Raw genomic sequence first — 68,735 nt, forward strand, 5'->3', positions numbered from 1 at the left:
GGAGCAAAAACGGCTTTGGTCTATGCTCTGGCCTCTGATTGGTCAGTGACGCGGATTGCGCAATATCCACAGAGGGGTCAATTTAGAGCTGTTGATTCTATCTTTGAATAACAAAATGTTCAAGGAAGAACGCAAAGTCCATTATCTTAAACTTATAAAGCATGCTTGGGTATTATATAATTCCACAAAGACATGCACTTAAGAATGCTCTTCACATCATTTTATGAATAAAGGGACACATTTTATTTCAATTTGCTTGACAGAGGGAATATTCCACTGATTTCCATATGATTGTTGGTTGGAACCCAGTCCGGATTAGTGGAATCACACAGCTGTGCTGGCTTGCCTAAAACAATTATCATAAAGAACAAAATGTTAATATATTTATTTTTTGTTTGGCCAACTTACTAAATATAACAGAACACATCATATTCAAATTTAAATAAGTTGCTGAAAAGATGCTGATGTTAAAACAAGTCCCCAGTCCAAAAATATTTCACAATTTAATTCATGTAATTCAGTACAGTATCAAACAAGAACAATATTATTCATAGCACACCAGAAAAAAAAACAGTTCAGAACAGTCTTGATTTAACATGATTATAAGTGGAATCATTTTTCCCCGTTTAGTATCAGTTTTAATGTTCACATGTTCCAAGTGCCAACACACCATGCAGCCATATACGACACACCATTGTCTGGCCTTGCAGATCTCGGTCACATGTTGACTTAAATTTGGCACTTCTTCTTATTTTCCTTTCGGCTTGTCCCGTTAGGGGTCGCCACAGCGTGTCATCTTTTTCCATCTTAGCCTATCTCCTGCATCTTCCTCTCTAACCCCAACTCCCCTCATGTCTTCCCTCACCACATCCATAAACCTTCTCTTTGGTCTTCCTCTCGCTCTTTTGCCTGGCAGCTCCATCCTCAGCACCCTACCACCAATATACTCACTCTCTCACCTCTGAACATGTCCAAACCATCGAGGTCTGCTCTCTCGAATCTTATCTCCAAAACATCCAACTTTGGCTGTCCCTCTAATGAGCTCATTTCTAATCCTATCCAACCTGTTCACTCTGAGCAAGAACCTCAACATCTTCATTTCTGCTACCTCCAGTTCTGCTTCCTGTTGTCTCTTCAGTGGCACCGTCTCTATTCCGTACATCATGGCTGGCCTCACCACTGTTTTGTAAACTTTGCCCTTCATCTGAGCAGAGACTCTTCTGTCACATAACACACCAGACACCTTCCGCCAGCTGTTCCAACCTGCTTGGACCAGTTTCTTCACTTCCTTACCACACTCACCATTGCTCTGGATTGTTGACCCTAAATATTTGAAGTTGTCCACCCTCGCTATCTCTTCTCCCTGTAGCCTCACTCTTCTCCCTCCACCTTTCTCATTCACGCACATTTATTCTGTTTTACTTCGGCTAATCTCCATTCCTCTCCTTTCCAGAGCATGTCTCCATCTTTCCAATTCTTCTGTCACACCTAAGGCACACCTCACCTTTGTTATGCTGCCATCATACATGTCCTGTACTATTTTAACATACTTCTCTGCCACACCAGACTTACGCATGCAGTACCACAGTTCCTCTCTTGGTACTCAAGCATAGGCTTTCTCTAGATCCACAAAGACATGATGTAGCTCCTTCTGACCTTTTCTGTACTTTTCCACTAGCATCCTCAAGGCAAATAATGCATCTGTGGTACTCTTTCTCGGCATGAAACCATACTGTTGCTCGCAGATACTCACTTCTGTCCTGAGTCTATCCTCCACTACTCTTTCCCATAACTTCATTGTGTGGCTCATCAACTTTATTCCGCTATAGTTCCCACAGCTCTGAACATCCCCTTTGTTCTTAAAAATGGGAACTAGAACACTTTTCCTCCATTCTTCAGGCATCTTTTCGCCCGCTAGTATTCTGTTAAATAAGTTGGTCAAAAACTCCACAGCCATCTCTCCAAATTGCTTCCATACCTCTACCGGTATGTCATCAGGACCAACTGCCTTTCCATTTTTCATCCTTTGTAGTGTCTTTCTGACTTCCCCCTTGGTAATCATTGCCACTTCCTGGTCCGTCACACTTGCCTCTTCAACTCTTCCTTCTCCTTCATTTTCTTCATTCATCAACTTCTCAAATTATTCTTTCCATCTATATAGCACACTACTGGCACCAGTCAACACATTTCCATCTCTGTCCTTAATCACCCTTACCTGCTGCACATCCTTCCCATCTCTATCCCTCTGTCTGGCCAACCTGTAGAGATCCTTTTCTCTTCTTTCGTGTCCAACCTGGTGTACACGTCTTCATATGCCTTCAGAGAGCATAGGTGAATGGTAAAGCGTGAAGTTTTTTCTAGCGTTAATGTTTCTGTTTGCTGTCAAAATTATGACATCGTTTAAAGCAAATGCAAATGTAGTGGACAAAAATACGTTTGACGCTTTAAGCATAGCAAACTTGGAGAAATTGGAGGACATGGGCGGCAAAGATCCATATGGATTTCATGCAAGCGACTGGAGTGACGATGTGGAAGGCTTCCCCGACGTTACATATCCGATATCGAACACATATACCCTTGATGAACTAAAGGCTTACAAGTCTCGACAAGCCTACAATGACTTTTTAAGTGGGTGGGTTCAAGATGTACGGCAACGGGTGATCGGTAATCAGTTTGTAATGGCAGCTCAAGCAAGACATTCTCAGAGGTCTACCGAGCCACTACTACATCCCTGGATCATATCCCAGGAAAGATGGCTGTGTTCTCTCCGGTCATTGTAGCTGTATGGCCGGTCTTAGAGAAGTGTGTTCACACGTGGCTGCCCTTTTTTTTTTTTTTTGCAGTCGAGGCTTCAGTAAAATTAGTGGATAAGACAGTTATAGAAGAAAGGTCTTGCTGGTTACCGCCCTGTGCAGTTAAAAATGAAAGTTTTTTTTTTTTTCTCTAAAAGAATTCTCTGTCATACCTTTGTGTGGAATACATAATTTATTCATTCCTTGTTGCCTCAAATATTTAATTGAAAACATTACGTGTTCCGAAATTATCCAAGCAAACTTTAAAGTGTTTCTTTGTTGGATGACAAAGAAATCCTGCTTGGTTGATCCTCGACAATCATAGGTTCCGCCTTTCTGTCGACAGTCGCTTAGTTTTACTTCCCTGATTGACAACAACCTTTGGAATATCAAAATACTACCTCTTTGTTTGCCCAGATTCAGCACGTTTAGTACAGCAACAAACTAAGCATGTGTGGCCCATATTATCGGACGAAAGGGGCTTGCTTGGTTTGTTGACATTGATGCAAACTTGTTTCAAACACTCAAAATGGCAGACAAGGGACTCCTGGGACTGTGGTGATGTCATCGGAAACCTATCCATAAAGTAATTTAGTGTAAGTAAGTTAGCACCCATTATTTTTCTCTTATTGGCATGTTGATTTGACCTGAGGAATACAGAGCAGTGAATTTAAACCTTTTTGAGTCAAGGCAGATATTTTACAACTGAAAAATCTCACGACATATCAACAAAAAAAGAATGTCATAAAAAAGATGCATTAACTGCTGTATTAATAAAAGTTTTGTTGAATACGCTTCTTCACTTCTACGGAGCTGATTGGAAAAACTGGAACACTGGATCAAAGCATGGACTCTGGTCTACGTCATTAGTTTCTGTGCTCTTGGCAAACTGTAACCCGATCTTCAAAGGGAACGAAAAGAAAGACAGCTGCAGTGGACATGCGCAGTGTTCACACAGTACAGTGAACATTGTTATCAGCGATGGCAAACTGTCTTTAAAGGTCAAGTGTCGTCAAACGGATGATTTTTGATATATTATTAATGAAAAACCCACAGCCAATATTGTCCCATGTGTTTTTTTCACCACAAAACATGATTTTGACGTGTACAGCTTTTTGTAACTCCCGCCATGAAAATCCTCTTGAGGGATTTGTTTTCGAGAAGAAGCAGGAAGTGACGTACAGGACAGAGGCGCCCCCGAGTGGACTCGTTTGTTTCCATTAGTTTTACCTCCGGGAAGGTAGCTCGTTGTTCCTTCGTATTAGCCAAAATGCCGGCTCATTGCATTGCTGGACATTGCTTGAACACTCGGGAGAATGGAATTACCCTTCATAAATTTGAAAGAGACCCTGTTCGTTGTGAAAAATGGATAGCACGGGTGCAGAGGACGAGAGCTTCGTGGGTTCCAAATAACAGGTAGGTGTGTATACAGCTCAAAAAAAAAAAATACTTTTGGGCAGACCACGTAATCGGTCTCTCTCATAACGTAACAAAAGATCCGCGTATGAAATGTGTCGATGTGCGCATCGCCCAGTCAACAATGTCTCGATAGTGTTCATCGTGTACTGCGGCGACTTTGAACATACCCCTAAAAGCAGCATAGCTCGGCTCCACTTCATCCTTATATGCCACCACGGGCGCTGCTGAGGCGGTCACAGCTTCTGCGAAGGCTGCGTGTCGGGCTTTGCGACAGGGGTGGCTCTGAAGAACCCAGCCGAGAATGCGTTACTCAGTCGCGTGCGCGCATAAAGCACCCCGGCTCGACTGTGAGCACCCCCCTAAAGCAGCACGTGCTCGGCTCTGTCACAAGCCACACCAGCCGGCTGCGATGAGCCGTGATGGCTCATCTCTGCCGCGGGAGTGGATCGGACGGGATGCGGTTTGGCCGTGATCAGATATCATCTGAATATGGCTCGAAATAATAATGTAATTGTGGGGTCCATTTAAAGGCAGACCCCGTGTGGTCGGTCATCAGATGTAAAAGGAAATTCAGGCAGAGACAATGTACAATTTCATACCGCTGCAGCGGGGAGAGGGGAGGGAGGAACACACTGGATGTGTGTTCTCGACTCCATTGTTTCTTCCTCTCTCTCTCCTACCCCCCAGCGCAGCCAACTTTTATTAGGTAGAAGAATGTGTCATAGGTGGGAGGGCATTAGACAGACAAAGAAAGAGATATGTAGACAGTGAATAATGAAGAATGTTTCTGAGAAATACACAAACTATGTATAGAACATTCTTAAGTAACTTCACATTTCCCCCCTGTTGTGGATTTCGAAGAACATCAATGAATACCAACCAAAGGTTTCTGGTAAACACATCATAATGAAAACACAACAATCGGTCCATCACCAGGATGGGGCGAAAAACCCTACCGCTATTTGTAGCGTATTTGTTGTAGGGAAAATTCCCCAACTCCCCCCTCGTATGAGGACGAGAACCTTCTTGGTCTGATGATAGACAAAACATGGAGTTAAAGAAAAGCCTCAGTGATCACATGAGAACATCATCATCATCAATATCATCATCATCGAGGTTTATCAGATTATAATGATACATTTGGGCGACAAAGAGCCTATTGACTGCTCTCTTGGACAATGGGACAATGCAAGTTGAACAGATAATGCAAAGAAGAACAAAAATGATTATAATGATCAAAAAAGGACCAATGATTTTCAATAGAACTTGGGACCATGTACCCGTGAACAACCAATCAAGCCAATTAGGTAGCTTCTCATGATCAGCTGCCATTGTGTCTTTCAGATTCTTCATGGTGTGGAGGACGTCTACAATGGTTTCATTATGATCAGGTATGTAAGTGCAACAGTGTTCTCCTATCATGGCACAGACACCACCCTGAGGAGCTAAGGCTAAGTCAACAGCCATGCGTGTTTGGAGAGCCATAAGGCGTGTGGCTGACAGGGTGTCGTAAAGATCAGTGACGACATCAAATGTGGCATTTACAAAGGTCTGAAATCTGTAATCAATGGTTTCAACACGTAAAGTGAGTAAACCTACTCCAAACTGTGGGAACATTGCCATGCCGACCCTGCTTCCTGTAGACCAATACTTATGCTCTTGTGGGACATTGCTGCCTCCCCAATCATCATGTGGCTCAAAGTCAACATATCTCTTAGTTCTGCGATGTAACGGGTGTGCTGTGACTATGTAGGTGTGATCTGAGACTGTTACTGGTGTGCAAACTGTGGTTGTATTTTCAGGTAACTTGGTGTATGCCTTCCAACCACACATCCACCACACTCCGTCCAGAGCTGTGTGATGTGCTGGTTGTGCATTATCTGTAACATTACAATGTTTGGTGTCGATGGGTGTGATATGTTTTCCACCTGAACTGGTGACATTGACACACATTGGGAAACAATATTTATCGTCTTCAATGTTGTTACAATGGTGAAGATGTGCTTTGTCAAGTGTGACTTTAAAACCCCGTAGCTGTTGCTTTGGTAACAACTAACAGTGGTTCGTGTGTCTGATTTACAGATGGTGTGAGTGTCTCCTGCAGTGCAGTGTTGGCTTCTTCGTAAGACAAGGATGTTGCATACAATGCTGGTTGGTTGGCTGCATGAGGTAAAAGGGAACAAACATAACATCCTGCTTTCCCTTGTGAATGGGCAGTGTGGTTAGCATACTGCCACCATGTGTTGGATGCCAGTGGATGTGAATATCCTTCGTCTTCTATCTGGTCATCCCAGTGTTTAAAAATGGATGGAATTTGATTATCATCTCGTGTTTGAACGATGTGTATTGGTAATGCTGCCACAGGGTTACCTCCAGTGGATGTGTTTACTTTCATTTGCAAATGTGTGGTGTTCTTTGTGAATTCCAACACTTCCTTTTGGTAGGCCTGGGCCAAGGATGTTAGCTTCCATTTAACTGTATGTCCTGTGACGTGAAACACCGAATTCCACCCCTCCCGATACCCATTATCAGTCCATCTCTCGGGTGGGGTGCCTGCATACCACTTGTAAATACCGTGACGCGTCCCTGGTACATATCTGTTGCCCCCCATGGCTTCACATTCTGCGCACAGTGATCTCAAACCCTTCAAAGGAATATCCAGAGTTGCTGTCCCTTTGGCTCGTGGGATGCATGCTGTGTATGCCTGGTCTTCCATTACTGGGCTGGGCCATGTTGGGCATTGGCGTCGTGACGTCTCTGGGCCCCAGATCTGTGTTTTAATGTTGGGTATAGTGTCAGTGTTTGTGAGGTGGACCATTCCTAGTCCAAGGACGATGGCAGCTCCATAGAGCCACAGCCAGGCCATGTTGGTAGGTGTGGTGCAAGAGTTCAACTGACCCTAAGAGTCCAGTTAACCCTATTTCAGTTCGGTGACCTTCTTGCAATGGCTCTGGTGAATCCAAGTGTCTCTTTCAGCAATCTTTATTGCAGTAGGGGTGGTGAGTAGGACTGTGAAGGGGCCGTCCCAATGTGGGCTCGACCAAGTTTTCCTTTTCACCACTTTCACCAGAACGAGGTCACCAGGGGTCACCGTCTCCTGCACAGAAGAACCAGACACAACAGGCAGATCATTTGTTCTCACAACTTCTTTTTCCCTAAACAGATTGCAGAGCCACTTGGTGAGTGGGTCTGCTTCTCCTACTGTGTCTGAGCATGGCTGGCCCTCCCAGAGTGGGAGGTGGAATGGTCTACCGTGTACTGCTTCAAATGGTGTGATGCCAGAGGAGGTGGGTGTGATTCTCATGTATGTTTTTACTAAGGCTAAACAATCTGGCCATGGTTTGCCTGTTTCTTCCATGGTCTTTTTTAATCTCAATTTTACTGTCGCATTAGTTCTTTCTACCAAACCTGCACTTTGTGGGTGATATGCACAGTGATGTTTTAGTACAATACCTAAGTGACTGGCCATGTGATCTACAACATCATTAACAAAATGCGTCCCATTGTCACTCCACAGGACCCTAGGGATTCCATGGTCTGGAATGATGTGTTTGCAGATGGCCTTTGCCACTGTGAGTGCATTTGCATGTTTGGCTGGAACAACTTCAACCCTTTTGGTAAGAGAATCAACTAATACTAAACAATACTGATACTGACCACTCTTGCTTAGCTCAATGAAGTCCATGTGAACTACTTCAAACGGATAACCCCCTACAGGGCACTTCCCTTTTTTTGGTCTGATATTTCCCTGAACATTATGACGACTGCACACTATACATGACCTACAAAAAGTTTTAAAATAGGTATGTAGTCCTAATGGTACTGTGAATGCCCTTTCCACCATGGCCATCATCCCCCCTGTTGACACGTGGGCTTTCCCATGTGTCAATACAGCTACTGCTTGAAACAAATTCCTAGGGATAATTGGTTTATTGTCTCTATGGTAGAGTCCATCTTGGCTTCTGGTGACATGGAGCTTTGTCCAGGAGTGTTTTTCTTTGTCAAGGGCATGTTCTTGCATGTCTTTTAATACTTCAGTTGGTATTGTGTTAGCTCGTTGATTATCAATGTCTTTCACATGAGGTAATTTCTTTTGTGTTCCACATGCTGCTTTCTTTGCTGCTTCATCTGCTTTTGCATTTCCTTGTGAAACAATGTCTTTGGCTTTGGTGTGTGCTTTACATTTGCACACAGCAAGTCGTCTTGGCAGTAGTACAGCTGCTAACAGTTCTGTGAGAAGGTCAGCGTGCTACACTTGTTTTCCTGATGATGTTTTCATGCCTCTTCTGGCCCACATTGCTGCAAAAATGTGTAGAGTCGAGTGGGCATATTGGCTGTCAGTGTAAATTGTTACTTCTTTGTCCTTGAACAATGTACAAGCTTCTGTGAGGGCGATGATTTCTGCTGCTTGGGCCGACAGGTTGCTAGGCAGCTTTTCTGCTTTCAGGGTCTTTGTCTGTGTCACTACTGCATAACCTGTGTTGTTATTGCCTTGTTGGTCTTTGCTTGACGAGCCATCAACAAATACTGTCTCTCCTTCTGTCAGTGGAGTGTCAAACAAGTCTTTCCTTGGTTTGCAGTCTTCGTCCAAGGCTTCCAGGCAACTGTGTTTTTCCCCATCTTCTTCCGTGGGAATGAGTGTTGCTGGATTCAAAGTGCTGCATCTTTTTATTGTCAGGTGAGGTTGTGATAATAACACTGCTGTTAAACCTAGATGTCTTGCAGGTGATTAAAAACGACATCTTCGTTTGGGTTAACAGGACATCCACTGAGTGTGTTACCAGGAGAGTTGTTGGATGGTACAACACTACTTCAGCTGATTGTTGGACTGCCATTGCTGCTGCACACACTGATTGGACACAGTGAGGTAATGCTTGTGCTACTGCATCCAGTTTCTTTGAGTAGTATGCTACTGGTCTTAGTTTTTGACCTTGTTGTTGTAGCAATACTGATGTCATGAAACCATTTTTACAATCAACTGTTTGAGTAAATGGTTTATGGTAGTTTGGCAGGCCTAGTGCTCCTGTTCCAGTGATGGCTTGTTTGATCATACAGAAGTTGTTTTCTGCTTCAGGTGTCCATGTAATGGGGTCTGACAGAGCAATGTCTTCAGTGCAGATCATGTCAACTAGGGGCTGAGTGACCTCTGCATAATTAATCACCCAGAGCCTGCAGAAGTTCACTAACCCCAAAAATGCCATCATTTGTCTCTTTGTTACAGGCTTTGGTGCATTCAAGATTGCTGTTTTCCTTTCAGAGGTGAGTTTTCTTCCGTCTCCAGAGACCAGATGTCCATGAAAAACAACTTCAGTTTGTGTCCATTGAAGTTTGTTCAATGATGCTTTGTTTCCTGTAGCAGCTAAGTGTTTGCAAAGACTAACAGCTTCTTGGTGATTTTCTTCTTTGGTCGGACTTGCAATCAGTATGTCATCTACATATACTAAAATTTGTGTAGATTCTTTGTGTTCATGTTGGCTAATGCAATTGTTTATTTCTTGTGAAAAAATGGTTGGGCTTTCTGCGTAGCCCTGTGGTAACCTTGTATATGTGTATTTTTTATTGTTAAATGTGAATCCAAACCAGTGTCTGGCTGACTCATGCAATGGAATAGAAAATAATGCATTACTCAAATCAATGACTGTGAAATATTGTTGTGATGCTTTTGAGTTCATTTAACAATGTATGTGGGTCAGGGACACATGGAGCTCTTTGTTTGACTGCCATGTTCACTGCTCTTAAGTAATGTATCATTCTCCATGATATTGTGTCTGCTTTTCTTACAGGGAAAATGGGTGTATTACACATAACTGTTGGCGCTTCAATCAAAATTCCTGCCTCTACCATGTTGGCTATGACTGGTGTAATGCCTTCTTTGGCGTCTGGCTTCAATGGATATTGGCGGAGTCTTGGTCTGTAATTTGTTTTGGCTTCAATGATGACTTCAGTTGCTGTGGTCATTAGGCCTACATCAGTCTTTGATGCTGACCACAGTCTGTCGGGGATTTCTGACAGTTCTTCTTTACTGATCAGAATCTTCTTCTCTCATTTTGTTAAGTGTTTGTTTGGAGTGAAGGTGGTTGTCCAGTTTAGGGGTAATCTGTAGATGTCTTCTCCTCTCAGATTGTTGATTCTGCAATTGTTTTCCATGCTTGGTTGTGCATGATGGTTGGAGTCTGTAGTGGATCTCCATCCCTCCGGGTGATTTCTTTCACTCCAACTGATGTCTCTTACCTTTTGGTTAAAATCTGACCACTTCATGTCTTGATTTTTCGCTAATGAGATGTGCATGGGTACTGTGGTTGGGTCATTGGGGCGTAGATTCATGATGGTGTCTGGTAAGATTACTGTCACAAACATCCAATCGTTTTCTTGTGACCAGTACACGTTTTTCACTCTGCCCTTACTTGGTTTCACTTTCCTCCACTCTTTTAGGAAATGTGTGTCTGCTGGGTGTTGGCAGAATTTAACTGTGGCATGGAGGTCGTATTCATTTTGAGGTTCCCATTCACTGGAGGCTAATAGTTCTTCTGGTAGGTTCTTTAAGGCTCTGACTATTGAACCTGGGCCATGGGAAGTGGGATCCAAGCTGTAGAATGTTCTCGGTTCTCCTGTTCCTTGAAGAACCAACATTGGCTTTAGATCATCTTTCTTTTGGACCACCATTTTGTGACCTTCTACCGTTAATGTGAAACCCATTTGTTTAATTAGGTCTCTTCCCAACAAATTTTCTGGGCAATTTGAGACGTAAACGAAGGTTACCTTTTTATGTTCTGTACCGTCTTCGTCATACACTGTGATTGGCTCAGTATATTTTATGCATGAGGGGGTTCCACCTACTCCTACAACTAACAGAGTTCTTTTTGACAATTTGATCCCAGGTGGCAGCACCTTGAGGACTGACGACTGCGCACCTGAGTCTACAATGAACGTCAATTGGGTCTTGGCTGGGCCTACATCTAACTTTCTCTTCGGGGGTGTGACTGATGAGGTGTTGCTAAATAAAACTGATAAGTCTAACACTTGTTGGGGAGGGGAGTCTGTGTCTTCTTCTTTTTGACTTTCAGGTTCCTCCTCAAACAATTGTTCTCCTAGTCAGTCTTCATATTGTTCTTCTTCAATAGGTTTTGGTTTCTTTTGTTTTGGTTTGGATCTGCATTCCCTGGCAAAATGTCCTTTCTTTCCACAGTTGTAGCAGGCGTCGTCGTAGGAGGCAGACCTTCCTCTGCCTCTTCCTTGGCCTCTCCCCTTGACTGGTCTGTCTTGATAGTACACTGGAGCTGATGCAGTCTGTGCTTGTTTTTTTTTTTCAGAGTTTCAGCATGGATGATCCAACCCATCAGATCGGTGACTGAGGCAGTTTTCCAGTTTGGGAAATGTTTTTTGGTGAAGTTTGCTGTCCCCTCCATTATGCCATCCATCAGGGTGGATCTCAGGAGGGTTTGGAAGGGGCTGTTAACATCCTGTGAGTCTTCAAATCCACTGGACAGTCTCATTGTATCAATCAGACGATCAAGGAATTGTTGGGCACTTTCAGTGGATTCTTGTTTGCACTGTCTCACTCTATCCAGGTCTGGTGGTTTCTTGTACATGTTGACTGCTCTTTGTAACATTGTGTCTAACTCTTGGAGGAGTTCAGCATTAGGGTTTTTAGGAATGCCGGGGGCTTGGTCTGGGTTGAAGGTGCCCTGGTATCTTCCCAGTCTGTGTCCAGATGTTATTTTCAAAACACTCAGCAGTTCACGGCCATTAAGATGATATGATCTTTGCACATCCATAATAGCATCAGCCCACTTTTGAGCATTCTCTTCTATGAGGGGGACACCAGCACACACTGCTTTTTTCTCTTCTTCGGTCCATGGCCTATACACTAAGATAGTAGGTTGATGTGGTTGGCCTGTGGTATCATCAATGTTTCCAAATGCTGGGTTAGCTACGGCTACCATGGGATACGTTGGTATAGGCTCCAGCTCAGGCAATGGAGGATATAGAGCTCCTTGGTATGCAACTACATCAGACTGAGGGCCTCGTTTGTTTTTCTTTGGTTTGTTGCCAGGGGGCGCTTTACTTTTCCCTCTAGTGGTGACTCCTTCAGTGGGTGGGCCTGTGCTCTGTTGGCCCGCCTCTTCTAGTGGGGCTTCAAACACCTCCTCTTCCTCCTCAGACGTGCGTGGAGCTGCTCTCTGCTCATTTCCTGGTGCTCTCTGTCTGACCCTGACTCCTGTTTCCTCTGTCTCAACGATTCTCATACGCAAAACTTCCTTTCTAAGCTTTTTCTGCTCTACTTCTCCTTGTCTTTTCTTTCCCTGAGCAATCCATGCATCAATGGCGCGGAGTTGGGCTTCAACTCCCACTGTTTCTTTCCCTTTACCGGCTTTTTCCTTTCTTTTCTTCACTAACTTTCTTTTCACTTCCTCCTTATTAGGGACATCGACCAAATCGGGAGAAAATTCAAATTTTCTCACCCAACCCATCACATACTTTACATATTCCTCGCTCACTGTTCCCATATACTTCACATCTTTATGTTCCAACAAAGCTTTTCTCTGGGTTTGCCCCATGTTTAATTCGGCAAACCAAACCAATTGGCCAACGCCCTAAACCATCAATCACAGCGCTGATCTGACACACACACATACACACACAGACGTACAGACGCGCACATGCGCACTCACGCACACGCACACACAGGCGTACAGACGGGCGCATGCGCACTCACGCACACGCACACACAGACGTACAGACGGGCGCATGCGCACTCACGCACACACAGTGCACTTTATTTTATTTATGTATAACAAAACTCCGATTTTACTTGTAATTACTCACAATGTGTTTTGTTCTGGCCAGACAATTCACGATGTTAATAAAAAATGATAGTACAAGTAATGATAACAAGAACTACCAAAGTCATGACTAAACACGCTTCCTTACAGCACTCAATCATTGTTTTATACGCTTTTAAAACTTTGTAGGTGGGGTTGGTCTTTCCTTTTGTGTCACTGTTACGTAGACACCGACGTTTAATTTCCACTACCCAGATACCCGATCCCGTTAAGTGCTATTACCACCTAACTAATGTTAGTCGTTATTTTACACTTAATTATAAACCAACTCTAATTCCTTTTTATGGTTTCTTGGGTTATGCGGATTTTAAAATTGCCAGCAGGGCTTTTTCAACGAGGGCCACTGCCCTTTCGCGCGCTTGCCAACTCCCACCTCCTTATTTTATAATTCAACCTAAAACTGTGCTTTTTTTTTTTTTTTTCCAATTTCAAAAACGTGTAGTAGATTGCACTACCTGATTATCTGATGCCGGCCTGGTTCGTGGGACCCAGTGTCTGGGCGCACTGCCGTGAAAGCTGGAGGAGGAGACCCGCTTCAAACAAAGGGAAGCGCTGTCGACAGATTCTTGGTGTCCTTCAATCCAGCGTCGGCAGATCGTCCAGATGTGGGTCCCGGGTTTCGGCACCAATTAATGTGGGGTCCATTTAAAGGCAGACCCCGTGTGGTCGGTCATCAGATGTAAAAGGAAATTCAGGCAGAGACAATGTACAATTTCATACCGCTGCAGCGGGGAGAGGGGAGGGAGGAACACACTGGATGTGTGTTCTCGACTCCATTGTTTCTTCCTCTCTCTCTCCTACCCCCCAGCGCAGCCAACTTTTATTAGGTAGAAGAATGTGTCATAGGTGGGAGGGCATTAGACAGACAAAGAAAGAGATATGTAGACAGTGAATAATGAAGAATGTTTCTGAGAAATACACAAACTATGTATAGAACATTCTTAAGTAACTTCACAGTAATATTGCCCTGAGGGCTCGAAACAATAGTGTAATATTGCCCCGGTAACTTCACTCGGTTGTGTGGTGTTGTCCTTTTCGAAAAGATCTTCAGTGTCAGAAGGGGCGTCGGAAAAATGCGAATATCTCTGTTGTTCGGCTTCCATAGTAGCAGGCACTGTGCGTTTTCAACGGCGTAAGTGATGATGAGATCATCCAAACAGCAAGTGGTACACCCATTAAACATCAGGACGACATTCTCAAATTGTGATGTGGTTTACTGCTCACAACAAGCGGTAGCAGTAACAAAATGCAAAGGTCACTCTCGAACTAATGATTTTGTATCGGCAGGAAGCGAATCAGCAGATCAAGCAGGAAAAAAGGGTACCGACCAACACTCCAACTAAATGTAAGTGAGTCTGAATGTGACAATCAACAGGAGGTGACAGTAGAGAGTGTTAAGTTGTGGCAGGAAAAGGCAAGTCCAGAAGAAAAGTGTGTGGAAGTCGAAAGGGTCTTTGGCGAAAAGAGGATAAATGCATTCCATCTCAGACACAATTGAAAGATCTAATTTCTGAAGCCAATGGAACATGCCATGTAGGTGTGGATGAAACACAGACGACTCCACTCCTGGTGGCATCCTTTCGCGAGACAAATTTTTAAAGGTGAACAATGCAGCGTTTGCAGTAGGTATAACAGTATAGTATGCCTCCAACAAAACCACCGCAGGGAGTGCACAATCCGGACGTGGACGCTCCTGGTCAGGTGATTTCAATGGATTTCACTGACATGATTGAAACAGTGTCAGGTTACCGGTATTTGCAAATCTGAAACAGCGAGCGTGGTGGTAAAACATTTGGTTATCATTACATTCCAATGCACGGGTTCCGTAGAAAAATTAGATCACACAATGGAACTCATTTAAAAAACAAACATCTCCAGGCTGTAGAAAAAATGTTGGGTTTGAAACATTTTCGCTCTGTGTATCATCCACAATCACAAGGTCAGGTTGAGCGCATGAACAGGAACATTAAGGAAAAGACAGCTAAGGTTTTAGCTTCATCCACACTCAATTGACCCCTCCGTGGATATTGCGCAATCCGCGTCACTGACCAATCAGAGGCCAGAGATCTGCATAGACCAAAGCCCGTTTTTGCTCCCGCCATTTTCTCAAACAACATTGCATGGTCCAGTATAGGGTTAGTTAGCGTTTTATCGCGTATTTGGGTTATTTAACAAAAAATATGGTTAAGAGGTGTAGTCACGAACTTTGTAATAGTGACGACAGGTATCCTGAAATGCTAGTTGGTGGAGTTCGATTCGTACCCTTTCCAAAACCGAAGACCCAGTACGAAAAATGCCTTCGATGGATCAAACTTTGTGGAAGACCGCATCATCAACTAAATCCATCTAATATCAACCGGAACACATACGTTTGCACGAAGGTATGCCCTATATTTGATTTTCAATACATGTCTCGTATAAATGAATTCAAAGTTCTTCACTAGCATAACACTGCTGCGTGTGAACGATTGACACACTTATTCTTTGTTGAGCGATATTTAGCGATGATCGGACTGCACAAACGTATTGATTTCTTGCTGGCTCGCAGCCAGAAGCTTAACCAGACTGTGTTTGCACGAAGATATGCCCTAAATTTGATTTTTAATACATGTCTCGTATAAATGAATGAGACGTTCATCGCTACCATAACACTGCTATGTGTGAACGATTGACACACTTATTCTTTGTTGAGCGATATTTAGCGATGATCGGACTGCACAAACGTATTGATTTGTTGCTGGCTCGCGGCCAGAAGCTTAACCAGACTGTGTTTGCACGAAGATATGCCCTAAATTTGATTTTTAATACACGTCTCGTATAAATGAATGAGACGTTCTCCGCTAGCATAACATTGCTACGTGTGAATGATTGAATGAAATCAGAAGCATGGCGTCTCTCTCAGTTAAGAATGTATTGTATTTAGAATCTATAATATATCGTTGATTTAAATGAAATCAGAAGCATGGAGTCTGTCTCAGTTCAGAATGTATTGTATTGTATTTGCCATTTTTACTGTTTGTCTTACGTCAGTGCACGTGGCGTGACGTCACTTCAGGAGGCGTGGTTAAGTGCCCTGTACGGAGGCGTCAATTGGTTGCAAGCTCTTCCATTGGCATTAATAAACATTGGAATGTCATTCAAGTCTTCTAAAGGTTGGACTCCATTCAAGTGTCATACTAACAGACCGTTTCCTGCACCCACAGCTCCACTGGCTGCGGGTGAAATTCCAGGCCCACCTGGGCTCAGACAACTAACAGTCAATTTCTCCCATTTGACAGAAAGACTACCAGACAGACCCCTCAAAATGAACATTTGCGAATCTGTGTGGTTAAAAGTGATTAAACGACAATGGTCTGAACCTCGGTGGACAGGTAACTCCTGCCATGAAAATCCTTTTGAGGGATTTTTTTTTGGAGAAGAAGCAGGAAGTGACGTACACGGCGGTACTGCCCTCAAGTGGACTCGTTTTACCCCAGGAAGGTAGCTCGTTGTTCCTTCGTGTTAGCCAAAATGCCGGCATATTGCATTGCTGGACATTGCTTGAACACTCGGAAGGATGGATTTACCGTTCATAAGTTTCCAAGAGACCTGGTTCGTTGTGAAAAATGGATTGCACAGGTGCAAAGGACGAGAGCTTTGTGGGTCCCAAACAACAGGTAGATGTGTCAATGTGCACGTTGGATGGCTGCACGTCGGCTCGCCGGCGAAGCCTGCCACCTTGAGCTCGCGGATGGCGGCAGCTATGAGCACCACTGCCGCCAATGGCGCACTCAGCTCCGTGCGACGACAACGCCGTAAAGTGGCCCGGCTCGGCAGTGTTGGTCATCACGGATAATGCCGTAAAGCGGCCTGGCTCAGCACCATGTTGAGCCACCTCAGCGCCTAAAATGAGCCACCCCGGCCGACAAGACCGAGTTGGCCTAACCGGCCCACAGCCTTGTCGACCAGGGTGGCTCATCACGGCGCTGGGCCGCAATGGCTCATCTCCACCGTGGAAGGGGATCGGACGGGGAGGCGGTTTGGCCGTGATCGCATGCCAACTAAATAGGGCTCGAAACAATAGGGTATTATTGCCCCGGTAACTTCACTCGGTTGTGAGATGTTTTCTACTTCGAAAAAAGCTTCTGTGTCAGAAGGGGCATGTTCGTCCCCCACAGTAGGGGCCACAGGGTGTTTTTAATAGCGAATGAATAACGTCATGGATAGAAGATGCAGCCAATATGGCGACCACTTGGATGTTGATTGGCAAGAGTGAGTTTGAACAGAAGTAAATATGTGCCACCAGGATATGAAAAATTCTACTGAATATTTAATGTTGTAAAATTCATTGATATTTCAAAGTGAATATTATCAATAGCAGTATTTCAGTTTTTCAACTTTTCAATGTTAACAAATTCGCCATGTAAAATATTTCAACCTTTCAAAATTCAAACAATCTCCTGAGATTCAGCTGGCTACAATTCGCTGTCTGAAATTCAACGTCTAAATTCAGTGTAAAGAAGGCAGGGTTACTTTAGGTCAGAACCCAACACCCAGCCAATTACGCTTTCTTAGTGACATAACATCACGTACATACAAATTCAAAATCATTAATACCAAACTGTGGTATTATAAATGGGTTGTTTGTATATAATAAAATTTAAATTGTCCCCTTGAAATTTAGTGGGAATAATAATGCCTCCAAGACAGGTGGATATCTGATAATGTGAACCATGTGATCCAATATGCTGGTTTTAGTATTTGCTAATCTAGAGAATTTGGTTTAATATGCACACACGCACTGCTTGTTTGCATTTGACACGCAAACATGGCTTGATAAGAAGCCAGAAATATTTCTATGATAAAAACATGACAACATAACTTCCTCTGTCATTCATGGTGTAGTGGTACATACACCTGACTTTGGTGCGGGCAGCGTGGGATCCTTCTCAGTGATGGTGTCGATATCAGCACTGTGACTGACTGGTGACCAATTCAGGGTATAGTCTGCCTTTTGCCCAAAACTAGCTTGGATAGGCTCCAGCTCTCTTATGATCCTTGTGAGAATAAGCAGCTTGGATATTGGATAGATGGCTTTTTTTATTAAGAGGGAAAATTATTTAATCCAAAACACTTTTAATTTATTCATGATTCAACAGTTACATTCTCATCAGAGACGTGGTGATAACACAGCAGTTATGTCACCAAGGAAAATGACCAAATGAATGGAAACTAATGTTCAACCAATGTTTGTAATCTAGTAATTCCCATGAAACACAGAAACAACTAAAAGCGGCCTTAGTTTCCATCATCACTCTCATGAAATCCCAAATTGTCTGGTGGGAAAAACTTCCCTCTAATCTTATAAACAGCACATGAATGAAGTGGGACACCCATATGTCAGCCGAGAAATCCATAGAACTGTCTCACAAATTGTATGCTCTGTACCGTTTCCATCTGAAAATAAGAAGTAATATGCAGTCACATATTATGTCCATTTTGGACAAAATCAACGTGCATTTCATCTAAGCTTTCTATCTTTCTTTAAGGAGCCAAACTAAACTTTATACAAATGTGATATAGGTATATTTTTCACTTTTCCATTGAAATAAAAAACACGTCTTACTTCATTGCCGATGTCATGTTGGTACTGTTGCCTGCAGGCACTGTAGACTGTCTCCAGGACATCCTCGTTTGAGCAAACAGCCTTGAAACATAGGTGGTGGGTGACACAGGTGGCTGTTGGATCCTTTTCGTTTTTGCAGCACACCTTTTCCTGTTCCTGATAGCACACACTGGGCCAATGTCAACATGGGCTGGCACATGTCACAAGAACACCTAAAAAAATTCCACAAGTCTTGAGACTGAATTGCTGGAATATAAAATGAATATTTAGCATTTAAAAATAAATCCCCATCCCATCACGAGAGTGCTGGAGCCTATCCCAGCTGTCAACGGGCAAGAAGGAGGGTACACCCTGAACTGGTTGCCAGCCAATCGCAGCTGCTGTCCGACACTGTCTGCTCCTGCTGGTTGTGATGCTGATGCCTTCTTCTTTCCTGTGGATCTCAGCACTTTCCTCGGGTGCAGTGGAGGCTGTGTTGGAGGCAACTCAAGGGGCAGACAGTCGGATGGCAGTAGTATGTTTCTGTGGACCACCCTTTCCCTCCCAACTCCATTTTCTGGGCCGATTCGGTAGACTGGTTTGTTTTCGCCTTTTCTGTCCTTCACTCTGAAGACTTGGTCCTCCCAGTAGGACTGGATCTTTCCTGTCCCTCCTCTCTGAGTGAGATTTCAGAGAACGACACAACCACCTTGTTGGAGGTCTTGGCCAAACACTTTCTTGTCATAGTTGGCTTTTCCACAGGCCGCTTCTTGATTTATATTTTTGGCAGAAATCTCGTAGGCCTCCTGCATTTTCTCTTTTCATTGAGTCACATAGTCATCGTAACTTCCATGAGCATTGTCTCGTTCAATGCTAAAGAGGAGCTCAATTGGCAGGCAAGGTGAACGTCCAAAGATGAGGTAATTAGGGGTGAAGCCCGGACTCTCGTTCTTTGTGCAGTTGTATGTGTGGACCACCTTGGACAGTGACTCCTTCCAATCCTTCATTTCCTCTGAGAGTCTGATTGAATTGCTCCACCTGTCCGTTTGCCTGAGGGTGATACGGTGTAATGTGCGAGGCTTGGATGCTTTCAGCCTTTCCATCAGTCTGTTTTTGAACTCTCCCCCCATGTCGTGGTGCAGCTTTCTGGGGGAACCAAACTTCAGAGCAAAATTATTAAAGAGTTTGTCAGCCACGGTCTTTGCTGATTTGTTGTTTGTGACGTAGGCCTGTGCAAACCTTGTAAAGTGATCCAAAACCACTAATATGTACTTGTACCCATGTTTGCACTTGTTCCGATGGAGAAAATCAATTGAGACTAGCTCGAATGGATAAGTGGTCAAGATTGGGGTCAGACGTGCACGGGTCTGCCTTCATGTTTTTCTTCTTCTTCACACACTCACAAACTTTTGTCACGAATTGCTCTACGTCCTGATGTATTTATGACCAGTAGAACCTCTCTCGAATCAGGTCAAGACTCCTTTCAACCCCCAAGTGACCCATATCTTTGTGCAGTTCTTTGAAGATCAAAGGTTGGTATGATTCGGGGACGACTAGCTGCTCTCGTCGAAAGGTCCTGCGGCACAGGATGCCGTCTTCGTCCTACGTCCTGATGTATTTATGACCGGTAGAACCACTCACAAATCACGTTAAGAGTCCTTTCAACCCCCAAGTGACCCATATCTTTGTGCAGTTCTTTGAAGATCAAAGGTTGGTAGGACTCGGGGATGACTAGCTGCTCTCGTCAAAAGGTCCTGCGGCACAGGATGCAGTCTTCATTCAAGCTGATTTTCAGCCACTGTTTTACCAGCGTTGCAACTGCTGGCTTTGCTTTTATTTCTGCCCTATTTGGTCTTTGTCTTTGGCTCTTGTACCAGATGACCCGTGCCAGTACTTCATCCTCTTCCTCATCACGGATCTGTGACAGAGTGAGAGGTTGACTGATACTGCTGTTTCTGTCTCTTACCAGGTTCAAAGCACAAGTCTTGATAAGTCCAACACCCTTGCACAGGTTTCCTTTTTCAACTTTCACATTCTCCATGAATGCATCGACAGTCTCCCTCTGTGAATTGGTAGTCGGCCCGCTCCACCACCCACCTGTGTCCGGCACCATTGAGTTTTGCAGTTGTACATACATACGTCAATGGGTTATTATCCGTATAAACCACAAACGACTGGGCATGGTACAAGTAGTTGCGGAAGCGTTCACAAATGGCCCACTTCAAAGCTTAAAACTCCAGCTTCCCTGACTGATATCTTTTTTCTGTCTGAGGCTGTGAGAGCCATGCGCAATGACTCTCATCTTACCCTGCTGTCATTGGTACAGCACTGCACCCAACACATCCTGTGAGGCATCACAGTGAAGTGGAAAAGGCTGGTCGAAGTCAGGATAACCCAGGATTAGGGGTTTGGTGAGGTCCTCAATCAGATGATTGAGCACTTCCTGGTGCTCTGTGGTCCACTGAATTGGTGTGCGAGAGGGTAAGTGACCTTTCTTTGTCTTTCGCTGTCATGACCCATCGATACGGAGGGAGGACCCAAATGCAGGACTCGGGAGACGCAGAGGTAATTCGGGAAAAAACGTTTATTGTTCCAAGGTTGGGGATCAGGCAGTCAGGTGCGTGCAGCAGCGGTAGTCAGGACGTCGGGCGGAGAGAGCAGGTCCGCGCACAGGCAGGAGTCGGTACGCGGGAGATCGATCAGAGAAGGCAGGAGTGTCAAAGGAATCAGGCTTACGGAGTCGGTCGGAGAACAGGCGGAGGTTGGTACACACGGGTTCATGATCTGAGATACGGGAGTGCAGGAACGGGGCATGAACCACAACGATCTGGCGCCGGACCAGTCGTCCCCAGGGTCCTATATACAGCGGGGCCAATCAGCCAGCACGAGGCGCAGGTGTGGGCCTCCGAATCAGCGCGGGAATCCGCAGAGCCAGGGCTGGACCAGCAGGACCATTCTCGGTTTCTTTTGATTCTCTGATGGTGGTGGTCTTGTTGTTCAGATTTGGGTGGGGCAAGAAGGTTTATACAATGACTTGTTTTTTTAGGCAGAGGAATGAAAGATCAGTAATAAGACAGGAAACCTAGCATCTGGCGCAGGTCACCTACCGTTGAAAACGTCCTCTCTTTCAGGGCCATAATCGGTGTAATCTCTGCTGGGTCCATTGTGTAGCCCTCCTCTGTTGCCATCTTGCCCAGGAACCTCACTTTTTGTTTGAAAAGTTCGCATTTCTTTGGTGTCAATTTCATACCTTGTCGCGCTTGAGAACCAGATGAACATGTTCCGGATGTTCATCGAAACTGCCACTGTGCACCAAATTATCATCAAGGTAAGGGAGGCAGACTCTGTCTCTCAGGCCAGTTAAACAGTCCTAGATATTTTTTTGGAACTTAGCGGGTGCAGAACTCAGACCGAATGGGATGCGAACTCACTCGTACAGTCCCCAGATGGACACACCTTCTCATTGTGGATTGAGCAGGTCTGGCGTGAACATCATGTTGAGCCCTTGTTTTTGTGCATTCCCATGTGCTCTGACAAAAATAGTGGACACTTGGTTCGCTGGTAAGGCAATTCTTTTTCCACAAGTGCAGACAACACCAGTGGCTGGACCTAAACCACGTTCCACTAGCTTGACCAGATTTAGGGCTGTCTTCACAGAGATGGAGAATGCATTACTTATTTTGTGCGCCAGTTGCTTTTGATCTCCCCTGGTCTTTGGTTCCTCTCCATTAATTTCAGCTTCAATGACATTATAGCTGATGATAGGGTCACTGGCAACTGTGGGTCACTGGATACCAGTATCGGGACTTGCATTTTGTTTTTGTCATTGACCAGATGGAAACTGACTTCAATCCAGCCACTGTAGGGTATTGGCGTATCATCCTCCAGCAGCTTTGCAATGGGCCTAATGACTGTGTGAGGCAAATATTGTTGGCGCCAGGAATCATTAATGATGCAGGACTGGGCACCAGTGTCCCACAGCACTTTAACTGGACGACTGTCCATATAATACCTAACAATGCAAATTTTCCCAACCAGCTGGGATTGATGCCTGGACGGTAGGCACTGGATTGAATTTACTCCTGCTGGTCTATTCTGGTGCATTGTCTCTGGCAGTGACAAACCAACAGGTCTTTGCTGATTTTGGGACTCCGTGTTCTGGACTACTGGTGGTCCCTCTTCAGCCGTCCTGGTCCATTTCTTCAATCACAGGACAAATGACCATCTTGCCCACATTTGATGCAGTGTGAGCAATTTTCACCTATTTCCTTATTTCTGCACTTTTGACAACCTTTCTGTCTCGCCAAAATATGTTACACTTTAAAGAATGGAGTCACAAATCTCTGTGCAGGATATTAAAGTTGTTTATTTTCTTTCTGTAAACAGCACAGAATACACATTTAGCTCACAGCACATAAATAGCATCCACTAACAGTTCCCACACGCGATACGTTTCAATGTACTGCAGCTTATTCTGCGAATCTGACTCACACAGGATGTAAGATAATTATATTGAACAAAACTCTTCTAAATAATATTTTAAATAAGGGAGTTCTATCCTAATTATGGTGTTCAAGAACATACAGAAATCAAATATGATAAGTTAAACATCTAAAATAATACAGCCGGATTAGACAGAAATCACTCACTCATGCCGAGCTCTCGCTCTTATTGTGAACAGACAAGAAGTTGCACACTCTCTTCCTGTTTCATAGTTCTTTTCAACGCGGACTTTATCATATTCAATTAACGTGTCAAAACTTGGAAACGCTACACAAGTTCAAGAGCAATGCACCTCAAACACAGCAAAGACCTCCCTCACTCCCGTGTATCTTACCTGGAAACAGCACAGAATACACATTTAGCTCACAGCACATAAATAGCATCCACTAACAGTTCCCACACGCAATACGTTTCAATGTACTGCAGCTTCTTCTGTGAATGAGCTAGGTGGCATTGGCCGGCGGCTGCAATACAGCACCCTCCGCTGGCGAATTGCTGTTACTATAAGAACAAACACACTTAAACGAAGCAAATGTGATACATGTCCAGTAGTTAAATTTGAGGGATCAAGTATTTTTAAAAAATGTGTGTGTTGTGTATTGGGTGGGCCAAAAATAATAATAAACTGTTCATGGTATTAATGTCCAAACACCATGTGCCACATCAGCACCGGGGCACCCCAAGGCTGTGTCCTCTCCCCTCTGATCTTCTCGCTCTACACAAACGACTGCACTTCGAGGCACCTGACTGTCAAACTCCTGGCGTTCGCAAATGACATGACAGTCATCGGCCTCTTCAAAGATGGCAACGAGTCTGCATATCGACAGAAGTGGCAAGACTGGAGCCTTGGTGTGGCCAATACAACCTGACATTGAACACTCTTAAGACTATAGAGATGATTGTAGACTTCAGGAGGCATCGTTCACCACATCTGCCCCTAATTCTTCCCAATTGTCTCGTGTCAACCGCCGAGACCTTCAAGTTCTTGGGAATTACAGTTTCACGGGACCTGAAGTGGGAGACGAACATCAACTCGGAAAAAAAAAGCCCAGCAAAGGATATACTTCTTGTGGGATCTGAGGAAGCAGGGCCTGTCATAAAAGCTGCTGAGATAGTTTTACACAGCGGTCATCCAATCAGTACTGAATACCTCCATCACAGTCTGGTTCTGGGCTGCCACAAAAAAGGACAAACTCTTACTGCAACAGACAATCAAAACCACTGAATGGATTGTCGGCACCACTTTACCCACTAAAGAGCTCGTGGACCTACATCATAAAGTCATGTGACTCGCCATATTGCCGGTCAAACAAAGCATTGTTGCCAGTTAATTTCGTAATGAAAATATGTCTTACAGCGTGACACCTAGAGTTTTGTCCGATACCGTTCAATATTTAGAAGGTGATAATAAACAAAGGTACATGGAAAAATTGGAGACACTTGGCATAGAGGACCCATATTTAATGCTGAAGTCGACGTTTTCGCCGATAAGAAATTGGACTGTTAATTCGCTTCTGCTTGTCTTAGACAACTGGATCTACACAGGTATCTGGTGAGTAAATCATTGAGATTTACACAGAAAAGTTCAAAAGCGTACAAATACATACAAATACTTCGTTGCTGGATCTGTTCTCAATCAGGAATGAATCCCACATCGTGATGGACTCACTCCGATTTTTTCAATACAAACACCAATATTTAGATGAATGAGCACTGGTTTTACACAAACTCGCATTCATTAACTATGATTAGGGAAAAAAAAATAGGAAAGGGAGTCGTCTCCTCCGTACACGGAAGGGTATTGTGCCCACACGTTAACCTCCGTAAACCTCTGTGACAGTTTTTTTTTAAATATGTATTGTTCTCAAATGAGTCACTTTGGTGTGATATATACTTCTTGATAATTTGAGATTGAGAAGAATAATTCCTACCTGAAATGAAATGATCGCTACACAGGCGTGTGTATTTGGTTGGGCACCATTAATTGCTGAAATCCATCAATCTTTTCTTGTCTTATTAACTGGTATTCCAAAGAATTATCTTTTTGAAGAATTGTCTCGTCTATTGTGACAACCAACAGCACAATAGGTCTCGGGCAATTTGAAAAATCTGCTCTGGTTCAATGGCTCCCAGAGTGCAGAGCAGCTAAGTTTGACCGGCAATATGGCACCGTGCAAACTGTGACTTTACGTGCACAAGCTCTATTGAAGACACAACTCAAACTAGGTCCAGAGCAGACAGGATCATTTTGAACCCTCCACATCCTGGCCACCTGCTCTTCCAGCTCCTTCCTTTTGGTAGGCGCTACTTATCAATGAAAGTAAAAAAAAAAAGCAAGGATTCAAACTGTTTTTTCCTTCCGGCAATTAAGCCTTTAAATTATTGATCAGCGAACTACTATTTTCTGCCCGTTGTTCAGACACACCCTCATATCCTGCTGGTGAATCAGTATTATATTCTGTAGAGTGTAGACTATCGCACAACTCGATCACTTTAAACTGCTCCCTTTGAACAATTGACCCCTCCGTACAGGGCACTTAACCACGGCTCCTGAAGTTACGTCACCCCACGTGTGCTAACCTCAGACAAACAATTAGTAAAAATGGCAGCGCAGGAAGAAAAGACTAGAGCGAAACTGTCCGATTTACCAGCTGATTTTTCACTCGCATTCTTAGCTAACAGTGAAATGTCGTTCAAAAGCAGACAGCAGGGATTCAAGTATTTCAGCGAGGGGTATTTCAATGGTATTTACATGCATATCGACGGAGAAACCATTGATATTAGCGCGAGATCTTTCCGGAGTCAGAGCAAGACCGAGAAGCCACATAATATAATATATTATAACCCAAAGACGAATTCGACATTGACAGTTTCCTATTTTCGTGTTACCTATCACACTTGTGTGCAGAATCTGTATATGTATCTGTATAGCCGTTTGTGAACCACCGTATGAAGGAAAAGAAGGCGAGGCTTAATTTATGAGTTGTTTCTCTTGTTTTCTTTGTGTAACGTCACGCGCTCCCCTCAATAATTATTCTTGAATTGGTGCCGAACCTACGTAAGTCCCGACCGAGTACGACAATCACTACTTCAATGTCCTCAAACATCCTTCCTTCAGTCTTGGTGTCTAGGTGCACGTCGAAGGGTTTTAGGACTGCTAGTGCGGTTTAGCTTAGCTCACCGCCAACAAAGAGACACATTTGTGGAGTCAGGTCCTCGCAAAGTATCACTCAACAGCGGGAAAACTAATGTACCATTCTCTGAAGTGGCAGTAATTCATCATATTTTTATGCATTGTAGCTGTCAGGTGGAATCCTGACCTTCAAAATTAAAACCTTTCAGGAAATAAAATAAGAAAATACAGCTTGCTTGAGTTTATAAACACCACTTTGTTCAAGTTGGTCATGTACAGTGAAGAAAATAAGTATTTGAACACCCTGCTATATTGCAAGTTCTACCACTTAGAAATCATGGAGGCATCTGAAATTTTCATCGTAGGTGCATGTCCACTGTGAGAGATAATCTAAAAAGAAAAATCCAGAAATCACAAAGTATGATTTTTTTAATGATTTATTTGTGTGATACAGCTGCAAATAAGTATTTTAACATCTGAGAAAACCAATGTTATTTGGTACAGTAGCCTTTGTTTGCAATTACAGAGGTCAAACCAAGAGTCAGTCACCTTGGAAATGTTGGTCCCAGTTCTTTTCAGGTCATTGACCAAGTCCTGTCGTGTAGTCCTGGGCTGTTTCCTCACCTTTCTAAGGATCATTGAGACCCCACGAGGTGATATCTTGCATGGAGCTCCACTCCGATTGAGATTGACCATCGTGTTTAGCTTTTTCCATTTTATGATGATTGCTCCAACAGTGGACCTTTTTTCACCAAGCTGCTTGGCAATTTTCCGTAGCCCTTTTCCAGCCATGTGGAGTTGTACAATTTTGTCTTTGGTGTCTTTGCACAGCTCTTTGGTCTTGGCCACGTTACAAGTTCGAGTGTTGCTGAATGTATGGGGTGGACAGGTGTCTTTATGCAGCTTACGACCTCACACAGGTGCATCTGATTCAGGATAATACATGGAGTGGAGGTAGACTTTTAAAGGCGGACTAACAGGTCTTTGAGGGTCAGAATTCTAGCGGATGGACAGGTGTTCAAATACTTATTTGCAGCTGTATTACACAAATAAATCATTAAAAATTCATACATTGTGATTTCTGGATTTTTCTTTGTAGATTATCTCTCTTACAGTGGACATGCACCTATAATGAAAATTTCAGACCCCTCCATGATTTCTAAGTCGGAGAACTTGCAATATAGCAGTGTGTTGAAATACTTATTTTCCTCACTTCATTTTGAACATTTGGGTAACCACACACACAGACACACACACGCACGCACACTCACGCACACATTTCACACCTCTGGAGTCCAGTTATTGAGTGAACCTGGAATTGGATGAACACGCAGAAGGACCCCAAAGAGCCTCCTTCCAACAGAGGCAACATAACATTAACCTTAAAACGGTTTGGGAGCATCATAACCCCCCTCCCCCCAAATTTTTTGGGCCTGCTTAGTGCCACTATAAAGTGTATGGAAATTCTTCAAAGCACCTTTTGCTTATATTATAGTTTTTTTTTTTTATGCTGAATTCAAATCTGAAATCCGTTATAAAGGAAATATTTGTCGTTTTTGATTATCAGCAAAAATTGACTGCACATTGCTGAATTTGCCGGAAATACCTGAGCACAGAGCGGAGAATCCCAACAAGGCACGTGACGGGATGAATTTCCCGGTTATTCGAGCGATGAACATGATTCTGAAGGGTCCCATGAGACGGTGAAAAATACGAGATTTATAAAGCCATTAAAGGTTATTAATTTGAGCCATTTAGACAGAACACACGTTCAAATGCAGACAAAATAGCTGTCGATGAAGGTGCTGAGCCAGCAGGTTAGTATTTAGTTAGGGTTCCTGTTTGTATACAATATTATCCTGTTTTTCTAGATTAGACTAGTTTCCTAGTCTAATGGTCAAACAATTTGCTGAAACAAAACATTTTTCACCAAGAACGACAAAATCCGCTTTCATTCAACCATGTCAACAGTGTTTGAAGTTTTCAGGAAATAAAAGATGATCAACATACCTCCGCACCTGCTCTTTTAACAAAAGCGCTTCACAGTTTTGGTATTTTCTGTCGGGGGTCTCTGACCTTGTTAGTTCGTGTCCAGGTTCAGCATCTGATCCCAGTTCACGTTTGGTCCCTTTAACAACAACGTAAAATTGCGCTGAGGGCTCGAAACAATTGAGTAATATTGCCCCGGTAACTTCACTCAGTTGTGTGATGTTCTCTTCTTTGAAAAGAGCTTCCGTGTCCGAAGAGACGTGTTCGTCTCCCATAGTTATTGTCCACCGCGTGTTTTCATTGGCGAATGTCCGGGTGACATCACTTACAGAGGATGCAGCCAATATGGCGACCACTTGGATATCGTAGAATCACACTTCCGCAACTTTGTGCATGGATGACACGCTCTCCGCCCACATTTATTTTTTCGTATGGACATTGAAGTTAATAATGTTATATGTATTTTTCATTATAATATCAATTTTAGAATGTTTATAGGGATGAAACTTGGGCTTTAGGAGCAAACGTTTTCCCACAACGAGAACATTTCCATTCAGTGTGACATGTCATCTCACCTCTGGATTAGTCACTATTTGATCATCACGATCTGATTGTGGAGCTAAGATGCCTTCTGCTTGTGATCCTCCAAAGTGCCACAGCTTTGCAGGTTTTCCACGTCGGCCTTGTCGGTTGAGCCATGTTTTGTATTTCTTTTTGGAGGTTTTCCAAATGATATGACATTTCAATTATTTTTAATGGAGGATAGAGATTTGATACACAAATAAATCTTGTCAACCTTATCGTTTTAAGAGGTGTATTTCATTCAGGATCACAAATACACTACAATTTTAGTCAAAGGTTTATTTAAATTGATAAGGGTTCGGGTCAATATATCAGTACACGGACTAATCGGGAAACAATTCCAGTTTCATTCCATTTCAAATGCCACTTTTTCATCACCGAAAGTGAAAATTAAAAAGTGCTCGCATAGAAAAATGTAGGTACTATCCTATAAAGTGTTTTTAGTTGGTCATTTTATATTTTGTAGCTATCAAGTGTAATCCCCTCACCTTCAAAATTAAAACTATGGAGGAAAATAAAAAAAAAAAAAAAGATACAAAGCAAGCTTATACACAGAATAATGTTGATTTTTCCAAGTTAGTGACATAGTAATTACTTTGTTAAATCTTCACATATGCATTAAAACCTTCTTGGTCACTCCTTTTCTCACCAGCACACTTGTGTCTCTGAGCCTGACTTTTATAAGAGAATCTTTGACCACAAATAGAGCAGGGAAAATGTTTCTCACTAGTGTGTGTTTTTGTGTGTCTTTTTAAGCTTCTTTTCTGGGAGAATCTTTGACCACAAACTGAGCAGGGAAAAGGTTTGTCACCAATGTGTGTTTTTGTGTGTATTTTTAAGTTGTCCTTCCTAGAGAAACTTTGACCACAAACTAAACAGGAAAAAGGTTTCTCACCAGTGTGTGTTCTTGTGTGTATTTTTAGGTTTCCTTTCACAGAGAATCTTTGCCCACAAACTGAGCAGGGAAAAGGTTTCTCACCGGTGTGTGTTCTTGTGTGTATTTTTAGGTTTCCTTTCACAGAGAATCTTTGACCACAAACTGAGCAGGGAAAAGGTTTGTCACCAATGTGTGTTTTTGTGTGTATTTTTAAGCTGTCCTTCCTAGAGAATGTTTGACCACAAACTGAGCAGGGAAAAGGTTTGTCACCAATATGTGTTTTTGCGTGTATTTTTAAGCTGTCCTTCCTAGAGAAACTTTGACCACAAACTAAACAGGAAAAGGGTTTCTCACCAGTGTGTGTTCTTGTGTGTATTTTTAAGTTTCCCTTCAAAGAGAATGTTTGACCACAAACAGAGCAGGAAAAGGGTTTCTCACCAGTGTGTGTTCTTGTGTGTATTTTTAAGTTTCCTTTCACAGAGAATCTTTGACCACAAACTGAGCAGGAAAAAGGTTTCTCACCAGTGTGTGTTCTTGTGTGTATTTTTAACTGTTCCTTCCAAGTGAATCTTTGACCACAAACTGAGCAGAAAAAAGGTTTCTCACCAGTGTGTGTTCTTGTGTGTACATTTAAATGTCCCTTTTGAATAAATCTTTGATGACAAAATAGGCAGGAAAAAGCTTTCTCACCAATGTGTACTCTTGTTTGCTTTTTTAAATATCCCTTCCGAGTGAATCTTTGAGAACAAACTGAGCATTCAAAATCTTTCTGTCTCGTGTGCTTTTTCATGTGTTGTTTCATTTTGCTATTATAAGCAAACATTTTCCCACACTCGGAACATTTCCATTGTCTCTTTTCAGTGTGACTTGTCACATCACCTTCACATTGTTGGTCATCATCATCATCAGTGTCAAGAGAGTCTGATGTCATGTCATCAGGATCTGATAGGGGCGCTAAGAGTTCGCCTGGTTGTGACCCTCCATTGTGGTCTCCATCATCTTCTGTTGTCATGCATTGACTTGAGCTCCTGCTTTGAGGCTCCGTCCCTCGTTTCTCCTCACTTTGACCTTCATCTTCACTCTTCAAAGGGACACCAGCTGATGGAAACTTGGTGATATCCTCCTTCTCTTCCTGTTTGATGTGGGGTCGCGCTTCTTCCTCCTCTTTTTTAATTGAAATCGGCTCCTCTTCCTCTTTGATGTGGTGCCCCTCTTCATCCTCCATTTCCTCTTTAATGTGAAGGTGCTCAGGCTCGTGCCGCTTGGTGTTTAGATCTTCAGTGATGTCTGCAAGACAAAAAAAACCCACATGGTTTGGTAAATCTTTTCTCATGTAACTTTGTTGTTATGTATTCTAGTTTCGATTGATGTTTAAAGTGCCACTGACACCCAACACACAAAATGTATTGTGTTTTTAACAAAAAATAATCATTCGGAAAGGATCCATCTGTTTTTTCACAGCAAGTCAGAATGTTGCCGTTAATCGTTTTTTTCATCTCCCACCAAGGAAAGCCTCTCTAGGATTTTGTGTTGAGGAAAAACCAGAAAGTGACATTTTTTGCAGTAGCAGAGTCGAGTCTTTATCCTGGTTTATACCTATTGTACCAGCAAAATATTACCAGTTTTTTTTTTTCCAGTCTTAGCCAAAGTGCCGGCTTGTTGAATTGCTGGGTTTTGCTGAAACACTCGGGAGGATGGATTCACACTTCACACGTTTCCAAAAGACCCGGTTTGTCGTCAAAAATGGATCGCACAGGTGCAAAGGACAAGAACTTTGTGGGTTCTAAATGACAGGTAGGTATGTATAGTGCTATTAAAAAATAGAATAGTTGGGGGGACTAATTTGTCTCACAGTTTATAGCATAAGTTGCGTGATAATTTTAAATAAATCTCCTCCGTTCGCGTCTGACGACGTAATCGTTCTCTCAGAACGTAACAAAAGATCTGCATCATATTGCCGGTGGCTGCCGTTATCCACCGTTTCACTCAACGCGGAGAAGAGTCGGGCTGGGAGGCTGGCTGGCCTGTGCTGTCGAACCGCTGGCAGGGAGGAGAAAGGAGCCCCCCTGGGCCACCGGTGTCTGGGCACCACTGAAGGACTTACTTCGCCACTAGATACACAAAACTTGTAAAAGAGTTAGGAAATTGAACAATTATAGGCCTGTCATTTTGAATATTTCATCATGTTCGTTGTCCGTTTGTCGGGGAGTCTGATGTTAGTTAGAAGTGATCCGCAAATCATCTAAATATGGCTCGAAACAATAAGGAAATATAGCACCGGTCACTTCACTCGATTCAGAGATGTTCTCTTCAAAAAAGAGCTTCAGTTTTAGAAGGGACGTCAGAAAAATCTTAAAATCTCTCTTGTTCATCTGCCATAGCAGGTGTCGCAGCAGTTTCTATGGTGTGCCGTCTGTGAATGACGTTGCAGCCAATATGGCCACTACTGGTATGTTGAGACTTCCGCAACTTTGCGCCTGAATGAGGTGCTCACTGTTCTTATTTTTTTCTCATATAGACATTGAAGTGAATAATATTATATGTAGTTTTCATTACAATATCTATTTTAAAATGTATATAGGGATGTCGGTAGTCCTTTAAGGTTAATGTGAAAGCCATAGGAGTTTGATACATTACAAATGTGAAAATGTGGCAGGCCAACAGCAAAAAATATATGTGGTCTCTTTTAAAAATAATTTCAGCAGCAGTAAATACAAAAAAATAGAAAAAAAAAAATTCAGAAAGCACCGCCACAATTATCACAAAATGGTCATTTATAAAGTTTGTGAGTGATACTGTACATGATTGTTGCATCTGTTTTTAGGTTGTTATGAGCCCTTTATTCAATGTGTTTTTATGGAATTTCATATAATGTAAATATGCAACTATATACCCTTTTTTTAATTTGATTTGTACAGTATTTGCTTTCATTCAGAACCTCTGAATAATTTTAATTGACTGATACCTTCTTACTTTTTAGTTCAGCTTTGATGCCTGATTGAGATCATGTCAAGACACAATAATCACTGTTCTCACAATAATGTAGTGACACTTTTAATCATACATTAGAAGAAATGGGTTCAGAGATATTTTAAGTGACTGAGTTGAATAGTTTTCCAAGTGAAGAAAAACCTTATATTTCAATTAAATAAAGCTTCTCACTACTTAGACTTGGAGTGGGTTTCTGCAACAGTCTGAATACCAAAAAAAAAAGGCAGCAGTCTCGCGGTTTTCCATATTCTGGCCAATAATTGAGGATTCTTAAAGTGGGCCTGTCATGAAATGGATGATATTTGGTATATTATTAATGAAAAACTCATAGCCAATATGGTCCCATGTGTTTTTTCACCACAAAACATGATTTGGACGTATACAGCTTTTTGTAACTCCCGCCATGAAAATCCTCTCAGGGATTTGTTTTCGAGAAGAAGCAGGATGTGACGTAAAGGACAGCGGTGCCTCCTCGTGGACTCGTTTGTTTCCATTAGTTTTACCTCCGGGAAGGTAGCTTCGTTGTTCCTTCGTGTTAGCCAAAATGCCGGCTCATTGCATTGCTGGACATTGCTTGAACACTCGGGATAATGGAATTACCCTTCACAAGTTTGAAAGAGACAGTTCGTTGTGAAAAATGGATTGCACGGGTGCAGAGGACGAGAGCTTCGTGGGTTCCAAATAACAGGTAGGTGTGTATACAGCTACTAAAAAAAAAAAAACAAAAGTTTGGGGGGACCACGTAATCAGTCTCTCTCATAATGTAGCAAAAGATCCGCGTATGAAATGTGTTGATGTGCGCATACAGCTACTAAAAAAAATAATAGTTTGGGGGGGACCACGTAATCGGTCTCTCTCATAACGTAACAAAAGATCGCGTATGAAATGTGTCGATGTTCGCGTCGCCCAGCCAACAATGTCTCACTCAGTCTCGTCTCGATAGTCTTCATCGCGTACTGCGGCGGCTTTGAACCTTCCCCTAAAAGCAGCATGGCTCGGCTCCACATCCTCCTTATATACCACGGCGCCGAAAATCAAAATCAATCTGAGGCGCCGCATTCGGCGGTCACAGCTTCTGCGAAGGCTGCGGGTCAGGCTTTGCGACAGGGGGGGGGGCTCTGAAGAGCCCAGCCGAGAATGCGTTACTCAGTCGCGTGCGCGCATAAAGCGCCCCGGCTCGACTATGAGCACCCCCCTAAAGTAGCATTGCTGGGCTCTGTCATAAGCCACACCGGCCGGCTGCAATGAGCTGTGGTGGCTCATCTCCGACGCGGAAGTGGATCGGACGGGGATGCAGTTTGACCGTGATCGCATATCATCTGAATATGGCTCGAAACAACAGTGCAATATTGCCCTGAGGGCTCGAAACTTCTTCTTCTTTTCCTTTCGGCTTGTCCCGTTAGGGGTCGCCACAGCGTGTCATCTTTTTCCATCTCAGCCTATCTCCTGCATCTTCCTCTCTAACCCCAACTGACCTCATGTCTTCCCTCACCACATCCATAAACCTTCTCTTTGGTCTTCCTCTCGCCCTTTTGCCTGGCAGCTCCATCCTCAGCATCCTTCTACCAATATACTCACTCTCTCGCCTCTGAACATGTCCAAACCATCGAAGTCTGCTCTCTCGAATCTTGTCTCCAAAACTTCCAACTTTGGCTGTCCCTCTAATCAGCTCATCTCTAATCCTATCCAACCTGGTCACCCCGAGCGAGAACCTCAACATCTTCATTTCTGCCACCTCCAGTTCAGCTTCCTGTTGTTTCTTCAGTGCCACCGTCTCTAATCCGTACATCATGGCCGGCCTCACCACTGTTTTGTAAACTTTGCCCTTCATCTGAGCAGAGACTCTTCTGTCACATAACACACCAGACACCTTCCGCCAGCTGTTCCAACCTGCTTGGACCAGTTTCTTCACTTCCTTACCACACTCACCATTGCTCTGGATTGTTGACTCTAAATATTTGAAGTCGTCCACCCTCGCTATCTCTTCTCCCTGTAGCCTCACTCTTCTCCCTCCACCTTTCTCATTCACGCACATTTATTCTGTTTTACTTCGGCTAATCTCCATTCCTCTCCTTTCCAGAGCATGTCTCCATCTTTCCAATTGTTCCTCTGCATGCTCCCTGCTTTCACTGCATATCACAATATCATCTGCGAACATCATGGTCCAAGGGGATTCCAGTCTAACCTCATCTGTCAGCCTATCCATTACCACTGCAAACAGGAAGGGGCTCAGAGCTGATCCCTGATGCACTCCCACCTCCACCTTAAATTCCTCTGTCACACCTAAGGCACACCTCACCATTGTTCTGCTGCCATCATACATGCCCTGTACTATTTTAACATACTTCTCTGCCACACCAGATTTACGCATGCAGTACCACAGTTCCTCTCTTGGTACTCTGTCATAGGCTTTCTCTAGATCCACAAAGACACAACGTAGCTCCTTCTGACCTTCTCTGTACTTTTCCACTAGCATCCTCAAGGCAAGTAATGCATCTGTGGTACTCTTTCTCGGCATGAAACCATACTGTTGCTCGCAGATACTTCTGTCCTAAGTCTAGCCTCCACTACTCTTTCCCATAACTTCATTGTGTGACTCATCAACTTTATTCCTCTATAGTTCCCACAACTCTGAACATCCCCTTTGTTCTTAAAAATGGGAACTACAACACTTTTCCTCCATTCTTCAGGCATCTTTTCGCCCGCTAGTATTCTGTTGAATAAGTTGGTCACAAACTCCACAGCCATATCTCCAAATTGCTTCCATACCTCTACCGGTATGTCATCAGGATCAACTGCCTTTCCATTTTTCATCCTTTGTAGTGCCTTTCTGACTTCCCCCTTAGTAATCATTGCCACTTCCTTGTCCTTCACACTTGCCTCTTCAACTCTTCCTTCTCTCTCATTTTCTTCATTCATAACAATAGTGTAATATTGCAACTTCACTCGGTTGTGTGGTGTTGTCCTTTTCGAAAAGAGCTTTGGTATCAGAAGGGACGTTGGAAAAATCCGAAAATCTCTGTTGTTTGGCTTCCATAGTAGCAGGCACTGCGCGTTTTCAACGGCGGAAGTGACGATGACGTCAAAAACAGAGGACGCGACTAATATGGCGACCACTTGGATGTCAAGGGACACTCAATTGCACAACTTTGTGCATGGATGACGCGTTCTCCGCTCACTTTTTTTTTCATATAGACATTGAAATGAATACTGTTATATGTATTTTTCATTACAATATCTATTTTAGAATGTTTATAGGGATGACAGTCCCACTTTAAACTGACCTGCAAAAAACTGTGCGCTGTGCAGTAACATTGCTCAATTTAGTGTCGTAGTAGTTGTAGTTGTCATAGTAGTGGTATTCCAACCACAATTCCAATGTTGGGGCATTGTGTAAAACAAAAACAACAACAACAATTATTTTCAAATCATATTCACACTGAGAAACTATTGTTTTTAGCAAATAATCATTCCAACACATTGCAAAAAAGTCTTATTTACCACTGTTACATCACCTTTTCTTTTAACAATATTGAATAGATGTTTGGGAACTGAAAACACTAACTGTTGAAGCGTTCCCAATCTTGCGTTATATACAGCTTCAGCTTATTCAAGAGTTCGGGGTCTCCATTGTTGTACAGTGAAGATGAGTATTTGAACACCCTGCTATATTGTTATATGATTTTTTTTTCAATGATTTATTTGTGCGATACAGCTGCAAATAAGTTTTTGAACACCTGCGAAAATCAATGTTAATATTTGGTACAGTAGCCTTTGTTTGCAATTACAGAGGTCAAACATTTCCTGTAGTTGTTCTCCAGGTTTGCACACACTGCAGGAGGGATTTTGGCCCACAGATCTTCTCTCGATCAGACATGTTTCTGGGCTGTTGCTGAGAAAAAAGAAGTTTCAGCTCCCTCCAAAGATTTTCTATTGGGTTTAGGTCTAGAGACTGGCTAGGCCACGCCAGAACCTTAATATGCTTCTTATGGAGCTACTCCTTTGTTTTCCTGGCTGTGTGCTTCGGGTCATTGTCATGTTGAAAGACCCGGCCACGACCCATCTTCAATGATCTGACTGAGGGAAAGAGGTTGTTCCCCAAAATCTCACAATACATGGCCGCGGTCATCCTCTCCTTAATACAGTGCAGTCGTCCTGTCCCATGTGCAGAAAAACACTTAGAAATCATGGAGGGGTCTGAAATTTTCATTGTAGGTGCATGTCCACTGTGAGAGAGATAATCTATAAAGAAAAATCCAGAAATCACAATGTATGATTTTTTTTAAACATTTTTTTGTGTGATACAGCTGCAAATAAGTATTTGAACACCTGTCCATCAGCTAGAATTCTGACACTCAAAAACCTGCTAGTCCGCTGTCAGATTTAAGCAGCCTAGGACATTTAAAGTACAATTTCTCAAGGAAAAAAGAAAAGAGGAATTTCTGGCTCGTGAGGAGAAAGTGGGATGTCTCTCTTTCACAATCTTCATCCCGTTCTCATCACATCTCCACGTCTCCACTCTCTAATTGCTTAACGTGGTCCGCATCATAACAATAAAATAAATGTCACAAACAAAGCAACCATGACAAAAATAGTCCATGTGAGTCTTTGCAATGTCTTCACCATCCTCTCAAGATCCTCAGTCTTTATGTTGTCTTCTGCGTCACTGTCTGGTGTTTCCACGGCACCCAATGTAACTTGATTGCATCACATTGTTTAAGCACATCATAGCAAAGTTTTCATGTCACCCAATGGGCCTCTCGATTGCATCACATCACATGAGCAATGAAGCATTAAAAACAACCAAGAAAGCAAATATGAGATAACTTCATATCCAATTAATCCAACATTTCCTTCCTGTTTATCTAAAATTTGCTTAAATTCTCATCACCAAAAATAGACACTTTGCCAGATCTTCGACTACTTTGATACACTCAGAGGAAAAATGCTTGTTTATGCATCGTCATGGAAACAGATCAGGTAAGTCAGCCAGAATACTCCCTTATGATTTGTCCCCAGCAAAGGATGCATCTACGGCATTTTGTTCTCCATGTGTGATATCGCTGTGGTAATAATTCAGTTTAGGCAAGAGCGCAGAGAATACAGCAACAACCACACAAAGTCAAAATACCTGCGAAAACCGCAAAGGAATTAAAAAAGATGAGACGAGTGCTCTGTATTTGCCGAACACGCTCATTCATTTGTCCAACATGGAGGTGTCAACACCAGAGTGCTCATTCACCTTACCGTAGAGGACCCTAAGGCCTTCTATAGCCCTAGTCAGACTACCGTCAGCAGCCATATGGTTAAGGACGAAGATGCATCGCTCCCCAAAGAGAGCGCAGACACCACCTTTTCAAGCCAGGCACATGTCGATGGCTATTTGGTTTTCAAATGGTATTTAATAAGTGGCTGCGAGTTGTTCATGCACCAGCTCGAAAACACTTTTGAGTCCAATTTCCCAATTTTGGACATTGTTGTGGTTGTACTTTATTCTCTCCATGTTATTGTTGGTTGCACACCAACAACACAGGAAGGACTCCAATCCAGATGCCACTTGGTCTGCCAATTTACACTCACTTGGAATACCACGGGAACACGAATGCATAGATGTATGGTAGATCGTTTTATCCCTGCCATTCAGCTGCTCTCTTCCACGCCATTGTTCAACTGAAATTGCCTGTACAGTATAAGTTGATTCAATAACAGACATAGGATGAATAAAGTACAATAATGTTACATTCTTGGGCAATTTATTAGAAAGCCTGTTTTTCTCTACACCACTACCAGATGTCACTATGTGACAATCGCTTCAATGAATTCTCAATCATCAAAATCATTTTACACATCATTGCTGATAAATTTCCCAATTTGTTTCCGGTTCCAGGCCAATGGACGCAAGTGAAATACCAGGTGAGAATGAGAAAACAACAACAACAAAAAAGTCAATGGATATACAGAATCCCAATTTTTGCATTCATTATCAGGGACTGTTTTACTTATTACTTCCAAGGTGTAATTATCTGCTAATAGCCCTGGGCTCATCTGTAAAAGTGGTCTGGTACCCATGCAAACGACCCAATCTTTTGATAAAGCTGTTGCTGCTTGTTCAACCATAAGAAGCCAATTATTATTCTGTCCCGAAATAACTGTTTTTACATAAAACCACTCATCAACCTTTAGCTTCTGAATTACCCTTACCTTTTCCAATGTTTCTTTAGGAGAAAGGGTGCTAGCTGTTACCTCTGTAGTTTTCGCAAAGCATCAAAGTGAAGCGTTGATTACCGGAGATGTAGACCCAGAGGAAAAAGCCCCAACATGGATTTGCTCCTTCATTATTTCCATTAGTCAACAAAGTGTCCCAACTCGTGTGCATCAGATTATTCATCATATACCACTTAATTTGACTAAGCACTGCTCCTTGTTCCCCTATCTGTCGAACTTGACCATGGGATTATTATAAAATTAACATTTGGATGATCATCGCACGCATGAGAACCCAATTGTGGATCATTTAGGTTTTGGATTGCCATAGGTTTCTCATGCATGGCAGGACAACATTCTGACATCCCACAGATATCTCAAAAGCAGGAAGAATGTTACAATGGTTACGACCACTCCACAGCATCCCATTTCGGGACCTCACCACTTTAGGGTAGGTATTTCATCTAGGTATTCCTATAGGTTTGGTGTCTTTAAATTTCTTCACTAGGCATCAGCTATTTTGAGATACTATAAATCTCCACCCAGCTTGTTAACCAGTCTTTAGCTCACCTCCCCAATCGGATCCTCGACTGAAATTACCTTTTAGAATGTGCCAAATGAATCAAAGTCAACCTAGTTTTTACAGCTGTGAGTGTTCAACAAAACCTGAAGTGGACATTCCCACTTGGGCAAATACCAGTGCTTCTTTATGCTTCTCACCGGGATCCAGTCTCCTGGTTCCACCAATGTGGTGTCCAGCTGACGTCAATACGTCGGAATGCTCTGTTGGAAAGAGTTCTATCCATTTTGAGAATGCATCTATTATGAACAAGCAATCCTTTTTTTATATTGTGTCAGGTACATCCAATTTGACATTCGTTAAATACCAAGTAATAAGGAGAGAAGGCCTGTTTTCTGTTGCTTGAGCCCAAAGAGAACGAAGAAGAGTCAGGGACAATTCTTGAATGTTCTAAAGCAGTCTTCCTTGAAACCTCTCTTTTTATTAGATTTTGGCGGTCCTACCAATGGTGACAAATCTAAAGGGTGGGGGCGAGCAAAAATGTGTTTGTGTGACTATGTGCCTGCATGTTGTTGGAAAGTTACTATATGTAAACTAACAAATATGTATGATAACTACATATGTGCTGAGCAAAGCGTTCTTTGCAAGAAGAAGCATTCTCTTCATTGCAGCAAAAGTGTGATAAACATACATTTTGATTAATAAATCTCACTTTGGTTTAATTCAATAAAGTTCATGTGGACAATTTGGAGAATGTTTATTTTAATTTTTTTATTTTTTGTGGGTATAATATTAATTTTACCTGTCCTCCAATTATTTTGTGGGTATAATGTTAATGTTACCTGTCCTACCATTATCCCTTCCGTTGAGACATGCATTACCTCATGGCTCAATTTAGACAAGTTAATTTGGTACAACTGGTTTATTGCTTGGCCAACAAAAAGATAAAACATAGATGTTGTTTTTTAGTATTACCTCTTTCTTTTCATACATCCTGTTCCATTTTTGGACTCTTTTGCTAAATTTCTCGTAGCGTATTCAATTCTAGATTTGTACTTGTATCAACATCATAATTTGAGCGTTGTTTTTTCTTTTGCTCCCACTGCACCTTCCTTTATTATTCTATCAGCAATGCATTTCCAAATGAAATTATATTTTTGTTTGATGTCTGTGTGACACATTTGGATACAGCAACAGGTTTTTGCAGTTGTGTTTCATTTAGTAATTGAACTAACAATTTTGCATATTTTTTTTTTCCCCACTATTGCGCAAAAATATGAACCGTTCCAAATGCATATTGGTTGTCTGTATGAATCGTAAAATTTTTGTTTAGTTTACATGCCTCAGTTAGTGTTACTAGTTCCACTGTTTTTGCAGAAAAGGCTACAGCATATTCTGATTCTGTTTTACCAAATACAAACACAACATACATTCCCTATTGGTAATGGCTGGTTTTTCATGTCACATCTGCTTTATTACTGTTTTTTTTTCTTTGCCAATTCTTGACAATCATGTTTTGTTCCATCTCCCAGAAATGGCAACATTTGCTGGATTAAGAGTTGCACATCTTTCTATTGGGATAGAAATGTCATGTTTAGCAGAAGGTGGAACAAAACAGTTAATGAATTTATTTCTATGAAGTCACAAAGTGACCTTTGAAAGTCATAATCTTATCACAATTTGGCAAAACCAAGACTGCACTTGTCACAAATGCTTGCTTTATGTTGCAAATTGCTTTTTTTTTCGCTTCGGCATTCCATTTCAACAATGATGTCATTTTAAAATCTTTCTCATTGCATCGTTTTGTGTAATGGAGCTGTTAATTTGGATAATTTGGTACCCAAATTCAGGATTAACTTGTCAGTCCCAAAAATGACCCATTGTTAATTTGTTTGTGGCTTTAGACTTTGTAAAATGTTTAACCTGTTATTGGCAAATTTGGAGTTTGTTTTTGCTTTATGCCCATCCTCAGCCAGACGCTTTAAAAGAGCCACTGTCTTTCACGTTTCCTTATCAAGGGACGCTATCAGTACATCATTTAAATCAACCATGGAGTTGAAATTTTGACTCCAAATGTAAATGGAAACCAAATTTGGCATTCTTTACCCACTGGGGTTGAGAAAAATGCATTACTTATATCTGTTATGTTGAATATAACACACACACACACACACACACACACACATATATATATATAATATAACAACAATAACATCTGGTCTGAGGGAATTAAAGTGTCAGGGTCGGGCATGCAAGGTCGTCTTATTTTGCATGTCCTGAGGTGCAGTCGGCACACTCCCCTTAAAGTTTTGTCCAATTCCAGTCTGTCTCAGTTGGTCATTATTTTATGATGTCATGTCTTATTGTGAAAAGGCATTTGGGGGTAGAGAGGAGCGTGCAATCACCTCTGTTCTTAATTTTCAACTTTCCTTTTATTGTCCTGATGTCAGTCCTGTCTCGTCATCATCTCTTCTATGAAACATCATTTAATATTCTTTCTCTCAACTTTCTTTTCTCGATCTCATGCTATTTTCATCCATATTCTATATATCTCTTTATTACTACTCATTATTATTACTTACTTAATATATACTGTTACAAGGTCGCTATTTTCTGGCTATTTAACTGAACAGTGAAATTCTGTTGGATTTACATAAATATTTGTTTTGTCGGATTTCATTTTTCCAACATATTTCCAATCTTTACACTGCAGTGTGTCTCAAAGTTTTTCCTTTCAATATTTTCCTCCATTTTAGTCAATTGAACCAGTCAACAACTCCTAAGCAGTTCTAAGTGGCTTTGTACTGGAGTTCTAAGTGGATTTGTTCTACAGCTCTTTCAAGTGCAAAATTGTTGCCTTTATTTTCCACAGCGGCATGTTAAGTTTACAACTGAGGCTATACCTCTTTTCTTTTTCAATTTTCTCTTGCACACGCCGGTTTAGGGGTGTTTATGGAATTTATTACGAAGCTATTTACACACGGAATTTAAGTGCATGACAGGGCTCCGCCAGCCTCGGGGTGTATAGGGAATTTTAGGGGCAAAGCTATTTACACACGCAATTTAAGTGTGCGACAGGGCTCCGCCACCCTCAAATTACTTTCCATTGACTAGCATCATCAAGGCTTAATCGTTTCTCCTTACATGCTTTAATGACTCCCCGTCATTTACTCTTTGAACTGGTTTCACTCTTTTTTTTAAACCAAAATTGGACTCACCCAGTTGTCTTCCGTCCGTCTCTGGATCCCGTCAACCATCGGATACCAGCCAGTGGGCCGCACACGGGTCCTGGAAAGGGCCTTTAGACTCAGAAGGAGTCTGCCGTGGCCATGGTCTTTCTGCTATTAAACACACCCGCTGGAATCCTCAGGCATCTTGGGATCCAGCTTGAAGGACCAATTTAATGTCAAGTTTAAGCAGCCTAGGACATTTAAAGTACAATTGCTCAAGGAAGGAAGACAAGAGGAACTTCTGGCTCATGAGAACATGGAATGTGTCTCTTTCACAATCTCCAACTCGTTCGAACCACATCGCCACATCTCCACTCTTTTATTCCTTAGCGTGGTCCGTATCACAACAAAGCAAATGTGACAAACAAAGCAACCATGACAAAATAGTCCATGTGAGTCTTTGCGATGTCTTCACCGTCCTCTCGAGATCCTCAGTCTTTATGTTGTATTCTGCATCACTGTCTGGTGTTTCCGCGGCACCCAATGTAATTTGATTGCATCACATTGTTTAACCACATCATAGCAAAGTTTCCATGGGACCCAATGGGCCTCTCAATTGCATCAGATCACAAAAGCAATTAAGCATTAAAATCCAAGAAAGCAAATATGAGATAAATTTACATGCAATTAATCCAACATCCATCTTTAAAAGTCCACTTCCACTCCATGTATTATCCTGAGTCACATACACTTGTGTGAGGTCGTTAGCTGCATAAAGATACCTGTCCACCCAATAAAATCAGTAAGACTAAAACTTGTAACATGGCTGAGACCAAAGAGCTGTCCAAAGATACCAGAGACAAAATTGTACAACTCCACATGGCTGGAAAAGGGCTACGGAAAATTGCCAAGCAGCTTGGTGAAAAAAGGTCCACTGTTGGAGCAATCGTTATAAAATGGAAGAAGCTAAACATGACGGTCAATCTCAATCAGAGTGGAGCCCCATGCAAGATATCACCTCGTGGGGTCTCAATGATCTTTAGAAAGGTGAGGAATCAGCCCAGGACTACACGACAGGACTTGGTCAATGACATGAAAAGAACTGGGACCACCGTTTCCAAGGTGACTGTTGGTAACACACTAAAACGTCATGGTTTGAAATCATGCATGACATGCAAGGTTCCCCCGCTTAAACCAGCACGTCAAGCCCCATCTTAAGTTTGCCAATGTCCATTTGGATGATACAGAGGAGTCAAGGGAGAAAGTTTTGTGGTCAGATGAGACTAAAATGTAATTTTTTTGGTTATAATTCCACTAACCGTGTTTGGAGAAAGACGAAAGACGAGTTTCATCCCAAGAACACCATCCCTTCTGTGAAGCATGGGGGGGGGGTAGCATCATGCTTTGGGGGAGTTTTTCTGCACATGGGACAGGACGACTGCACCGTATAAAGGAGAGGATGACTAGGGCCGTGTATTGTGAAATTTTGGGGAGCAACCTCTTTCCCTTAGTCAGAGCATTGAAAATGGGTCGTGGCTGTGTCTTTCAACATGACAATGACCCTAAGCACACAGCGAGGACAACCAAGGAGTGGCTCTGTAAGAAGCATATCAAGGTTCTGGCGTGGCCTCGCCAGTCTCCAGACCTAAACTCAATAGAAAATTGGGAGGGAGCTGAAACTCTGTATTTCTCAGTGACAGTCCAGAAACCTGTCTGATCGCGAGAATATCTGCGTGGAGAAGTGGTCCAAAATCCTTCCTGCAGTGTGTGCAAACCTGGTGAACAACTCCATGAAATCTTTGACCTTTGTAATTGCAAACAAAGGCAATTGTACCAAATATTAACATTGGTTTTCTCAGGTGTCCTAGGCTGCTTAAACCTGACAGCGGACTAACAGGTTTTTGAGTGTCAGAATTCTAGGTGATAGACAGGTCTTCAAATACTTATTTGCAGCTATATCACAAAAATAAATTCTTAAAAACATCATACATTGTGATTTCTGGATTTTTCTTTTTATATTATCTCCCTCACTGTCGACATGCACCTACGATGAAAATTTCAGACCCCTCCATGATTTCTAAGTGGGAGAACTAGCAATATAGCAGGGTGTATAAATACTTTTTTTTCACTGTACATCCTTCACTACTTCGTGTTTTTTCACTTTTCGCGGGTAGTTCTGGTCCAATTGACCCCTCCGTACAGGGCACTTAACCACGCCTCCTGAAGTGACGTCACGCCACGTGCGCTCACGTAAGACAAACAGTAAAAATGGCAAATACAATACAATACATTCTGAACTGCGACAGACTCTATGCTTCTGATTTCATTCAAATCAACGATATATTATAGATTCTAAATACAATACATTCTTAACTGAGAGAGACGCCATGCTTCTGATTTCATTCAATCATTCACACATAGCAATGTTATGCTAGCGGAGAACGTCTCATTCATTTATACGAGACGTGTATTAAAAATCAAATTTAGGGCATATCTTCGTGCAAACACAGTCTGGTTAAGCTTCTGGCCGCGAGCCAGCAAGAAATCAATACGTTTGTGCAGTCCGATCATCGCTAAATATCGCTCAACAAAGAATAAGTGTGGCAATCGTTCACACGCAGCAGTGTTATGCTAGCGAAGAACTTCGAATTCTTTTATATGAGACATCTATTGAAAATCAAATATAGGGCATACCTTCGTGCAAACATATGTGTTCCGGTTGATATTAGATGGATTTAGTTGATGATGCGGTCTTCCACAAAGTTTGATCCATCGAAGGCATTTTTCGTACTGGGTCTTCGGTTTTGGAAAGGGTACGAATCGAACTCCACCAACTAGCCTTTCAGGATACCTGTCGTCACTATTACAAAGTCCGTGACTACACCTCTTAACCATATTTTTTGTTAAATAACCCAAATACGCGATAAAACGCTAACTAAACCTATACTGGACCATTCAATGTTGTCAGAGAAAATGGCGGGAGCAAAAACGGGCTATGGTCTATGCAGATCTCTGGCCTCTGATTGGTCAGTGACGCGGATTGCGCAATATCCACGGAGGGGTCAATTAACTACTAAAAACAAGGGATTACTATATAAGTGTGTGTGTCCATTTTCCAAGCCACTTATCCTCACAAGGACCGCGGGAGTGCTGGAGCCTTTTTAGCTGATTTTGGGTGAAAGGCGGAGGACACCAGTCAGTCGCAGGGCGAGATGTGAATAATGTTACGTAAAATGTATCATAAACGGGGCGGTAAATAATAACATTAAAATTAGAGTGCGTGCAACAAGTGAACCAACCTGCTCTGCATAGGACAATCTGAGGCTGCAGATTGAACACAGTGTCCAGTAGTTGACGCTGTGGGTCTTCCTCCTCTTTTGGTCCATGAACTTCTTCCTGGGACTTTCCTGTCGTTTTTGCACGCATTTTCATATGACGAGCACCATACTTTCTGCCCTAAATAAGACCGATAAGAATATCAAGTGAAAATCAGACATCTTAATTACATCAAGATTCAGATTTGAACATTGTGAGTTAAAAGGTACATATGTGAAAGTGGCAAAGCACCAAAGTCAACAAAAGAATACAGTAAAACAAGTAATTTTGCATTGTAAAAGCTAGAGATAAATAAGACAGCTTTTTTTCTTTTACTCTAGAAGAGACAGTTTGTGATGAAACAGACGTTAACAAACGCCTTCAGAATCCATCCATCCAATTTCTGATCCGCTTATCCTCACAAAGGTTGGTGGACTGCTGGAGCCTATTCCAGCTACAGTGCAGAAAATAAATATTTGAACACTCTGCTATATTGCAAGTTCTGCCGCTTAGAAAAATCATGGAGGGGTCTGAAATTTTCATCATAGGTGCATGTCCACTGTGAGAGATATAATCTAAAAAGAAAAATCCAGAAATCACAATGTATGATTTTTTAACTTATTATTTGTGTGATACAGCTGCAAATAAGTATTTGAACACCTGAGAAAACCACTGTTAATATTTGGTATAGTAGCCTTTGTTTGCAATTACAGATGTCAAACGTTTATCAGCTTGAATTCGGACCCTCAAAGACCTGTTTGTCCGCCATTAAAAGTCCACCTCCACTCCATGTATTATCCTGAATCAGATGCACCTGTGTGAGGTCGTTAGCTGCTGAAAGACACCTGTCCATCCCATAAAATCAGTAAGACTCAAACTTGTAACATGGCCATGACCTAAGACCTGTCCAAAAACACCAGAGACAAAATTGTACAACTCCACACGGCTGGAAAGGACTATGGAGAAATTGCCAAGCAGCTTGGAGAGAAAAGGTCCACTGTTGGAGCAATCATTAGAAAATGCAAGAAGCTAAACATGACGGTCAATCTCAAACAGAGTGGACCCATGCAAGATATCACCTCGTGGGGTCTCAATGATCCTTAGAAAGGTGAGGAATCAGCCCAGGACTACACGACAGGACTTGGTCAATGACCTGAAAAGAGTTGGGACCGCCGTTTCCAAGCGTACTGTTCGTAATACACTAAGACATCATGGTTTGAAATCATGCATGGCTTGGAAGGTTCCTCTGCTTAAACCAGCACATGTTACGTTTGCCAATGACCATTTGGATGATACAGAGAAATCATGGGAGAAGGTTTTTTGGTCAGATGAGACCAAAATTAAACTTTTGGGTCATAATTCCACTAACTGTGTTTGGAGGAAGACGAATGATGAGTTCCATCCAAAGAACACCATCCCAACTATGAATCATGAGAGTGGTAGCAACATGGTTTGGTGGTGTTTTTCTGCACATGGGACAGGGTGACTGCACCGTATTAAACGAAGACTTTGTCGAAACTAATGGGAATGTGAGCACACATTAAAAGTTAGGAGATGAGGGTTCAGTGTTTCTTTTAATGCCAGACTTATCCGCAGATTTTTAAGAGAACTATATCTAAATTGCAAAAGTATTATCGAAATTCCGCTCTCGCTCAGACATTTGCTGTAAATAGTAACCAGGAAGAGTTGTGTTCTGAGAGCAAGCAAAGCGGGTTGATGCTCTGTGTCATTACCGACCATTGAGCAAACAAAATAAAAATACCAATGTATAATGTTCAAGCGTTTGAGCCAGAACACACACAAGCAGAACGTGTTGGGAGGGACGTGGCACTGTCGACGAACAATAACAGTCCCACGCAATGGACCGCGGAGACTTGATGCTTTTCTTAGGAGTTGGTTTAGATGTAGAGTATATATACCAGGTGATCAGACTTTTTTTTTTTTTTAAACAACAAGTTATAGTTTTCAAGCAGCAAAGCTTCGCGCAATCCACTGGCAGCGGGGGTTGGGTGTGGGCTGTTGCACACGTGGATCACCGTAAATAGTAACCGGGTAGTATTACACGGATATATCCATCCATTTTCTTGGCCGCACGATGGTCGAAGGTGTGCTGGAGGCTATCCCAGCTGTCAACGGGCAGGAGGCAAGTTTACACACACGCAGACACAGGGAGAACATGCAAACTCCGCACACGGAGGTCCGGGATTGAACAGCTGTGCCACCCTCGTAACGTATGGTGTTGCTTTACCGTATCAGCACAAGAGGCTATAACCTAGTGGCTAATAACCAATAATGATTAAATGCGTGCAAATTTCCCTGCTGATGAATGAGCCTCAACTGTGACAGCCTGTAGGAATAATTGTGATCATAATTATCATACATTTGCTTCCAATAAAGAAATGCTCTGCTCTGCCCTAGATAACGTGGCAGCCTCCTAGCAGGAGATAGCAAGAACAAAAACATCTAATCATCAGAACTGTTAGAACTGCTGCCTGTTAAAGAAATGATGACCACACATGTATTCAGCAATATTCCACACATGCACACCCACATGAAGAAACATTTACACCTTGTTTCAAACTGGTTTGGTTGTCGTCTACCTTTTGTAACATCCATGTAAATAAGGGGCGTCTCAAAACTAAATAAATAGAGGTGCCGAGGAGAGGATAATCAGAGAGTGCAGTGGTGAATTGTACGAGACAGTTCCTCTCCTCTTTCCTCGCTATACTTGAACTGGTGTCTTTGCTTCCTTTTTTGTCCTGTTTAATGAATGTCTGATTGGTGAACCTGACATTTACTTGGTCCTTCGAGCCGGATCTCAAGATACCTGAGGTTTCCAGGGGCCGAGTTGACGTCCAGGCAAAGACCGTGGCCACGGCACTTGAGACCCTTTCCGGGACTGGGCCTCGACTTTGCGCCTGGAGGCTGAGGGTTGACGAGAAGCCGAAGGAAGTGAAGACATCTCTGGTGAGTAGGAATCTCCCACACTCATGAGGAATGAGTGAATGCGCGTCTGGGTGACTGCGGCAGAACCAAACCTCGAGAATACTAGTCACTATCCAGTAGACTAATTAGTCTATAAAACTCAGAAAAGGGCAAGGTGTGTCCTGTACGTGAGCTCCGTGAAACGTGTGCATGTGTAAAAGTGTGAGTGGAGGTTCGCAACCTCATTTGAACGGGAAATTGAGTGACAACTGTTTGAGGATGCAGGGGTAAGAATTCGCCGCCACTTGTGCTAGAAGCTTGAGGATTACCTCAAACGGAACGTAATTGTCACCCTGTTCAGGCGGAAGTCAGTATAGTCACCCAAGGTGAAGCACTGACTCCAACAGGGAAAAAACAAATAGCAAAATAGTTGATAAATATCAAAATAGTTGAAACACAACATCTCGGAAAAAAATAATAATAATGATGTGTAAGGACTAGAAGTTTGTAGAAAGCAAATGTCCTACTAAAACACATCTAAATTTGTGGATAACACAATATGACTTTGCTGGCCAGCTCAAAATATATAACACAAAAAATATATATATAGTTAACCTGCAGGATAAAATAAGAGAAACACACACACAAAAAAAAAACAAAAACAACAACAACAACAAAAAAGGCAGGACTCAAGATGATGTGAAAACAGCCATAAAAGGTATCACATCTCATAAAGTTGATGTAACATAATTCGTCCAGGGAACGGAAGACTTGAGAAAATCTTCCCACTTAAATGGTGTAGAAGTACAACAAATTTGGATGACAGCAAAGTACTTTCTCACAGAAGCAGGGAGTTCAAGGGTTAATATCGCACACTTCTACTAGATTTAAAAAAAAAAGCAATTTTTTTTTCTGCCATTGGAAGAGCAAAATAAAACAACAATGAACCATTTGAAGAATATATAATTGGAATAAATGCATGTTTTAAAGCAAATAGTGGCATTCCTGAAGATCACACTCCAGGGAGTGTGTATCAAGGGCAATTAAAAAAATGCTCTTCACGTGAATTCAAATAATCCTATAAAACAATGGATTGAAAAACATTGTGTTGACAAACCGACTGGCAGCCTGTAACAATACGTTAACCAAGCACTACACGCAGAAAGAGTGCTACAAAATAAGAAAAAGAAAATTGACACCTTTCTGACAGAAAAAGGAGAAATTTATGGAGCTTTATGCGAAACATTTAATAATTGTGGCCGCAGATGAGGAAGAGAGCAGCCATCTCCCCATCAAAAATGTCACAACTAATGCTCCCAAAATGCAACTTTTTAATTTGCCTCTTACGTTTTTTGGGAAGACATGGCTTGCTGAAACTAGGACTGGGCTTAATTCCCTCTCTGACAGGAAAAATAGAAGTAAAAAGAAAAAAAAGAAATTACTGGGAGGACAGTTAAATATCTTACAAAATAGGAATCCAGCGCTCTATTATTACACCTTAGATATTCCAAACAAACCTCCCACAAGAACAGGAGATTTCTTGCTGCAAACAGCTCAAGACGTGATTGAACAACCACAAAATGACGTAGGAAGTGACTCATTGCACGTGACTATGTACTATAAGATACTGTAAACTTATAACAACCCACACCATAAAAAAATCATGATTATCTGTACTCAGATGGTATATCAGTTGTGGTGACAGGAACAAGGCTGACTGACAAACTAAATGCACTACACAAGGAATGGTCACCACACACGTCATTACAACAGGAGTGGAAGAGTTTGGGACAATTTGTTTTGGTAGTACGAAATGTTCCTGATTGGACAGAAAAAGAGCCAGATTTGGATTGGGACGACTGAACTGTACAGACAATATCTTATTGGACAGTGTTAATCTGCGACCAGATGCTGCTGTATTCACAGTGGTATCACAATCTACACAGACAATACTGGAAAAATAGAGGAATAGCAACAACTACAGGGAACAAAGTGACATATGCAGAGCTACTACAAAATTTGCTCATAGCAGTTCAATTACCAAAAGAAATAGCCATATGTAAATGTGCAGTACACACATCAAATACAGACAAAGAATCATTAGGAAAGGGATTTACAGATAAAACAGCAAAAGAAGCAGCAAAACCTTTATGGTATTAGCTGACCATGTAACAAATGAAGACATACTTTGAGATGATGTGTTAAACAAAATGCAACAACAAACCTTACCAGCAGAACTAAAAATGTGGAAAAAATAAGGTACTACATTACAAAATGGGAATTATGTCAGCACAGATACAAAAAAAATTCTACCAAAAACATTTTTTAAGTGGGCGGCAATCTTGAGCCATGGGAAGTCTCAGGTCTCAACAGGGGGAATGGTAGCCCTGGTACAAAGGCATTACATGATCCGTGGATTTAACTTGTATGCAAAAAACTTTTTTTGTAGGGCTTGTTTGATCTGCGTGCGACATAATCCACAAGGGAATGTGTATACAAAATGTGGTCAGTTTCCTCAAGCTACACATCCATTCATCCCTCCATCCATTTTCTTAGACGCTTATCCTCACAAGGGTCGCGCGGGGGGCTAGAGCCTATCCCAGCTGTCAACAGGCAGGAGGCAAGGTGCACCCTGACCTGGTTGCCAGCCAATTGCAGGTCACATGGAGACAAACAGTCGCACTCACAATCACACGTAGGGGCAATTTGGACACAATGATAGATTTCGTCTAACTATACATACATTATAAGCACGTAAGGGTCTCATTCCATTCAAAACACTGTTTGGGAGACCATACAAATTACCAATAATTTCCACACAATGAGAGATAGACGAATGATGAAGGAAAAAAAAACACAAGTGGGTCCCTTTCAGGAGTTATTAAGAACCCCAAACATCTTAAAAATTTGCAAAAAGGTGTACTTGAATTCATTTTTTGATTGTAGGAAAGTTATTTCTTTTGAAATCATTGTTAACACAAATAAAACAAATTTTTTTTATTGGCCACTTGTAAGATAGCTGTTCTCATTCCCACTGCCAAGGTCGCTGTAGTCCGGTTACACATGGGAGTGAGACTGCTGTCATAATGGTGACTAAACAGTAAAATTTTGCTTTTGGGTATTGGATGAAAATGCTACCCGTTATTTTCATTTTTCTGTTCGAGTGGTACCTGTGGGAACCACTCAAGGTCCCACCCCCAAAAAATAAATAAAATAAAACAAAACAAATTGGATAACTACATACAAAAAACGTGTCCAAAAGATTGTAGCGTTTGCACAGATCCAGAGATAATACCAACGCTATTTGTTGATAATGAATGCAAAAAAAAAAAAAACTTGGGGGATTCTGTGTATCCATTAACTTCTTTTGAAAAACTAAAAAAACATTGTTTTCCAATGGCATGTCACTAGGAAATTTCACATGCATCAATTTGATAGGACAAGAAACAAATTGGGATTTTATCAGCATTGATGTGTGAAGCCATTTTTGTGCCACTGTCATGGTGGTGCGACAGTAACCAACAGTAACCGACAGTTTTTTTTACGCCAGATGCCTTTCCTGACGCAACACTTCCGCATTTATTCGGAGAGAGAGCTGAAGCCAATCCCAGCTAACTTCGGGCAGCAGCAGACTACATGCCGAACTGGTCGCCAGCCAGTCGCAGTGCAGATGTCGACACCATCACTGAGCGGGAATCGATCCCACGCTGCCTTAACTCGAAATGTCCCTTTGAAGCAAACCCGAACTACAACGTGGCCCGCAAGAGAAATGAGTTTGACATCCCTGCACTACACGTGGATATACCTTACACACTGTAAAAGGTCATCTCAGCTGAGTCACCCAAGGGGAAAGGTGAGCAAAGACCAGCATACGGTGGGTGCAGATTTATAGTATCTGAAAATACCTGAAGGCTGGTGAAGATTTAAAAGACACTTGACTCATTTAGGGGTGACTTGGTCGACATGACTTCAAAATGGCTAAATAATATGATGTTGGGCTGCAACATTGACAGCCGTAATGATATTTTTGTTCATATGCTACTTTTGGACACCTGTAAAGCTGACAAAAATACATAACAACAGAACCAATAATTATACTCAGTCAACTATGCCTACCACACATAAGATAAAGAGGCGCAACCTCATTTTAAATAACTTTGGTAAACAACTATGCGGGAGGCATAAGAGGAGGACTCCATGTGTGCCTCCCAGTGAATCGGTTCAGCACTTTTTCAATTCCTTGGCAGAGTCTAATTGCTGGGGATTCCATATTTGGGCTTATGCTAAATGAAACCCCCACTTTCTTCTCACCATTTGCCAATTCAATGCTACCTTAAACCCGAATGCCATACAAAAGAGTACGTATACTATGGAGGAAGTATTTTAATTGAAAAATCCTGAGGAACATTTTTTCATTATTATGATTATCTTTTTTTTTTTTTTTTTTTTTTTTTTTTTTTACAAATAGGAAACAAAACTGGTTGTTATTAATGTAGAATGCAGCTAACATGGTAAACTATAGTTACATCACATGCATGGGCCCTAGGCCACTAATGTGTGTCATTCCAACAGAAATGCCAACACAATGTACCCTGGAGGTAATGACTAAAACAACTCCTAACACCACTTGTCAGAAATGGAAAAGTGTTTATCCAACAACTAAGGCAGTAAATGATAAACTGATATTTTCTACTAATGTTGCATTGGCTGATTTCTCCTGTGTTAGCTTTACAGGACAGATTTTAAGGTGGGAAGTCTCAACAAAACATGGTGTCATGATATCCATCTGCAAACTGTCCCACTGCTCCCATGCAGCGATTTGTTGTGGTGGTGTGTTGGTCAAAAGTTGTATGACACACTGATAAATGTAGCAGGAACGTGTACAGTGGTATCACTGCTTTTATCTGTGACTGTGTTTCCATCCAAACCAGAGGATATACAATTGGCCGCATCCATCTTTGGACCTCCCCTTGGGTTCTCCCGAAGGCGAAGGTCCTCTTGGAAAGATGGAGATCTGACATACATTGATGCAAATGGCATCCCAACTGCATACCAGATGAGTATAAGTTGGTTAACGAGATTGCTGCAGGATGGGAATCCATCTTGTTATGGATAACTCTGAATAAAAATGTTGACAGAATCAACTACATACATTACAATGTACAGAAACTAGGTAATTATACGGAAGCAGGCTTTATTGCCATAAGGGAAAAACCAGCTGCAACCTCACTCATGACGTTCCAGAACCGCATAGAGGTCGACATGCTCCTGGCCGAGAAGGGTGGCGACTGCTCAATGTTCGGTGACCAGTGTTGTATATTCCAAATATCACAGCACCTGATAGGTCACGCGCAAGGGCCATTAAAGGCCTCCGCACCCTGAACCACAAGATGAAGGAGCACTCTGGTGTAAACACATCAGCCAGGTCTGAGTGGTGGAAAAAAAAAAAGTTTGGGAAATCTAAAAATTTGGTGTTCTCTGTCCTAGTTTCTATCGCTGTTTGCAGCTATTCTTGCATTGTGTGGATGTTGTTGTATTCCCTGCATAAAGGAATAACTTAACCAACTTATAACCACTGCTATTGCTCCAACAAATTCAAAATTGGCAGAAATATATCCACTATTGCCACAACAGGGTAATGACAGTGATATTGTTGACCACGATGATGATGTTATGACTTCTCTTCCAGACCTGTTCTCTGATCCAGAAGATTACAAGTAATTAGTGCTATATTTTCCTCCGAGTGTAAGCCGAAAGGGTGATCAATTAGATGATTTAAGGATTTGAGCAAATGTAGGATAAACAGGAGGTTATGTAGAAATAATTCTAAATAGTATTAAGTAACTGCTTCTGACTGCAATGAAGAAATACTTTGCTCTGCTCCAATTCAGTTACTGTTTCTGTCTGCAATGAAGAATTGCTTTGCTCTGCTCTAATTCAGTTACTGTTTCTCCCTGCAATGAAGAAATGCGTTGCTCTGCTCCAATTCAGTTACTGTTTCTGCCTGCAATGAAGAAATGCTTTGCTCTGCTCCAATTCAGTTACTGTCTCTGTCTGCAATGAAGAATGCTTTGCTCTGCTCTAGAAAACGTGGTAGCAAATGTAGGATAAACAGGGGGCAAATGTAGGAATAATTGTGATCATAATTATCATAAATTTGCTTGCAATAAAGAAATGCTTTGCTCTGCCCTAGATAACGTGGCAGCCTCCTAGCAGGAGATAGCAAGAACAAAAACATCTAATCATCAGAACTGTTAGAACTGCTGCCTGTTAAAGAAATGATGACCACACATGTATTCAGCAATCTTCCACACATGCACACACACACGAACAAACATTTACACCTTGTTTCAAACTGTTTTGGTTGTCGTCTTCTTTTTGTAATATCCATGTAAATAAGGGGCGTCTCAAAACTAAATAAATAGAGGTGCCGAGGAGAGGATAATCAGAGAGTGCAGTGGTGAATTGTACGAGACAGTTCCTCTCCTCTCTCCTCGCGAGACTTGAACTGGTGTCTTTGCTTCCTTTTTTGTCCTGTATAATGAATGTCTGATTGGTGAACCTGACACAGTCACAGCATTATCCTGTCAGGTTGACCCCACGAGAGGTTAAAGAAGGACAAATTTGGGTGCCTTTTCCCAGTTTTGGTGCAGAACAAGTTGGCATCTTGGCTTAGCTAGAATGAATAGTCTGTAATGCTAAGCACTGGCGACCTCAGGGCCAGGGTCAAGGATGTTTCTTTCGGTTTGGCTCTGAAAGCTGGCACATATCCAGATTTTGCTTGGATTTCAAAAATGTTCTCTAGTTTCAACTTTTTTTTAATTACTATGGAAAATGTATGTAATTCTAATATTACTTCACAATGGAGGGTTTATTGTACATAGGAATTCCGAGGAGTGTCTTCCTTCAAGGAGAGGATGACCACAGCCATGTATTGTGAGATTTTGGGGAACAACCTCTTTCCCTCAGTCAGAGCATTGAAGATGGGTTGTGGGTGGGTCTTTCAACATGACAATGACCCGAAGCACACAGCCAGGAAAACCAAGGAGTGGCTCCATAAGAAGCATATCAAGTTTCTGGTGTTGCCTAGCCAGTCTCCAGACCTAAACCCAAGAGAAAATTTTTGGAGGGATCTGAAACGCTGTGTTCCTCAACGACAGCCCAGAAGCCTGTCTGATCTCGAGAACATCTGTGTGGAGTGGGCCAAAATCCCTCGTGCAATTTTAGACCCTTCCATGATTTCTAAGCGGGTAACACACAACAGAGCAGGGTGTTGAAATACTTATTTTCTTCACTGTATATCTTTGTGTACTTAATTACTGAAAAAATATATATTCTAAATAAATTCTGTAAATTTGTTCATCTATTTATCCCAGTGAAGCAGAGTGACATAGACCAAATTTCATAGTCTCCTAGTAGATCAGGGGTCAAACATACGGCCCGTGGACAAATACTTATTTACTTCACTGTATCTACAAATATTCATCATTACTTGACAGCTTCAAATGTTATTATAGGACCAAGCCCTATTTCAAATTCATTTATACCCTATCTATGTAAGATTTGATCTTAATCTAGATCGGGGCTGGGGGTCAGATTGCACAGCATTTACACTTGTGCTGACCAAGATGGTACACAAGAGAAGGGCCTCATTGATGTGGTTGGCTTGACCTGAAGAAACAAAAACATTTTATGTTGAAATTTACATTACAATTTTTCCAGAACCAAGTGAAAAGTTTACTTACAACAACTGATCATAAATTAGTCAAAATTGATTGAAGAATAAAAAAAATCTGTGACAAAGCCTGAAGGAATTTTAAATGCATGTATGTACACATGATAATACATTGTGATTACACTGTGTGTGATACACTTTGACACTGTGACGACTTGACAAAAGTGACTACACGATCCATTTGTGTTGCCAATGAACGAGTTGTTGGCCGAATGCATTGCTGACACATACAGCGACACTGACACTTGCCATTCGGAGCTGAGGTATTGTGAAAAATGAATTGCAACTGATATACATAAACTGCATTGGGTAACATTGTGTCTGGAGAAAATTATTGAAGAATATGTGAACTATTACTAATGAACTAATTCTCAATTTTATCAATGGATACATACGTCACCAGAATATTGTGATGTGGATGGTGACTCATCAGTCGGGTGTTCGTCACTTGGACTTGTTGAGAATGCACAGGCGCCCTCAGATTTCTCTGTCTGGTTCGGGGATTCATCAATAAGCTGAAGGATAATAATAAAATAACATCAATTCATCAATATTCAACATGTAATGTAAAAAAAAAGAATAAACCAGAAGCAATATTTCGGATTGGTTTAAAAAAAAAAAGCATTCCAATAAACTAATTTGAATCACAAGACAATAGGCAAAAGACTTGAAGAAAAGAACTTGTATTATGAAAAGTAAAAAGCTGCATTGGGCCAAGACATTGGTTTAATTAACAAACTAACTCTTGCAATGGGTGTCCATCCATCCATCCATTTACTTAGCCGCTTATCTTCACAAGGGTCACAGGAGTGCTGGAGCCTATCCCAGCTGGAGGGAGGGTACACCCTGAACTGTTTGCCAGCCATTCGCAGGGCACATTGAGACAAACAGCCACACCAAGGGGAAATTTAGAGTGTCCAACTAATGTTGCATGGTTTGGGGATGTGGGAGGAAACCGGAGTGCCCGGAGAAAACCCATGCAGGGACGGGGGAACATAAAAACTGCACACAGGGACGGCTGGGATTGAAACCAGGACCTCAGAACTGTGAGGCCAACGCTTTCCAACTGCACCACCATGCCGCAACATTGGGTGTCTTTCAAACAATAAAATTGCTGATGATAAAAACAATAAAATTATCACCCCATATTGAACACTGTCTTACTGTCTTGACAAGTCAATTCAGTCCATTCTTTTGGAATTTTAATTATTTGAGAGAACATTTGGACTGTAATCATCTAAAACTAAGAATTTATTTGGAAGCCAGACAGAAACAACCTATAGTGTTGGTATGACAACACCCATCATAAAGTATCTTGTTGCTTATTCCGGCACTTGCGGCTATAGCTCGGCGACTAATAACCAGTAACAGTGATGTTATCTTCTATTATTGCCCGCATAAACAGTGCACAAAAACAACTTACCATTTTCCTTCGGCATTTCTTTTGTCTGTTTATTGATATTTCTCTCACGGCTGACTGTTTTTTATGTTCAAAAATAGTAGGATAGGCATCCACTGTTAGTGTTTTCTTATGCTTGGTGTAAAGATGTGGTGCGATGGAAAACTTCGGGTCCTGTTCCAGAAACCGTTCTTCGAAGTGATCACTGCAGATGCGTGCAGATTTTCCCGGCTGATGAACGAGCCTCAACTGTGATAGCCACAGTTTTATTCTGTCAGGTTTACCCCACGGGAGGTTAAAGAACGAAAAATTCGGGTGGGATTTCTCAGTTTTGTTGCAGTTTGGTGCACAACACGTCGGCATCTTGGCCTAGCTAGAAAGATTTGTCAGGAATACTAAAGCCTGGTGACGTCACGGGGCAGGGTCATGGACGTTGGTTCCAGCTCTGGCTGTGAAAGCTTATTGATATCTAGATATTGCGTGGATTTCAAATCTGTCCTTTGTTTTAAATTACTTATGTTGTACCCACCTTTTTTTCAATTAATGTACAAAATATATGTAATAATAATATTACTTAAGGTTGGAGGGTTTATTGTACATGGAAATTTTCCTCTCAAATTTCGGTGTGGGGAAAAGACCGAATTACAAAAGTCATTTAATTACAGTCGGTAAGCGCCCATCATTTTTGTCTTGTAATGTTGATTTGACCTGAGGAATAGAGAGCAGTAAATTCAAACCTTTTTGAGTCAAGGCACATATTTTAGAATTGAAAAATATCATGACACACCAACAAACAAAAATGTCATAAAAGTCGATACATTAATTGCTGTAATAATTTTCAACCATCAAACATAAGACCATGAATTAGTTCTGTCGGTAACTTTATCTCACTGGCATGAACAGATGAACAAAGATGTATTATTTATTGTAAATCTAGATTTTTTGATTCATTAGGTCCACGAGTGTGTAGTGAATGAACAAGTCATTTACATATCTGATCGAATCTTTTTTTGTTTTTAACTCGCTAATCGGCCCCAAAAAGTCAGATTGTGTTAAACCTGGATTTTAGGAAAAAAATCTACACAGGCACGAAAAAAAATATTCAAACGGGACAGGCATTTGAACCCCCGTCCTCAGAACTCTATGGCAGACGCGCTAACCAGTCGTCCACCACGACGCCAGATTAGGAAACCAGATTAGGATGCTAATAATAAATGATAACGACCTAGAATATTCCCGACAAAATTTAGTCGTTGGTGTGTCTGTTTTTTAAACACACTTATGTGTCAGTTTTGTCGAACCTTACTAGTACAAGGAGAAGACTTTACAGCCTTGTTTTCTGATGAGGAAAGTGTTGATCGCAAACGCGTCTCTTTGATGCCAAAATAGGCTAAGCGAGGCCGAGAAAATTGAATTTGCACGAAACGACTCTAACCAGACACGAAGACAACGCGAACGATGTTCTAATCCACTAAAATAGTGACGAGAGGGTTCCCTGACAAAGATTACAACATTGTTCCAAATTCAGGAAGATCTTAGCAAATCGATCGAACTTTGTATCGCATGATGAAAAACAAAAATTTATCGCTAGCGCCAGAAGTATTTAAAGCGACGAATGGCCAACTCGCCCCAACAGAAGTCAAACCAGCTGCCTCTTCAAAATAAAAGCTATTCTTCGGACTCCGGGGAATGGCGCAACAACTTTCCCTATGCTGTGGGCTGACCCATTTTTTTTCTTTCTTACTGCAGCCCGTTTGCGGATCTTGTCGCTTTTCACTGTGGCTACATTGGAGAAGTGACGATCGTACGGAAGCCTATTACTGCCAACCCCCCAAAACGGTCGCGTTTCACATAATGATTTGGATCGTTTCCCATTATTATGTGAAGTGTTTCAGGTTATGACGAAGATTCGTTTCGCATAATAACGTAGAAAACAATACATTAAATTTAATCCCGCTTTACTCCGCTTCCCAAAAGACAAATACTTCCGGTTCGGTGGGTGAAGACCTTTTAGAGTTATATATCAAACATATACAATCCTGTATATCTACCCAGATATTCAATAACACTCCTTCATCTTTACTAAGAAATTATTCAAGATTGAAAAAGAAGTTGCACGTTCATCGGGTTTCGCCGAATTGGCGCTGCCAGGGACCTGAACCGGAAGTTATTGCTTCGAAACGGTGTTTCAGTAGGATGGGTAGTTTGACTCATTTAAAAGGTTTGATTAAGTTCTATTTCATGCTTGGGTAAGACATGGAGAGATTTTGCAGTTGTTGAGCTCAGTCCACGGTGTTGTAACAAGTATGCGTATTCTCAGATGTCATTTAAATGCATGGGACTGTTCAGGAGGATTAATCGATCCGACCCACTGGAGGTTGAGTCATTTCTAATCGACGAGTTGGATGAGTTGCACGGATACACACTACACCACTGCATCCAAACCGGATATGTTGTGACCCAGAGCACCTTCAGACATCTGGTCAAGTTTTTAGACCCCGTAGTGTTGCGCAAAGTTGAAGAAATCGGTTGACCCAACGTACGTACGTTATCCCTGGGCCTAATTTTACGTGGCATGTTGACTTGTACTCAAGCCTTTTGGTCTTTGCGTCAATGGAGCCATTGATGCCTTTTCAAAGTTCATTGTTTCCCTCCATGTCAATTCAACAAACAGCAACCCCAGGATCATCGCTGGTTATTTCATATTTGAAGAAAACCTCACAGTGGCAAAGATTCCTACTCTGGAGTAGGGATATGGACCACCACGTCGCGAACTGCTTCATTCCTGGGTCACAATCAGAGCATCGAAAAGTGGTGGGCCATTATGAGAAAGCATCATTCTCAATTCTGGATGAACCGTTTTCAGGAACTCAAACAGCTTGTATTGTTTACTTGCCTGAACACCATTGAGGTAGGCATCATGTACATAAGTTAAATAATTATCCATCTATCTAGTTGCTGTAGTTGCCTTCTCTACACTCCTGCCTCTTTCACTGTCAAAAAGACTACACTTAACAGTATGTTTGCATGTATCATATTGAGTCAAAATACAAAGCATTTATTATTTGTTGTTTTCACTGGTCATGTATTTTTTTGCTTCTGCAGGAAGAACTGCAGCAAGTTGCCCATTTGTGGAATACCCACATTATCTGCAGCGGCAGAAATGCAGTAGCTCCAAGTGGACATCCAATGTTGTTGTACACCATCACTCATCGAGGGCAAGATAAGTTAAAACAGGTCACTCATGAAGCAGTGCAGGCTTGTAAACAATAATGCCAACAGAGGGGCCTATATCCTTGTGATGAGACTGTATTCAACTTGTGCTGCCTGATGACAGAACATTTCTTACACTCACCCACCACAGCAGATGAGGCCATTGAGCTGTATCTTTTCCTGAGAGCAGACATACTAAAAAAAACTTATAAATAATTACAAGTTTTTAGTTAATCACTAAAATTGTCAGACAAATCATCCTTAATTCTGGTCACACTTGAAATTATTGGATATCTGACAAATTATCCATCCATTTTCTGTACGGGTTACCCTCACAACGGTCCCAGGCCTGCTGCAGCCTATCCCAGCTGACTGAGCAAGTGGTGGGGTACACATTGAACTGGTTGCCAGCCATTACCAACGCACAGATAGACAACTCATTTTGGATCGAGAGGCTATCACATTATTAGAGGCATCTATCTGAATGGAGCGACAGGTGTATTAAAATGTATGACATGAAAATGAAGGATGAACAGAAATCCAACATGTCAAGGTATTTCAAAATGTGGCATGTGTTGGTGAGATCATGTTTACATGACTTGTACTTATTCAGAATGGCCACCCCTATCCTCTTTTTTTTTTTTTTTTTTTTTTTTTGTAAATTTATTGATACCACAGGGTGTGATTGGGTGGCAACCAATTAAGGGTGTGCTCTACCTCTCACCTGAAGTTATCTTGGACATCAACACAGGTATGACCTTAGTGAGGATAAGATGTAAAGAGAATTTATGCGTGATACGACATCCATTTTTTTAAACTCTGATGTCTCCAATAAGGATTGGTTGGACTGTTTTCTTTTTATCAGAGAAGGTTATAGCCTCTTACTGAAATCTTTAATTGAACTGTTGACAAACGACTAGAGGTTGGAAAGTTACAACAGTTTTTAGATGAACTTGTTTTTCAACAGTTCTCATTTTTAAAGAAATGTAAGGTCTTCATGCCTCGCCTATCATGATTACAAATAAAATAAAGCAAGAATGAATAATCAAATAATATAAAATAAAATATACAATAAAAACCCCATTTGCAACTGTGTATTTATTTCCAATTCCATTTGTATTTTGCGCACAACATGCAGGACAGCAGTCATGAATTGTATCTCTACAAAACAGTGTACGACCAGACGACTGGTTAGATTTAATATATCAGCTTTTTTGGACACAATTAATCATCCTTGTTCCGCCTCCTTTGTTTTTCCTTATTTGTTTACCTTCATGAATCCACCCCAACTCAACTTTCCTGGTCGGCTTTTCAGCCCGTTTGTTGTTTATTTTTGTGTAGGTTCTTTTCCGCTTTGCAGTATTGGTCACTTTCATTATCCTCATTCCCCACACCCATTTTTTTTCTTTAGCTTTTCACGTGGTGAATTTATACATGATTGTCTTGTTCTTTTATTTGCACCTTTGTTTTCCAAAACAAAGCGTTTTGCTGCTATCCAATCTTCATATGTTGGGATGTTGTCAGCCAGACTGTTGTCATTTATGAAGGCAACGACTGTGGCAACAATCTATTAAAACAGAAACAAATGTGAGCACATTTCATAGACAATTGCAATTTTGTTGCAATCTGAAAATGTTACAAGTCAAAGAAAATATTGGGGGAAACCTGTAGAGGGGCATCAGCAGTTGCCCGACGATAACATTCTGTGACGAAGATATGTGAGTCATAATTTGATTGTTTTGATATGCTCACATTGCTATACTAGTTATATTTTGCAGTATATCATTTCTATTTTAATTAATCATCTTATTTTTCTTTCATTAACAGAAGAGCAACAACAAGTCTGTTAATATATCATTGGGATATATACAGATACATAAAGACTACATGCATTATATGCTGATATACAATAATATGGCTCTTTAATTTATGTAATACTGCCACACATCTGCTGGGTGTGATCCTGAAGTGATTTCCCTCCCACAACTGACCTGTAAGTGGTCCTCTGTTTTTTACCCAGGGATCCACATTTCCCTGCAGTCTGCAATTCTACTTTTACAATATGTAATACGAAGAGCAAGGTATGTTTAAAAATAGCCACCGATTACACGTTTTCATTACATTACACGCATTTTAAAAACATTTCTTTCATACTGTAGTGAAATTCACATTCCCAATAAGCTGTTTCAAAGACGTTTGCCATCCCACCTAAAGTAGATTGCAAGACACGACCTTCACTAACCAAAGGTTGATCTGCCTCGTATTTGTTAAGGTTGTAATTTAGAGTGTTAGGGTTAGTTAAAAGGATATGACATACGGTTCTCGCCCCATACGTACAGTACAATGTTCTGTTACTCAGTATAGGTCTTGTAATTACAGTAAAAATTTTGACTAAAAACACTTCTATTCATGAAAATCAAATGACAACAGTGTTATTGTGCCACGTCATGACATAGTGTATTCGTTTTCAAACTAATTTATTAAGCGTCATTCGGCAATGTGGTGAACCGCGGACTCCATTTATTGTAGCAGACTGCGAGCCCGTGACCCACTTTTGGTTCTGGGACCACCCATCGGTTGGGAAATCATCCCCTTGACTTGAGGAGTTGTAATACAGCAGAGAAAGCATGAATTTGCAAACATACTGCAAATAATTTATCACAGGAGTTTCCCTGGGCTAACTTGTGCTAGTTAAATAAAGAGGGGTGTGAATCTACGTTAAAGGATTCACATTATAACGTGTAATTAACCACATTATGATGGGAATCATTTCACATTATATTGTGAAACCCGACCTTTTTTTTTTGGTGTAGCACCGATGCGCTTCTGTATTGAGGAACAAATTCATGGCCTTCATCTTAGGAGACAGCCACTCTATATGAATTTGTTAATTGTACTCAAAATTCTCCTTGAAAAGGGTTAGGGCTAGCTAACCCTAGCCACAAGTAGACCAGGAAGCGCTGCAACACACCAGAGCAAAACTGCAAATAGGTGAGTCATCATGGTGAGAACAAAGAACTATTTTATTAGAATAGTTTTATACATGAGAAAAAAAAAAATTTAACCCACGGAGGCACAAAGAGAACATGCAAACTCCACACAGGTAAACTACTCGTAGGTGTTGATATGAGTGTTACTGATTGTTTGTTTATTTGTGCCCTACAATTGGCTGGCCAACAATTCTGGGTGGATCCATACACTTGCCTGGAGATAGCTTGGAGAGTGCACTCTCAACTGAGTTATTTCAGGTTTGATTCCTGAGAATCATTGCATTGTTGCAAATCATTCAAAGAACCGATGCATAGCGCAAAACACAGAGGTTTAATAAGTGCCAGAAAAGCACATAGCTTTGTATTACATGCTGAGACCAGGGATTGAGGGAGCTTTAGAGCTAGTCTCACACTCTCCCAACTGAGCTATTTCAACTCCATTTTTTTTTTAATCCATTACCTTGTTGCAACTCATACATATATATCTATGTATAAAAAAAAAAATATATATATATATATATTATATATATATATATATATATATATATATATATAAACAAATGTATAAAACTAAGATTATTATGTATGATATAAATCGAATTTGTACATAGAATTAGGGGTTTACTCTTTTACATTTTCCGAGTCTTAAAGGGGAAATCCAGTGGTTGCATTAAGTGTATCCAATACGTCTTGTAACATGTAGCCTATTTTGACAATGTGATATTAAATCATCTCTCATTTAATAGTGTTTCGAGAAGATTTTTATCGTCAATTACGAATTTTCAGCGGCGCTGGCATTTTCGCGAGTCACATGATCTATGAGGGCGTATGTTATGTGTACCGTGCCATTCCAAACGCTGGATTACACCATTATGCCCAGCGCTGATTTCTCCGACTTATCCTCATCTGATGAAGAAATAGCAGTATCGGTTGATCGGGAAGACACAGGAATACTTCCATACAGATTTGAACCTGTGGCTGTAATTAATGTTGAATATTCGGATGGTTCTTCGGGCGTAATGACGCTAAGTCTGACGGACAAGCTCCAGCGGCAGCTACAAGCCGAGGTTCCAGCCGGCGGAGGCCGTTAGCCCTGGACAACGAGGCTAGGCTAAAGGCCTCGCCGCCACCGAAGGCGGGCCACGAGCTCCGGGGGCAGGCCATAAGCTGAGCTTCGACGTCCAGGGAGGCCTTTAGCTGAGCTTCGGTGGCAGTGAAGGCCTTTGACCAAGCTTTGGCATCCAGGGCTAACGAAGCAGGCGGCAGCAGGCCACCAGCCGAGGTTCCAGGCGGCGGAATCCGTTAGCCCTGGACGCCAGAATCTTTCAGGTGACCAGAGGTCTTGAAGAACCAGAGGAAACTTCCGAAGGTCCAGCTTTTCCTCCTGATCGGCCTGTGACTCGTTCCCAAATCTTGCAGGCACCCATGTTAGCCAAAGTTGTCCCGGCTACTGGTAACTCTGCTATGATTTACAAACCTTTCTCTCCCACTAATGTGTGTGTGTTGCTGCGGAAACGCCCACTGATGCAATTTGGTGGTGCCAATTGGCTTCAAGCAGTGCAGAGAGCAGTTACCGGACAAATGTTAACAGCAGGTGACATCCATGTTCTCCTTATACAATCATGTCCACTTTCACAGTTGAATACCCTGATGTAAAATTGCAAAAAGGTTTTTCTTCTCTCCCTGATCATCAGGTTCTTACACGAGAAAATTATTTGACCTTGTCTACAGCGTTAGATACTTTATTTCCAGTCCCTGAGTGAGTCATTTCAGATCTGTTTGCTCCCAAAGCAGATGAGGAGGCCACAGCTTTTCTTGACCGAGCCCTCACTGATTACACTCTGAAAACAGGACACGCCCCTACGGCCTGCGCTTTGCATTCACAAGTGTTCCAGCAGCCATTTTCAAGGGCGTTCCCAATGCAGCACAGACTTATCCTCTTTTCTTACCCTCTTACCCTCTTTTCGCCATATGTCATCCTCATCTTTGACACCCCCTTTCGACTTCCACAGACTCTTTTCTTCTGGACTTGCTTTTTCCTGTCACAACTTAAGTGTTTCTGCTTTCACCTGCTGTTGATTGTCACATTCAGACTCACTTACAGTTTGTTGGAGAGTTGGTCGGTACCCCACAACCTTTTTTGCTGCTCGATCTGCTGATTTGTTTCCTGCTGATGCAAAATCATTAGTTCGAGAGTGATCTTTGCATTTAAGTACTGCCACCGCTGTCGGGAGCATTAAAGCATCTCACTATTCAAGAATGTCGTCCTGATGTTTAATGGGTTGGGTTTCCGGTTGCAGTTTTAAAATCGTTTGGCTGCCATTCTTTTAATGCAACATGAACTGTCATGTGTGCATACGCCGAATCTGTGTAAATGTTAACTGACTGATTTTTTGCCAACTTGAGAGCTGCCGTTAATTCCAAAATTTCTGCTCTTTATGCCGACTGGGAGCCTGGAAGTCTTTTTGCTTGCACTTCTTCAAAACCGGTTTCTGTGGGTTGGGTTACTGCAAATCCAGATTGTAGGCCGTCGTTGCCTTTGAAGCAACATCCGTCTGTGAAAAAAATCAAGTCCGGGTTGTCAAGAGGTGTGTTGTAAAGTTCAGTGCGGAGTGAGTTTTCTTCTGTATTTTTTTTTTTTTTTTAACACAACAATGCGATTCTCCTCTGAGCAGACCTTCAACTATGTTTACCCCTTCATGAGTGAAGAGAATATGTGGTTGTGTTAAAATTACTTCAATTTTCCTCTGTCTTGCTCCGGTCATGGTGAAAGCTTGATTCGTGACACACTGGACTGTACTGTGTGATGTTCGCACAGTCAGCGGGTGATGAAGAACAATGTGAGATGTCTTCTGAATCACTCTGGCTAGAGCAGATGAGAAAGAAGCGCAAATTGAGTATCTTTGTTTGTATTTTTCCAATGGAGTTGATACAGACAGATGAACTTGTCAACTTCCTCCTTCCCCTTTCTGATAAAGAGCAGCAGAAACACTGCTGATCTTTTCAGACACATCAAGTTAGAACATACTGTAATCTGACTGTAATCAGGAATCACAAGAGCTACAGCAGTGGAAAGAAGTTGTTTCAAGGAGATGAAGGAAGAGTCTGCTTCCGTGGTCCAACAAAGAGTGTTAGAAAGAGTGTGCATACCTTGTTCATTGACCATCCGTCGGAGTGGGGGAGTGAGTTCAGCAAAGTTTGGAACATGATGCTTGGAGTAGTTGCAAAGACCGAGAAAGGCCCGCATAGTTTTGACATTTGTTATTTTTGGGTGATGGAGGATATCACCTTTGTGAGAGGAAGACATTCCTATGCCGTGGCGTGAGATCAGACGTCCGAGAAAGGAATCCTGTGGTCAGGCAATCTGGAGTTTGGACTTGGAACACTTCAGTCCAACAGAGGCCAAAGGAGAAGGCAAAGACCTAGTGACTTCAAGACAAAAAGTTTGAGATGGAGCCGCCAGCAAGAGGTCATCCACATACTGCACCAGGAGAACCCAAATGAGTGTGGGCTGATGTAATTTGAGACAATGCCGAGTGCGGGTTCGGGACGGGCAAAGTGAGGGTTAACACAGCCGCATTAATTGCTCGCAGGTCATGGACCATGCGAAACTTTCCAGTGTTTGTCTTTTCAACAGGCAAGATGGGTGTGTTAAAATCAGAGCCATGAATTTCACACAGCACCCCTACTTTGAGCAAGCCATCAATTGTTTCCGAAATGCCAATCATCCCAGCCTCTTTTAGAGAGTATTGGGGAACATATATTTGTCCTGGTTTCATCTTAAACAAACGGGCTATATGTTGCAGACACCAACATCAGTGGGATCCATGGACCACAGCGATGTAGGAAAGGAATCAAGAAGTTGACCAGCAAAATTGCTGTCGGTTGTTTCACATCCATGGTGCCTATCCAGAAGCTGGTGCTCCAAAACAGAAGTGGGTAAAAATGTGTTAGACTGAATCCAATAAGCATCAAGTGACGGGGAATAGAGCAAGGTTAGGGTTAAGGTGAAATGAATTTTGCCAATCAGTGGCCTGTGTGCATGCCAGGACAAAGGGACCAAGATCCTTTGAAACCATCAAGGGTACATGTGGGTGACAAGAAGGCATCGAAGGATCCGGGCGATCCGCCATCATGTACCATTTGATTTGTTCAAGAGTCAGGAACGCCGAAAAGGCGACACCTGGTTTGCCTGCAAACAAATCACCTACGTTCAATTTCGATAGGTTGTTTTCAATTTCCTGAAATGCCTCACTAAAAATCTAATCTCCTGATCTGTCATAGTACAGAGTGCAATGCATACAATCAGCTACTATATCATAAGATCTGAGATCCAATTCCGCGGCGGAAATGAGCCGTTGCGGCTCGGCGCGACGAACCGGGTCTCTTGCAAACTTACAAAGGGTAAATCCATCCTCCTGAGTGTTCAATCAATGTCCAGCAATGCAACGAGCCAGCATTTTGGCTAACACGAAGGAACAACGAGCTACCTTCCTGGAGGTAAAACTAGTAGAAACAAACGGGTTCACTTGAGGGCGGTCCTGCCATGTA

At 41.9% G+C, this 68,735-nt stretch overlaps 1 protein-coding gene and 1 long non-coding RNA gene across 5 annotated transcripts; both read right to left on the reverse strand.

Annotated features, from left to right (window-relative positions):
- Positions 1–18,331: 18,331 nt before the first annotated feature.
- On the reverse strand, positions 18,332–28,014 carry LOC133493300 (uncharacterized). Its single transcript, XR_009792926.1, has 3 exons — positions 23,476–28,014; positions 18,660–18,871; positions 18,332–18,490 (listed from the first exon to the last, which is right to left on the reverse strand). It is a non-coding gene; the product is annotated as an uncharacterized LOC133493300 (long non-coding RNA).
- Positions 28,015–28,906: 892 nt separating this feature from the next.
- LOC133493283 (gastrula zinc finger protein XlCGF57.1-like) lies at positions 28,907–59,755 on the reverse strand. 4 transcript variants are annotated; one of them, XM_061806472.1, is made up of 5 exons: positions 59,288–59,658; positions 58,006–58,689; positions 56,978–57,097; positions 45,907–46,063; positions 28,916–31,009 (listed from the first exon to the last, which is right to left on the reverse strand). In XM_061806472.1, the coding sequence occupies exons 2-5, from the start codon at positions 58,342–58,344 to the stop codon at positions 29,445–29,447; spliced, it is 2,181 nt and encodes a 726-aa protein (XP_061662456.1). In that variant the 5' UTR covers positions 58,345–58,689; positions 59,288–59,658; the 3' UTR covers positions 28,916–29,444. The 4 variants fall into 4 exon arrangements, with proteins under 4 accessions (XP_061662458.1, XP_061662456.1, XP_061662457.1 ...); XM_061806473.1 differs by having other exon boundaries at positions 59,283–59,658; XM_061806475.1 differs by lacking the exon at positions 28,916–31,009 and adding an exon at positions 42,671–42,823 and having other exon boundaries at positions 58,006–59,755.
- Between the last annotated feature and the right edge of the window lie 8,980 nt (positions 59,756–68,735).

The sequence above is a fragment of the Syngnathoides biaculeatus genome, chromosome 20, assembly GCF_019802595.1.
Source record: "Syngnathoides biaculeatus isolate LvHL_M chromosome 20, ASM1980259v1, whole genome shotgun sequence".
In the NCBI taxonomy this organism is placed as follows: Eukaryota; Metazoa; Chordata; class Actinopteri; order Syngnathiformes; family Syngnathidae; genus Syngnathoides; species Syngnathoides biaculeatus.

Bases quoted from the DNA above. Each gene is read 5' to 3' on its own strand.
- LOC133493283 (XM_061806472.1), bottom strand. From the start codon at position 58,344: ATGCCGACGTGTTGTGCACCAAACTGCAACAAAACTGAGAAATCCCAC. The intron at 57,098-58,005 runs GTAAGTTGTTTT...ATTATCCTTCAG, and splicing joins AGAAATGCCGAAGGAAAATG to CTTATTGATGAATCCCCGAA. The intron at 46,064-56,977 runs GTATGTATCCAT...GGTCTTATTTAG, and splicing joins CATCACAATATTCTGGTGAC to GGCAGAAAGTATGGTGCTCG.